Here is a 66346-nt window from a genome sequence, read left to right as displayed (position 1 = left end):
TTTGTATTTGACTAAAAGTTAAAAAATATCATGAATGTATACCTTAAAAAACATCCATTTATGTTGTCTTTATCTTGAGAGAGAGAGAGAGAGAGAGAGAGAGGAACATGTATTCATTGTGTGCATTATGTATTTATGTATGCATGTATCATGTATTTATTTATATCTATATCATGCATTTATATGTACAATAATAATGCATACATATAAATGCATTTAGTATTTTGTATTTGAAGAAAAGTTAAAAAATATCATGAATGTGTACCTTTAAAAACATTCATTTACGTTGTTTAAAAAAGAGATAATATTTAGAGAGAGAGAGAGAGAGAGAGAGAGAGAGAGAGAGAGAGAGGAACATATATTCATTGTGTGCATTATGTATTTATATATGTACATATTATGCATTATGTATTTATATATGTACATATTATGCATTTATATGTATTGTTATGTATGCATATATGTATTTCTTATATATGTATATAGTTTTTGTATTTTTTAACAACATCAATGAATGTTATATATATATATACACACACACACACACACACACACACACACACACACACACACACACACACACACACACAGAGAGAGAGAGAGAGAGAGAGAGAGAGAGAGAGAGGTAGAGGGAGATGAAGAGAAATAGAGGTCGAGAGATATCTTTATAGTATAGAGAGAGAGAGAGAGAGAGAGAGAGAGAGAGAGAGAGAGAGAGAGAGAGAGGAACATGAATTCATTATGTGCATTATGTATTTATGTATGTATGTATTATGCATTTATATGTATGCATATATGTATTATGTATTATGTATTATATATATGGATTATGTATGCATATATGTATTATGTATTATATATATGGATTATGTACTTATATATGTGCAATGTATGCATATATGTATGAATTTTTTTTCATAATGGAAGAGGGAAAAAATGTTTATGGAAGAGAAAAAAAATGTTTATGGAAGAGAAAAAAAACATTTATGGGAGAGAGAGAGTAGAGAAAGATAGATTTCTCAGATGTAGAGATAGAGAGAGAAATAGAGGCAGTGTTAGAGAGAGAATTTATTTCCATTTATAGTACACACACACACACACACCCAAGAACATGTACTCATCAAGTGTGCATTATGTATTTATATATGTATGTATCATGTATTATATATGTGTTATCTTATGTATGCATATATGTATGTATTTTATTCCATAGTGGGGAGAGAAAAAAGAACATTTGTGGGGAGAGAGAGAGAGAGAGAGAGAGAAATATGTATATATGTATGTATTACATATGTAATACATACATATACACATGTTATGTATATATTACATAAATCCTAATTCATATATATAATGTTGGAAAAATGTTTGCTCACCCTCGTGATGTTTTTGTGGGTGACGAATGTGGTCTATTTTGTATTATGAGGAGTAGCCATTGTGGTAGCACCTAGCAGCTCCCAATTTAGACACTAGATGGTGGCCAAGTGTGGCCAAATGGTTAGGAGATGGCTTATACAGAGTTGGCACTATACCAAGTAGGATGCATGCATGTGTAGACTAAGTGACCGGATTATGTGGGCATTAGACAACAAATCGAGACACGTTGACGGGTTGCCGGGAGTTTATAGTCCATAGTTCATCATTGTACATATATCCCGTTGGTGCAGATACATGTGGTCGTGGTGGGTAGGGTCCACCCACAACCAATCTACCATATGGGATACTGTACATGGGGAGATTTATGGAACTCCATAATCATCAAGTTCATTGTGTTCAAGCACTAGATTGTAAGTAAGATATCCTTCGTCCAAAGTTTGTCTAGATTGCCATCAAAGCTCCTTACCTGAAGCACATGGGTGGGCAGACGCCATCAATTTGTAATCAAGTTTTTGCAAGCAGCAATATTTTTCCATTTCTTTTTGCAATTCAATGCTTTGTATTATTAATCCAGCTTCTACAATTGTGTATTCTTACATGGTATCAGAGCATAAGCTCTAGGCAAAGCTTGTTTTTGGCAGTTTGCTATTTGAAGGCAGATTTGGAGAGATGGCCCAACCTACAAATAAAACAGCCGCTTGTACCTGCCCTCCACTTTTTGGTGATGGGAAGTTGGATGGGACAAATTACACTCTAAGAAGTTCAAGATTGGGGAAAATCAGAACAGGGATTGATACAAAGCTGAGTCCTACTCTGGATCCAACAGATCCACTACAAACCATACCGCCAAATCTTGCTCTCGCTTTGGCGTGGAGGTGAACGAATGCAGATACGCTATGTGCTATCATCACTAGCATTACTGATTAAGTGATGACCTTGATTCAGCATACTATCATAGCTTCTGAAACATGGTAAGTTCTAAAGAACCAGTATGAAATGAGGAATCAGACAAGGATTCAAAACCTTAAGAATCAACTTGCAGCAGAAAGGCATTCTGATGGAGAAGTAGTAGAGCAGTTCATATTGTGGTTGGATAAAGAATTTGCAAGATCAGATGGTGGCAATAGGGATCGCTAAGACCAGTTGGCACAAAGATGCATCATAGTGTAGCCCCGATGTATGATAGTTTGGTGACCTCACTGAACATGGAGTTGTGCAACCCGTCTCTTACTTTTTGAGGAGTTCGGTGCAATGCTGGTGGAGGAGGAGATGCATTTTAAAGCCAGAGATGGTAGTGATGTGGCATTCTCTGTAAATGCAAAGAAAGGCTAGAGGAAGGGCTCCGGTAGCCCCAATGCTTCTGAAAAGAAAAAGAAATCTAAGGCAAAATGCTTCTATTACAACAAGCTTGGTCACGTGGTCAAAGCATGTAGACTAAAGGAAGCAGATGAGAAGAATGGCATTTTGAAGCCTTGGAAGAAAGAGTCTGAGAGTAGTGCTGACGCAAAATTGGAGCTGTTTGTGGCAATAGAAGAAATTTGTGCTCTAACAGAACATTCCTCACCATTATTTGATGGTTTATGGATCATTAACAGTGAAGCATCCCAATATATGACCAGTCAAAAGGGATGGTATGCCTCCCTCAAGCCTGTGTGGGGGAAGTCCATCCTATTAGTGAAGGCAGTCAGGAACAATGCCATATGCCCAACTATGGGTTCAGGTACCATTTCTTTTGTTTCTAGCAACGGTGATAATAAGAAGTTGTCCGATGTCCTTTATGTTCCACAGATCAAGAGGAATCTATTGTCTGTTGTTGTGGTTGTATGTTGCAATGGTGATACTAAGAAGTTGTCTGATGTCCTTATGTTCCACACATTAAGAGGAATCTATTTCCTGTTGAGCAGCAATAGTTGACCACCATGACTTGAAGGTTCTCTTTGATAAGGTTGGTGCAATCATCATCACATATGTAAGTGGTAATGTCGTGTCAAAGGAATCCCAAGCCAACAACTTATATGAATTGTCAGCTTTTACACCCTGAGCCGATGTGGGGACAAGCAAGCCATGGCATGAGAGATTTGGGCACCTGAGCTTTGTAGTCTTGAGAGAGATGCAAAGGTCTGGGATTGTGGCATATCTACCAGCATTATTAGAGATGTCAGATGTGTGTGAAGTTTGTATGATGGGCAAGTAGCATTGGCCTGCATTTCCATAGGAAAAGTCAGAATCGTGCAAAGGCTCCTCTAGAGCTTGTGCATGCATATATCCCTATGGTTAAATGCCAATCACGGCATTGAGTGGTTCTTCCTACTTATTATTACTGATTGATGACTTCCATATAGGAAGACGTGGTTTATTTTCTTTGTGATAAGGCTAAAGCTTTCATAAAGTTCAAAATATGGCATAACTTGATAGAGAATGAGACATGAAAGAGGCTGAAGAAGTTTGGAACAGATCAAGGAAGAGAATTCACATCAAGTGAGTTCAATGCCTACTACTTCAAGGAGCATTGAATCAAGAAAGATTTGATAGTTGCTCATACTCCACAACAAACAGTGTTGCAGAGCACAAGAATTGCAAGGATCTCACAGTGGTGGAGATGACATAGAGTATGTTCAAAGGTAAAGGATTACAAAATTCTTTTTGGGCCGAGGCAGTTAACACTGCAGTGCATATCCTTAATAGGAGTTACACAAAGGCAGTGAAGGACATGACACCTCTAAAAGCTTATTCAGGTAAGAAACCCTCAATTGCATATTCCAAGACATTTGGTTGTGACTATTTTGTGCATGTTCAAGACTCTCCTAGAACCAAGTGGTTAAATAATGCTAAAGCTTCTTCACCATGACACCAAGTTCCAATTCTTCTCCATATAGATTAGGAACATGGAACATGGGAATCGGAAAAGAGACAATGCCTGGGAATACCTCAAACTAAAGGGATCACAAGGGTATTCACATAATGTGTCCTTATCCGTGTGAGCCCACAACCTCAAAGCCAGGCCGCAACAGAGGCTAGTGCCATTGGAAACCACATAGCGCAACCCCATGAAAGAAATCCTAAACCCTAAAATAGTGGGCTTTGCACAACCACTCCCTAGGTTCCCATGTCATGTGAATACACAACCTAAACACAAGCTTAGGATGTCATTTGAAATGGGAAAGGGGGTTAGCACCTAGAGGCTCAGAGTTATGCAAAACAAGGCCAATCCACATCTCAAGGATGATGACCAAATTTGATGGAAGTGGAGATCCCATTCAGTACGTAAAGAAGCTTGATCAAATTTGTGAGGCCATGGGAAGGATTGATGATCCCACCAAGATCTACCTATTTGGACTTTACCTTAAAGGGAAAGCATACCAATGTGGTTTATAGGTCTCTAAACCCACTTGAAATGGATAAGTATGAGGTCTTAAGGATGACGACCAAATTTGATATTCAATACCTAAAGAAGTTTGATCAAATTTGCGAGGCCATGGGAAGGATTGATGATCCTTCTAAGATTTGCTTATTTGGATTTTACCTTAAAGGCAAAGCAAGCCAGTGGTTTATAGGTCTCTAAACCCACTTGAAAAGGATAGGTAAGAGGTCTTGAGACACACATTCATTGTGTTGGAGACAAATGGAGTCCCATCACATAAATATATAGAAACATTCGGGACTACATTGCTAGAACCAAGTATCTCCACATGAGATGATGTAGCACCCATGAGAGATACTAGATGATCATCAATCGATTTATGATTGGTCTCAAGAGCAAGAGGCTTCATGACTATCTCTACATGTCTAGAAACTAGTAGATAATCTCCGAGATAAGGATATAGAAATTGTCAACCTGAACCAAGAGATAGGGGGCACATCATCCAAAGCCTCAATGACCAAGGGTACCTAACCAACACTAACTAGAGTCCTGGTTAAGGACATGAGTATGGATGAGTTGGCAAAAAATCTTCTCAACCGAATCGTCCACAATAGTGACAAGGGTAGCTCTAAGAGTAACTTCAAGGCTAGTTCCTCGAGTGGGACAACCATATTTATTTTAATGGAAAGATACGGTTTGGTGTGAAATTTGCCTTACAAGCATAGACTGCTTGTTGTTGAAGGCCTAGACACAACAATAGTATTGTGCTCATTGCCAGTGCTATGAGAACCATGATATAACTTATTGTTGGTAGTAGGAAAACCCAAACCTCAACCTACGCTCTCAGCACCAAAGCAACCATTGGCTTCTCAATTGGCACATATTCTAATGCCCATTTATGAAAAACCTTTATCAAGAGATATGTATAGACTCTGTATAGATCGCCAATAATGCAATACCCACCTCTGATATTACCGCCCTAATCAGTTCCTCCCAAACCGTTGATGACAGAAAGAAACTTAGATTAGCCTTGGATTAGTCTAGACTAGAGAGATTTGCCTAGGTTTAGAGAGAAGAAAGGGTAATTTGTTATATTCAAGTGATTAGCCCCAATAATGGCTTATTTTGGTATATATACATGACTACCCATGTCACACTATCGTTTAATGTTGTCCATGGGCATGGTCCATTGGCCTTGGACCCATTATTTATATGAGACCACACTTTGTTTTACAAACCATCCCCAACCAAAGGTTTCATCCTCAAAACCATTGATATATACAACCACAATCCACAATCAATGGTTTCATCCTCGAAACCATTGTACAACCACAATCCAAATGGATTGAGTATATGATATTGAATTCATGTCAAACTTCAAGCTTATGCTCACGCCATGTACGAGAAGCCAAAATTGCATGTATATGGATGTAAACTATCCCAAAAAGCCTTCAGAAAAAGCCATAATGTTCATCTACCCCATGATGGCATAAGAGCCTTGTGTAGCTTCCAAACACTATGCATCCAAAACCCAAGGGGGTATAGAGTTGTCCACAATGAATTTACAAGAATTTCCAACACATTAATTCATTGTTCTTGACCCTTGTTGGACTTCCAAAAGGCATCCAAAAACCCTTCAAACCCTCTTCCTTAGCTAGTCCTTACTATTTGACTAAATACTCCACTAATGTATAGGTACCAAGAACTCTTTCTCTTGTACCCAAAATTATTTCTGGCACATACTCAATCATGCCTTCCTTATTCATCACTAGAGGAAGTTCTTCTTGAATAAATACCTCTGGCCCAAGGTAAGCTTTTAGATGATGCGGCACACAGATGTTCACCAAAATGAGCATACTTCCTTACACAAGAGAGAGAGAGAGAAGAGAAGAGAAATAAGACAATGCAAGGGTCGAAGCATTTAGCCAACCCTAATGAGGGTTGACTCCTTGATGTGAAGCCACTAGGGGCTCACTCCACCACCACTTGTGTCACTCAAGTGGAGCTTTCCTCAAGCTAGGTGAGGAGTAATGAGAGAAGGAGCTACAGAGAGCTCAACTCTTACTCAATGCCTTCATGTGTGCAAGAGTGAAGGTGAGAGAGACTGTGAAGAAGAAGAAGAAGGGGCAAGCCGAGAGAACATTACATATATGCACACATACACAATCAAACAAGCAAGCAAGCATGCATGCACACAAGCTTACCACCATAGCCACAAGAGTGTGTGTGTGTGAGAGAGAGAGAGAGAGAGGGAAACTCAATTGTGATAATGGGATTGTCCCTTTTCATAATTCATAAGTCACTTATATACATGAGCTCTCTTTTTAGAATGGTCAGTATCCCATTTAACAATTGGGGGCCCAAAATTGGTTCCTCTAGTTCTATGTACACCTGGGCTTCTGCTCATGGCCAGCATTACACAAGTCGTAAGCTTGGTCATCCCATATATCTTTTATATGAAGCGTTTAACACAGTTTACATAAAAATGAGTAATATGAAGCATAACCATGCTTAAAAATAATGTCAACCACTGTGGTTAAAATACCCCCTCCCTAATTTAGGTCCATCCTCAAGTTGGCAAGAAGAATCAACAGTAGGAGTATGTTCAGAAAAAATTATATCGCAACTTTGGGTACTAGGGGGATTGATGAAAGGCCTCATAGCTCATCCAAAATGATGTCTCCATCATGTCTTTGAATCCATTGGATGCACTTGTAGTAGTCGAAGAGTTGCTTCAAGGTGGGGCCTTTGTTGAGGTCAAAGGTGAGGCCTTGAGCTCCTTCATGATAATGGTGCCACTGTGGAAATGCCTCCAAAAGGGTGATGATGAGGTTGAAGAAGCGTATTGTGGCAACGATTGAGGGATTCAACACCTAATCTTATCTTCTAATGAAAGCATACATGCATGGGCTCTTGGATGTGAGGGGCCACACATTGGGGTGGGATCTGATGTAACCTCCATGTTGTCAGTGTGTGGATGCTGGCGCTTCTAGGTGTCGTGCCTGAAGTTGAGGTAGGATCAGAGGACATGGACGTCCATGCTGTCCGTTAGCTTGGTGATGGGTGCATGTTGTAGTTGTCGACTAAGAAAGATTTGTATGGTTTGCTTGAACTCCATGTGGTTCAAAGGATCATGCCAGTTGAGTGGATCGAGGGGGGATCCACCTCTTCTTGCTCTTGCACGTGGGGATTGGGGTGGGGCCTTCCTCCAGGGGGTGGGTGATGGGAGGTTGGCGGGGAGAGATGGTTGAGGTGGAGGAGCCGTTGAGGAAGAGGGGGAGTGCCGAGGGAGGCGTCAGGGAAAGGGGGTGGATGTGCCGATGTAGAAGGAAGATCTTGGTGGGGGGGCACCGGTAGGCCCAATCCCAAATGGAGAGATGAAGGGGGTGATGGTGGGGTTGGTGAAGGAGGTGGCGAGGTAATTGGAGGAGGGGTTGTAGAAGGGGGTAATGGTGGGGTTGGTGAAGGAGGTGGTGAGGTAATTGGAGGAGGGGTTGTAGAAGGGGAGGGGAAAAGGGGTAAAGTGGCGGGTGACGTGGTGGAAGGAGGGAAGTTGGTGCTTGAGTTTTGCATGGAGGGTGGGTGGTTCCGAGGGGATGTTGGTGGGCACCAGTGTGGGGTGGTTTTGGCAGCGGTGGAGAACTAGGGCCAGATTGGCAGTGGGAATGTGGTGTGGGTGGAGGTGAGAAGGAGAGTGGGAGGCAGGGGGATTTTCTCTTGCGGGTGGATCATTGCATCATCTTCGCCATCGTCATTGTCGTTATCATTGGGGTCGTGGGTGGGTCATTTGGAGAAGAAGAAGGTTTTCACCTCTCACACCTCTTAGATGGAGATGTCGTATAGGAAGATGATGTGTGAGTCATCAAACTGCATGATGTCAAGTGGCGATGATTGCAGTTAGTGGTAGCATTGATGCTAGAGCACTAGAAGACCATAGGGGGAGTAAGGGGGGAGGGCTCGGTGGCAAAGTTCCTTGTAAGCATAGAAGATTGTCATCCAACCGAGTCGCTCTAGGAAGTCGAGGTGTCCTAAGATTAATTTTGAGATTAAGCTAGTATGTAATTTTTAGCGAGTTGAAGAAAAACAAGAAATTAATGGACTCGAGAAAGATTAGGGCACTTACTTGTAGCTCTCACTTTTGATGTAGCCTCCCAAGCTCCTCATGCTCCAATTGCTCCATTTAACTCCATTGTATAAAGAAAAACAAGATCAAACAACTCAAACATGGATTTCATAATCTACTCCTACCGATGGATTTGCATTTCATCCGAGCAAATTAAGACTCTAGCCAAGGAATAGAATGTGGAGAACCCTAAGCTAAATGCAATCCGCGACAGCAACACCAAATATGTTCACCAAAATGAGCATACTTCCTTGCACAAGAGAGAGAGAGAGAGAGAAGAGAAGATAAATGAGACAATGCAAGGGTCAGTTTGGGGACTAGCGTTTAGCTAATCCTAATGTGGGTTAACTCCTCAACGTGAAGCTGCTATGGGGACACTCCACCACCACTTGTGTCACTCTAGTGGAGATTTCCTTAAGCTAGGTGAGGAGCAATGAAAGAAGGAGCTATGGAGAGCTCAAATCCTAATCAATGCCTTTATGTATGCAAGAGTGAAGGTGAGAGAGAGTAAGAAGAAGAAGAAGAAGAGGCAAGCCGAGAGAACATCACCTACATGCACACATACGCAATCAAGCAAATTAGCACGTATGCACACAAGCTTACCACAGTAGCCACAAGAGAGAGTGTGTGTGAGAGGGAGGGAAACTCAATTGTGATAATGGGATTGTGAGAGGGAGGGAAACTCAATTGTGATAATGGGATTATCTCTTTTCATATTTCATAACTCACTTATAGACATGAGCTCTCTTTTTACAATGGTTGGCTGTCCATTTAACAATTGGGGGCTCAAAACTAGTTCCTCTAGCTCTATGTAGACCTAGGTTTATGCTCATGGCCGGCATTACACAAATTGTAAGCTCGATCATCCCATATATCTTTTACATCATGAAGCGCTTAGTATGCCCTTAAAAATAATATTAACCAATGTGGTTAACAATGGAACACATCATGAACCTTTGAGGTTGATGGAAGCGCCAATTGGTAAGCAACTTCACCAACACGTCTCACCACTTTGCATGGCCCATAGTAGTGATGAGCTAACTTGGTATTTGTGTTGCCCTTGAGAGTACCATATCTTGTCTTGGGAATTCTCAAGAATACCCAATCACCTTCCATGAACTCCAGTGGTCTCCTATGAACATTAGCATAGTGTCTCATCCTTTCTTAAGCTTGCTTCATATTAGGTTTGCATTGTTGCAAGAGTGCATCTAACTTTTCCATCTCCTCTTTTGCATCAGGATTCACCTCTTCTTGTTTTTGAACCATCATTGGCATATTCACTTTGTACCCATAGAGTGCTTCAAATGGTGACATGCCAATACTCTCATAATGCATACTATTATGAGCAAACTCGGCAAGCAGTAACCACTCATCCCAAACACCTTGCATATCATGGCAATAATGCCTCAAGTAAGTCTCCACCCGCTTGTTCACCCACTTGGTTTGTTCATCGGTTTTGGGGTGATAGGCGATGCTAGGTGTCAAAATAGTCCCCATGATCTCAAACAATGTCCTCCAAAATGTGCTCATAAACTTCACATCTCGGTCACAAAGAATTTGTTGCGACATTCTATGTAACTTGAACACATGATTCACAAACTATTTTGCAACCATAGATATCTGAACATTTGACCTTGGAAGAAGGGATAAAATGTGCTTATTTTGTTAAGAAATCAACCATATACATGCTATCCCATCTAGCATACACATCTTTCCACATCTTCTCAAAGGCCTTGAACAACCCCATGTGCCCCAATAACGGGAGAAGAATGCATCTCTTCTAGCACCCTCTTCTTGTAGGCTGATGTAGGCGCAAGGTAGACATTGAATTTGTAGTAAATGCCACATTGGCACCACTTCCTCATCTAATAGGTACTCCTCTTGGATATCCAATATCCAATCTTTATGTACCTCCAAAACTGCCATGCACGTGTATGCCTATATGCGTGACAATGCATCTGCCCACAACATTCTCTTTCCCTTTCAAGTAAGAGATATTGAAATAATAGTTTTGTGAGATAGCCACCCATCTTCTTTTCTTGGGAGATAATGTAGGTTGAGACAAAAAATATTCAAGTACTCTATAATCACTCTTCTCAATAAAGAAGTGATTCCCATACAAGTAATGATGCCACTTATTTATTGCATGAAGTATTGCTAGCATCTCTTGATCATAGACATGCATAACCATCTCTTTCTCATCAAGCTTTTGGCTCTTAAATGCAATTGCTCCATGATCTTGAAACAAAATAGCCCCAATGCATCTTCCACATACATCGACGTGAATTGTAAATGGCTTTGTGAATTTTGGGCATACAAGTATGAGCTGATGTGAGCATTCTCTTAAGATCTTGGAAGCTCCTATCGGCTATGACATCCCAAAGGAAAGCCTCTTTCTTAAGCTTGTCGATAAGAGGAGAGGTTAATGAACCTCCTATGGAATGATGACAAGCCCAAGAATCCCCTCAATTGAGTGGTGTTTTGTAGGTGTGGGCCAATTCTTAACACATTCTACCTTCTTAGGATCCACCATAATGCCTTCCTTGCTCATTATGTATCCAAGATACTCAACCTTTTGTGCCATAAATTTACACTTTCTCTCCTTTACTTACAAGTTGTTGGCTCTTAAGGCATCCAAAAACAGCCCTTACATGCATTAAGTTCTCTTTCTCCCCCTTGCTATATATTAAGATATCATCAAAGAATACAAGTACCAATTTGTAAGAAAGGGTCCAAGAACAGCCCTTACATGCATTAAGTTCTCTTTCTCCCCCTTGCTATATATTAAGATATCATCAAAGAATACAAGTACCAATTTGTAAGAAAGGGTCCAAGAACCTTGTTCATTAGGGCTTGAAATGTTGTCGCACATTACATAACCCAAATAGCACAACCAAATAGTGGTAGAGATCTCTTTGTCCAAAATGTTATCTTGTACTCATCACCTTTCTTGATTCTTAATTGGTGATAACCCAATCTTGGAGAAGAAACATACACCTTTCAGCTCATCAAGCAAGTCATCAATTCTTGGAATTGGGAATCTATTTCTTGATTGTAGATTTATTCAAATCCCTATAGTCCACACACACGCAAAAAGTGCCATCCTTCTTCTTGACTAAGAGTACAGTGATGTAAAAGGTGATTGGCTCATCCCATGTCCATAAGCGCTTGCACTTGCTTTGCCCCACTTCATCCTTCTCCATTTTTGACAATCTATAGAGTGGTTTGTTATTATAACGAACTTGGTGTGCGGCTCAAGCTCTATCCCATGATCCACCTCCCATTTTGGCAGCAAGCACTTTGGCATTTGGAACATTTGTATACATAGCTTCACCCTTTTCCTAATTACTTTCTTCCTTAAAAAGCTATAAAACGTATATGCATCACATTTTCTTCCTTAAAAAGCTATAAAACATATATGCATCCCATTTTCTTAAGCTCCCTCTTGAGTTGTGTTGCATTAATCATCTTGATACTCGGCACATGAGTTCTGATCAATGTAATCTCATAATTTCCATGCATGAAATTCATGTGAAACAACCCAAGAGTTTCCAACCAATCACATCCCAAAACAATGTCAATGGGAACCACATCCAAGACAAGTAAATCATCCTCAGTATAATCACCTGTGATTATCAAATTCACATCTTTACATACTAATGTGCAATCCATCTTTGCCCCATTGGCCACTTGAGCTTCATGCCACAAAGGTAAAGCTATGGGCTATAATTTGAGATTGCACATGGATTTTGTGTTATGTGTGCTTCCACTATCAATCAAAACATCTGCCACCCTTCCATTTTTGCATGCCTTCAACCTTAATGTATTTGCCCCTTTGCAACTGGCATCGGCGTCACTTGAGATATTGCATAATGTAGCCATATTTTCCTTGTTTCACATGATGATGAACACACAAAGGCAATGGTAACCATCATCATAGTTAACTTCTTTCTTCTTTGATCCACCAAGATCAAGAGGGAATTCACTATTATTCTCCACATCTTCAACTTCATTGTTGGCATCTTCAAAACATTCCTCATAATCATCCACATCCGCCTTCATGTCTTCATGATGATAAGGTTCGGTGAGAGTTATACTTAGGGTTATCTTCTTGGCCTTCCAAGATCCTTGCTTCATTTGTCACCACACTTGAAGCACAAGCTCTTGTTCTTCAAGCCATTAATGTGGTCTTCACCAGTAACCTTGCTTTTGTTAGATGTTTTGCAACAACTTGCTTCTCATCGACATAAAGTAGCCCAAATTTTATTCAAATTCTACCAAAGCTAAAAAGAATGCAAGAATTGGTCACCATGACCACTAAATCTATGTAATTTTTTACAAATATTGCCAAAGAAAGCAACATCTAGATTAGCCTAGTTTAGCCTTAGATTAGTCTAGATTAGAGAGATTAGCCTAGGTTTAGAGAGAAGAAAGGATAATTTCTCATATTCAAATGATTAGCCCCAATATAATGGCTTATTTTGGTATACATACATGACCACCCCTTTCACACTATCATTAATGTTATCCATGGGCATGGTCCATTGGCCTTGGGCCCATTATTTATACGAGACCACACTTTGTTACAACCGCACACCGGTATAATAATACTCGGTGACTTTATCGGTAGGAATCCAAGAGAACATCAGAGCTATGAGGCATATGATTAGGTCTTATTCATACAGTCCCCCTTAATGCCATCAAAAGGCTCCAAACTAAGACAAGGATAGTTGCCAATGAAGCATCCAAGGTAGCTAAGAAGCAGAAAGCTAGCAGCCAAAGAGCCTAAGGTGTAAACCCCAAAGGCTACAATAGCCCCTCAAAAGGCTAAAGGACCAAAATAGGAGGTCTAAAAGAATAAAACCTTAAAAAACACGTGAAAATGCAATGAATGTGTTAACCACATATGGTTGACACATTCCTATGACAACTATGTCCGTACACTTATGTAATGGGTACCCACACTATATTGTAAATCTCGTCATTTGATGAGGGGAATGCCCTAAAAATGCTCCAAGTCTTCAGTTGTAGAGGATAGACAAGCGGATCTCGGTTAGTTGGCCAAACCATAAAGAAAAGCCTTGTAACTATGTTTTGGGTGCCTAGTGGGAAAAGGCTTGGAACTATAAAAGCCAACTTCTCTTATTTGTAACATAAGCCAACTTCTCTTGTTTGTAACATATTCTCTCATTTATGCAATAGAAGTGGAGTGTTCTCTCTCCCTCTCTCTTGCAACTCTAATCTAGCATGTGTGGTGTGCTTAGGGTTTGGGTTTGGGTGTGATTAGTGCTAATCACTCGTTCTCTCTTGCTCCCCTCTTGCTTCTTCTCTCCCTCTTGCTTGAGTGATTAGACTATCATTGCAATCGTCTTCCACAAAGATCCCACATGATCTTCTCACGAGAGTTTGCACCACCCATAGGATTAGCAACTGCCTTGGTGTGACAATGAGTACGGGAGGATTACGATGACGAGCGGCTATGGTGGAGCTCTTGAGCATAGCTCGAGCTCGGCGGACCAACAAATTCCCATGACATGCTAGGGTGAGCTTAACATCTTTGGTGCTGCTGCTCTGCCGGTGGGGAGCACCAATCTGCTTCTTGTCGAAGCCAGCCTTGTTCGAATCCGATGGAGTCTCCATTGCTTGGTGCCAAGTAAGTAACTGTGGCATTTAGTTTTGGTTTGTTTGATTTATTTGGTTGATTTATTTTGTTGTTTTTGTAGTTTTTATTTTGATTTTGTGCATAGCTTGTGGTTTTTGGAAGTAGGATTAACAAGAATTTAAGCAAAAAAACTATAGATTTGAGTGATTAGAGAGCTTGAAAAGAGGGTTTTTAATTAAACCTAGGGTGTTTTTTTGGTTGATTTTTAGCTTTCAACCATATTTTTTGTTAGATTTGTGCACATAGGTAGCTTAGGAATGTAAGATAGAATCCTAATCAACCAAAAAACATTAAAAAAATCATAAATAATCTCTTAATTTTTATTAATTATCACTAATCTATTGGTTAGTGTGATTAGTGAGCTTAAAGAGAGTTAAAAATCAAAAAAGTTATGCTTACTTGCTTGCAATTAGACTAATTGGAGTGGCATTAATGTTCTAAACATTTGCCTTGACCTAAATCCATGCCTAGACCACTCCCATTAGGTCAGTGAGAATTAGCACTAATTAGGTCTCATTTGCCTTATTTTTTCTTTTTTGAGTGGGTTAATTAGAAGGATTAATTAGGGATGAGAACATCATTAAATTAGCCTTAGCATTGCTAATCCACCTATCAAATCCCCATCTCAAAACTCCTCACCACATTAGGGAGTAATTAGAAAACAAAGAAGAGGGTTAAAGGGCGATTAATAGTGAGATTAGGAAAGATTAAGTTTTAGTTAAGTTAGAGTGTCTCTAGATTAGTTAAAAACCACTAATCTAGAGTTAACCTCTAACTTTAGCCTCTTCCCACCTACTTGTCATTAAAGAGGGAATCTTAGTTTTCCCTCACCAATTCAAATCTCCACCCAACCCAAATTCAAAATCGTGCGGTGTACGGGCGTAACAAGAAAAACTTTTTTTTTTGGAGAGAGAGAGAGAGAGAGAGAGAGAGAGAGAGAGAGAGAGAGAGAGAGAGAGAGAGAGAGAGAGAGAACCTAACCTAAAGTCCACGTCCATTCACATCTAAAGCCATGACCGTTCACTTCTAAGTCACGGTCGTTCACTCCTAAGCGTATGGGCATATGCTCCTAAAAAAAAAACTTAGCCACCACGGGTGGTCATTCACTCCTAAAGCCCACGATTGTTTGCTCATAAGCGTATGGGCATACGTTCCTAAATCTCAGTAAAAAAAAACTTAAGCCATGACCGTTCACACCTAAGCAACAACCATTCACTCCTAAGCCCATGGCCGTTCGCTCATAAGTGTACGGACGTACGCCCTAAAAAAAGAATCTCAAAAAAAACTTAAGCCACAGCTGTTCACACTGAAGCCACGGTCGTTCACTCATAAGCCCATGGCCGTTCACTCACAAGCGTACGGGTGTACGCTCCTGAAGCTCAGAAAAAAAAAACTTACTTAAGCCACAATTGTTCACACCTAAGCCACGACCATTCACTCCTAAGACCATGGTTGTTCACACTTAAGCCATGACCGTTCACACTTACTTAAGCTCGAAAAAAAAATACTTACTTACAACATGGTTGTTCACACCTAAGCCACGGTTGTTCACACCTAAGCCACGGTCATTCACTTAAGCCATGACCATTCACTCCTAAGCCCATGACCATTTGCTTATAAACGTATGGACGTACACCCAAAAAAAACTCGAAAAAAAAACTTAAGCCACGGTCACACCTAAGCCACGACTGTTCACTCCTTAGCCCACAACCGTTCACTCCTAAGCGTACAAGCGTACGCTCCTGGAAAAAAAAATCCTTATTTTTTTATAAAAAATTTCCAAATCTTTAGAGGTGCTTAAGGTCTACCTCCCTGACTCACTAGGGTGGTTTTACTCTCACATGAAACACTTAAAAAGACCTTATTTCACCTTAAGGGTGCATTCACGCATAAGGAAAAAGAGAGCCAAAACTTCTATTTTGGATCTGTGCATGCATCATTGAAGCTTTTCTAAGCCTCAACGCACACCATGGACACCTTTTGGTCATGGTTGTATGCCCCAAGTTCCCCCATTCCATTGGGCATTCCATTGGGCGGCACTGTGGCCATTGTACATTCACATGTGGCTGCCATGCCAAACACGTTTGGTCGTGAGGGCGAAACAATTTATGAAGAGCCCTCATCTAGAAGTGCACTGCCGTACATGCACCCTGACGATGTGAATAGATGCCTTGATCACATACATGTGCCTCCTTCTATAACCATGGGCCTATTCCCACCCCCCACCCATGTACCACCTCTCCTTGATCCCCAAATTGACATTGCAAGCTTAGCACAAGCTATAGGAAGGGGAGTGGCACAACAATTGCACCTACCATAGACATCACATACACAACCAATGTGGGCGAAAATCTTCAAACTTATGCTAAAATTCCATGGTGTTGGAGACCTCGTATCCCACTTAATCTAAAGGTCTTTAACCAAATCTATCAGGCATTTGAAATTTTCGATGATGCAACAAAGGTCCATCTCTTTGGGCTCATCCTTGAAGGCAAGGCGATGCAATGGTTCCAATCCTTTGGACCCTTGGAACAAAGGCACTTTGAAAGCACTGATAGGGGCCTTCAATCTTGGATTTGTACCATACACGCCCAAATGGAGCCCCGTTATCCAATTGCTCTAGTAAGAAAAAAAAAAGGAAACCTTACACGACTACATAGCAGACATTAAGTAACTCGAATCGTGTTGCAAAGAAAGGGAAAAATTGAGTGACAAAGCAATTAATGGACCGTTTCCTCTTGGGTTTGTTTGCACAATCCAAAGCTTCACAACCATATGTTATTGAAGGATCCCTCCACCTTTGATCAAGCCTACAAATGGGCGATCTTTCCCAATGACAATATGCGAGAAAACCATTCCACGCAATTGGCCATCGAGCCAATGACAACCCAAAGTTCATTAGTAACATTACCCTCATCTCTTCCCGGGCACCATGCATTACGGGTGGCACTGCCCCCAACCAACCACTCACACACATAGAGCCACCACGACTGTCTACAGTGCCCATCTTTCCATTCCAACCATTGCCTCTCAAGGCAAACCCCCTTGATCATGGAAAGATCAAACCTGGTCCAGTGCTAAGCTCATGGAGCCTATGCGCTTTGAGACCCTTGAGGCACCCATAACACATCATATTCCTTTGCTTGTGTCTCACATGGACCCTAAACCACTTGTGCACACCATAGGTGCACCCACATGGAAACCACCTCTTCACCATTTCCTCTGCCATATGGACCCCATAGAGTGGTTAAATGCCCTTAAGAAAAGCTAACCATTTGACACCACAATGTCATGGGCTATGGAATCAACCATTACTTCAAGGATTTCCCTTTGTAATCAATTTCTCACTCCATGGTGGAAGGCATGCCATCCCTCAATGTGTTGAGCGTTCAACATGGGAAGATATCCGTTGTCCCATTGAATGTCGTCACACAGAAGGTTTACAGGCCAAACTCTAGAAGGCCAATAAACCAAAGCAATCCAACACCTTAACTACCAAATATGCCACATCCAAAAAGAAACAACACTATAGGCACATTGGCAAAGGTGAAGATTGGGCTACCATCTGAAGTGGCTCAACAAAGACCACATCCTCCTCCTCTGGAAGTGATGATCGTGCCAAAATGTCACTTCCACAAGCAGCCCCAAGGAATCGAGCCAAACTACAAAAGAAATTGGCCGCATATCCCAACCCCATCTTGGAGAAGCAACATCTTCAACAAGCTCAAGCACTGGTATGAGATTGCTAGGCTTAACTTGAAGAATCACTAGTACACATGTTCTATCTATCAATACTCGAGGACACACAATCCCCTGTCGAACTATTCACTCAATGTTCGGGACAAGAACCTACACTTCTGCAACCAACCGCCGGTATGAAAGGAGCCCGCGCTTATGCTTGAGGCTGAGGAAGATCCGTTTGCCTGACCTTGACAAACAAAGATCTTGCCCCACATGTGCCTCCTAACCATCCATTACCTATTCCACAAGAGGCTAAGACCAAATCCCACTTTCACATCGAAGAACTCAATGCGGACATTGACACAGAGTCCAATGACTCACAAGGTGCCATCCAACATTTTCGGTATTTTTCCCTCCTATGACCTCAACACCCATAAAAAATAAGGACCAAATTGAACTTCCATACACCATAGCTGGTCCAACCTATGAACCAAGCCCTGAACATGAGGAAGCTTCTTATCAACGCGACCTTTCCAGTCTATCAGCCTTTCTTTCCTCCCAAATCCAAATGCCCATTGGAACCTTGTTAAAAGGAAATCCAAATTTATGGAATTACCTTAGGGATTGGATGGAACGAAAACTACAGGCTCCCATAGCGGCGGAGATGGATAACTCAGATTCCTTGGATGAATCTGATCCCCATCATCCTGAATTACTCCAAACCCACAACCCAAAGGCACATCGACCATTCGAGTAAATGTGTCGGGTCACTACTTTGAAAGTGATGATACAAACACAACCCTTCCCATTTCCTACGAAGAATAGACATGCAAGCACAACCATCCTGGATGGGGGTATAGGCATGAGCAATTATATGTTACATGTATTATGTTACTTTCATTGATGATCACAATAAGAAAGTGTGGGTTTATTTCTTGAAAGAGAAAAGTGATGTAAGCCTTGGTTGAGAAAAAAAAGGCATGCAAATAAAATGCACGAGATTAGATAGTGGGGGAGAATATTTCTCCAATGAGTTCAATGATTTCTTAAGAAAGCAAGGAATCAAGAGATAGTTCACATGCACGTACACTTCATAATAGAATGGTGTTGTGCACAAAGGAAAAATAGGTACATTATAGAAGTGGTATGTGCCTTAATGTCTAAATAGATTAATATGACTTATTTTTGGGTAGAAGTAGTAGTAACTACTCTTTACATTATAAACACAGTGAAAAAATGTAGGGAAGAAGAGAGCTTGAGCTCTTGCAAGCACACACACACACACACTCACACTCACACACTCACACACTCACACAAACCCTAGAAGAGAACACACAAGGTGAGAGGCTGGAAATTCTTCTTCTTCTTCACACAACACAAGAGTTCTACCAAAGAACATAAAGTGACTAACACACATAATAGAGTATATACAAGTGGTCCATAATGTGAACACGCTAAGTGGAGTGGGTAGGTGTGGACTAGTCAGTGTAGTCTAGCTATAGAATCACTGGGCGAAGATATGTCGTTGCCAGCTACCAAACCCGCTAGTGATGTAAATGTTGAAACGGTCATGCAGGCGCCTCGTGAGTGTCAGCTCATGTTGAGCTTGACATCTCAACACTCCCTCTCAAGCTCAACTCTAGCTCATGAACTCCAAGCATATCTCAAAATCTGCGGAGCTTCTCAGCTCCCAAGTCTTTCGTGAAGATATCAGCAACTTGATTCTGTGTGCTGACATTGGCCAAGTCGATGTCACCCCTGCCAAGACTCTCTCCCTCATAAAATGGTAATGTACCCCAATGTGTTTCATCTGCGCATGAAAAAATGGGTTCTTGGCCAACTATATACTACTAAGATTGTCACAATATATGACAACCTTTCGCTCCACATGTAACCCCAAATCAGCACAAGTAGCTTGTGTAACCAAGCTATCTCACATGCTGTCACTGCAGCTCCTCTGTACTCTGCCTCTATACTCGACAAGGAAACTATGGGCTACTTCTTGCTGCTCCATGTCACAGCAACACTCCCCAATGAAAACATAAATCCTCTGGTAGATCTCCTATTTGAGATGCTACCTGCCCAATCTGCGTCTATGTACCCATATAGCTCCAATGGTACACTTGCTACATAAAACAATGGTACACTTGCTCCAATGGTACACTTGCTACCTGCCCAATCTGCGTCTATGTACCCATATAGCTCCAATGGTACACTTGCTACATAAAACAATGCATAATCAATAGTGGCCCTCAAATACCAAAGTGTGCATCGCATATTGTCAAGATGTGGTTTGCATACGGAACTTGCATAAAATAGCTCTCTAAGCCAACAATGTAACTCAAATCTGGCCTGCTGATTGTGACATAGATCAAACTCCCCATATTCTTCATGTACATAGTGGGATCCTCCACCAACACATAACCTGCATCCACACTAAGCTTGCCATTTTGATCTAATGGCACCGAGATTGACTTAGAACAATTAGCCATCCCATACTTGGACAACATGTCCAATACATACTATCTCTGTGATAGCCAAATACCATCAGGTGTGTGAATGACCTCAATTCCCAAAAAGTAGCATAGATCTCCCAAATCCTTCATCACAGACTTCCTTTTGAGATGACTTTTCACATGCTTAATCTCATCCAAGTTGTCACCCCCAACAATAAGATTATCTACATAGATGGTGATGATCACAATACCCTTATCACTCTTGCGCAGATACACAGAGTGATCTGCATCTGCCATATGAAAACTAATAGGTGGAAAAATATCTAGCAATCTTGTAATGCCATGCTCATGAAGCTTGCTTCAGCCCCCATACAAAGTCTTAAAAAGCTTACATACATACTCTGGGTGACCTATATCCTCAAAACTAGGTGGCTGATCCATATACACTTCTTCTTGCAAGTCGCCATGCAACAATACATTTTTTACATCCGTCCGATGTAAAAACCAACCTTTAGCTACAGTCACCACATTCACAACTCTCACAGTTGCCATCTTTGCAACCAGGGCGGCAAATGTCTCCTCATAATCAATCCCAAGTGTCTGCGTATATCTTTTGGCTATCTACCAACCTAGCCTTGTACCTTCTTATGCTACCATCACTGTTATGTTTCACCTTATACACCCACTTACAACCAATAGCTTTCTTGCCTTCAGGCAATGGCACTAAATCCCAATCTCATTTCCATACAATGCATCCATCTCCTCATACTCACACAAACCCTAGAAGAGAAAAGACAAGGTGAGAAAGAGGTCTATAAATAAGATAAAGTGACTGACACACATAATAGAGTATATACAAGCGGTCCATAGTATGAACATGCTAAGAGGAGTGGGTAGATATGGACTAGTCAGTGTAGTCTAGTTGTAGAATCTCTGGTGAAGATATGCCGATGCCAGCTACCAAACCTGCCAGTGATGTAAATGTTGAATGGTCATGCAGGCACCTCGTGAGTGTCAGCTTATGTTGAGCTTGAAATCTCAACACTCCCCCTCAAGCTCAGCTACTACTACAGCTCATGAACTCTAAGCATATCTCAAAATCTGTGGAGCTTCTTAGCTTCCAAGACCTTCGTGAAGATATCAACGACCTAATCCTGTGTGTTGACACAGGCTAAGTCGATATTTCCTGCCAAGACTCTCTCCCCTGATGAAGTAATGTACTTCAATGTGTTTCGTCCACGAATGTAAAATTGGGTTCTTGACCAACTATATACTGCTAAGATTGTCACAATATATGACAACCTTTCTCTCTACATGGAACCCCAAATTAGTAGCTTGCATAACCAAGCTACCTACACGCTGCCACCACAGCTCCTCTGTACTTCTCCTCTATACTCAACAAGGCAATTGTGGATTGCTTCTTGTTGCTCCATGTCACAGCAGCACTCCCCAATGAAAACATAAATCCACTGGTATAGCTCCTATTTGGGATGCTACCTACCCGATCTCAATCTGTGTACCCATATAGCTCCAATGGTACACCTGCTGCATAAAACAATGCATAATCAATAGTGGCCCTTAAATACCGAAGTGTACGCCACACACTATCAAGATGTGGTTTACGCGGAACTTGCATAAACTGGCTCTCTAAGCCAACTGTGTAACTCAAATCTAGCCTGCTAAGACCTGACATAGATCAAACTTTGCACAATCTTCCTGTACATAGTGGGATCCTCCAACACATAACCTTCATCCACACTAAGCTTGCCATTTTGATCTAATAGCACCAAGATTGGCTTACAATCAACCATCTCATACTTGGACAATATGTCCAATACATACTGTCTCTGTGATAACCAAACACCCTTAGGTGTGCAAATGACCTCAATTCCCAAAAAGTAGTGTAGATTTCCTAAATCCTTTATCTCAAACTTCCTTTTGAGAAGACTTTTCACATGCTCAATCTCATCCAAGTTGTTATCCCCAACAATAAGATCATCTACATATATGGTGATGATCACAATACCCTTATCACTCTTGTGCACATACAAAGAGTGATCTGCATCTGCCATATGAAAACCAATAGTGACAAGATACTCAACAATCTTGTCATGCCATGCTCGTGGATCTTACTTTAGCCCATACAAAGCCTTACGAAGCTTACATATATACTCTGGGTGACATGTATCCTTAAAACCTCGTGGGTGGCTAATCCATATACACCTCTTCTTGCTAGTCACCATACAAGAACACATTTTTTACATCCATCTGATGTAAAAACTAGCCTTTAGCTGCAACCCCCGCAATCACAACTCTCACGGTTGCCATCTTTGCAACTGGGGTAAATGTCTCCTCATAATCAATCCCATGTGTCTACGCATATCCTTTGGCTACCAATCTAGCCTTGTACCTGCTTATGCTACCATCACTGTTATGTTTCATCGTATACACCCACTTACAACCAATAGCTTTCTTGCCTTCAGGCAATGGCACCAAATACCAAGTCTCATTTCCATACAATGCATCCATCTTCTCATCCATAGCTTTCTCCCAACACACATTTCTAATAGCCTCATCAAAACATGTGGGTTCTACAACCTGCACAACTTTTTCCATATAAGCATAGTGATGTGCCATATAACCATCATAAGTCAACCTCTGCACAGGGTTTCTGACTCTTCCAGATCTTCATAACTTTGCATTCATGGCTTCCATATCCTTCTTCACACACCAGGTGTCCTCATTATTGGAATCCCAAGCTCCTCAATCAAGGCTCATCTCTCTGAGCCACTAGACTCTCCATCAAACAAGAGAATGCCCTACAAAAATATCAGGCATACCAAGGGGCTCAACCAATTTCTCTTTGCTTTTATGTGATGTACCAACAACATTTCCAGGACTAGTATTATAATGCAACCTGCCACTCCATGGTCTATCATCAGAACCGCTGGATGGGGACTCTCCTGGTCTACTCAATGACTGTGATTGCTGACTTGCATTCTATGCAACCATGTTTCCACTTACATCAGCCCCAACAACATCTTTTTCAGCAGCATACTAGCTACTCATCTCATCAAATACAACATCTCTGCTTACACTCAACTCACGTGTAGCATACTAGCTACTCATCTCATCAAATATAACATCCCTGCTTACACTCAACTCACGTGTAGCAAGATTATAGCATCTGTATCCCTTTTGCTCAAGGGAATACCCAATAAACACACATTTTTCTACCTTTGGATCTAGCTTGGTATGCAACTCATTGGACACATGCACATATGCAATACATCCAAAAACTTTAGTGAGACAAATCAAGTTTCCTGCTAGTAAACTTCTCCTTTGGCGGTACATCATGTATGGTTGCAGTAGGAGTCTTGTTTATGGTATAAACTGCTGTAGACACAGCCTGAGCCCAATAGCTTTATGGCATATTCTTCTCTACCATCAATGCTCATGCTATCTCTGCAATGTGCCCGTTTATGCGCTCAGCAACTCCATTTTGTTGTGGAGTGTATCTACATGTAAATTGTCTCTGAATTTCATTCTTTTGCAAGAATTCAGAGAACTCATTGGAGAAGTATTCTCCCCCTTCATATGACCTTAGGCACGTCACATGCTTTCCTATTTGTTTTTCAGCATCACTATGAAATTATGAAAATGAGTGAACACTTCACTCTTCTCCTTTATGAAATACACCCACACTTTCCTCGTATGGTCCTCATCAATGAATGCTACGTAGTACCTGCAGAGCAGCCACCCATAGACATAGTTTTTGCAGGATCCCATACATCTGAATGTACAACATCTAGTACATTCTTGCTCACATTTCTGTCATCTATCGCCTTGACAACATTTGAGCCAACAATTTAAGAATCAATTCCCACGTCTAAATAGCCTCAGCCCAATAGCTACGTGGCATATTCTTCTCTTCGATCAATGCTCGCGCAATCTCAGCAATGTGTATGTTTTTCTGCTCAGCAACTCCATTTTGCTACGGAGTGTATCTGCATGTAAACTGTCTCTAAATACCATTCTTCTTCAAAAATTCAGAGAACTCATTGGAGAAGTACTCTCCCCCTCCACCTGACCTTAGGCACTTTACATGTTTCCCTGTTTGCTTTTCAACCATAACTCTGAAATTCTGAAAATGAGTCCTCACTCTTCTCCTTCATGAAGTATACCCACACTTTCCTTGTGTGGTTATCAATAAATGTCATATAATACTTGCAGCCTCCCATAGACATGGTCTTCGTAGGACCCCATACATCTGAATGCACAACATCTAGTGCATTTCTGCTCACTATCACGTGGAAATACATGCTTTGTTTGCTTTCCAATTGGCATGCTTCACATATTTTCTACATACCTTTTCAACTTTAAACTTTGGCAGCCCTATCACAATTCCTTTAGTCTGCATAGACTTCATTCTCTGCACATTCACATGTCTAATTCTTTTATGCCAAATGTCAGTGTATGCAACAATTCTTGAACCATTTGCAAACATCGCAGCACTCACTTCAGGCATGTTTACATTCAATGTAAACATTCTGCCCACACTCTGTTGCCTTTTGCAACCAACTTGCACTTGTCTTTAAAGTCTTCAACATAACAACCATCAGGGTTAAACCGAACCTGCAAACCCTGCTCAATCATCTGGCCAACTGAAACCAGATTCTTTGTTATGTTTGGAACATGAAGTACATCTGCAAGGTACTTCACTTTGCCATCCTGCATAGACAATGGCACATCTCCAACATGTGCAATTGGATGAGCAGTGTCATCCCTTGTTTCCACAAAACCTGGTCTTTCAAGGTTTTTCATCTCCTTGAACCACTCCCCATGACTTGTCATGTGGTTCAAAGCACCTGAATCAACATACCATACATCATCTTTATATGCTGCTTCAACATTTTCAGACATGGCATTAACGACATGCTGCATAACAAACAACCTTTCATTATCCTCATTGTTTCTGCTCGAGGATGCATAGTTGTTTTGTTGCAATTTCCCATTTTGCATGTTAGCCTGCTTCTTATAATAATCTGCCTGCACATGTCCATGCTTACCATAATAAAAGCATCCACATGTATCATTATACTGCCTTTGCCAATTTCCACGACCTCTTTGACTCCCCCTGCCCCTGAATTGGCCTCTTCCACCTGTGTGTTGATGTTGTTGTGAATTCTGGGACTGTTGTTGTTGCTGCTACTGGCCATAATTCTGATTACCTGTTTGGCCACCTCCTTGGCTGCGTCCACGGCCTCCTCTACCTCGTCCTCTTCCTGAACTTGTGTAGAAGGCCTGTTGCTCTGAAATGTTTTTGTTTTGTGAAGACTGTTAGTCTTCACCCCACCCAAGCTCTTCTCTTCTATAATCAACATAGACACCAAATCTGTGAAATTGGGAATGTTTTCCCGAGTCTGAATAGACGTCTTGAATGCCTTGTATTGTGGCCCGAGACCATGTAGACAGACTTCCACCTTATCATCATCATCTACTGAAATGCCAATAGATGCAAGGGATTCCACAATACCCTTGATCTTCAATGCATATCATTCACAAACATACTCTTTTTCTCCACAGTACGAAGTTCATTCTTCAACTGTATCTCTCGTGCCTTGGTATTCGTTTCATAGAGTTTTACCAAGGTGTCCCGCACCTCCTTGGGGGACTTGGCATCCTGTATGTGCCCAATCATGGTGTTAGTATACTGTTAGAGAGCCAATACATAACTTTTCTGGCTCCTTGGTTCCAATCCTTGAACTCTTTCACATCTGCAGAGCAGTCGGATTGATCTCCGGTATCTCCGGTGCCTCTTCATGCTCACCTTCTATGTAGTGCCAGTAACCCTTTCCCATCAGGAAATTTGTCAACCTGAACCTCCAAGCATGGAATTTGTTCTTGTCAAGCTTCTCAGCAACAATCTGGTTTATGCCATCATTTGACATCTTGCCAGACACACAAATTTACCAGAAACAACACTCTGGTTTGTCCTGCACAAATTGTTGTATTTTTTGCAGTGGTACTACACTCAAATGTCACAAAACCAGTGGCCTCAATGTGCATACATACACCCAATGGCAACTGTTTAACCTCCTTTTTGCAGCACACACAATGTCTACACAACCAATTTGTCTTCCTGCAGTTCTTAAAACAGAGTTCTGCAAAGAATCGATGACTTACCCGTGCAGTGCTCGAAATCGCCTGCTTTTCGAAGTCCTAACGTGCTCGAAACGCATTTTCAGCCCGAAAAACTCTGTCCAATAGGATAATATAGTTGCCTTATAGCTTTACTCCCACGAAGAAAGCTCCTCATTCAGAGATCGTTTGCCGGTGCCTCCCGTAGAGCTCCCGACAAGGGTGTAGTCGCCAACACAAATAGGGAAGAGTAGATGAAGCTCTTACCCTCGTACCGCTTCCTGTGCTTCTCTTACTTGTAGCTCTCAGCCCTTAAGCATGAACCAGGCTGCTTTGATACCATGAAAAGATGCAGGGGAGAAGAGAGCTTGAGCTCTTGCAAGCACACACACACTCACAAAACCCTAAAAGAGAACACACAAGGTGAGAGGCTGAAAATCTTCTTTTACTTCACACAACACTAAACACACCATATACAAAGATAAGAGTACACACAATATGAAAAGGTACTCAACCAAATACATACTAGGGTTCTCTATAGTGTGAACCCAACTAAATGAGCTGGTGCTATAACTATGCCAGTCTCTAGAATGGCTGTCACACACAGCCTGTCATCCCACTAGTCGCATATCACCCATGATCTTACCAACCATGCCAGTGGTGTAAGTGTGGGGCCTATCCCCCAAGCAGGTCATCAATGTCCATCGCCTCACTAGATGAGCTCGATATCTCAACAATAACAGCCCGATATGAGGCCATTAGATGAAATCATCATGCCCTTCTCACATTGTAGTGATTTGACACAACCGTCATTCAACTTTGCGTTCTAATTATTTGTTGAAAAGGTGTAAAGTTATGCATCAGAGATGTATAACTAAATGGGGCAGAAAAGTGGTAATGACAATGACAACGATATGAAGAAAAATTTAAAATACAAGAAACATTTGCCGAATGAAACGTTGAAGACTTTGAAAACATACCTCAAAGTTATAAATGGGGCCGAAAAGTGGTAATGGCAAACGATCTGAAGAACGCACAAAAAAAACTAAACAAGAGCAAGAATGACCTTAGTTCGTGCAATCGTAAATGAATGTAACTGTCTTTACACATGGCACTCATGCATTGGCCACTGCCTCACTTAATATTCAGCACGTGTTGGACCCACATGATAACAATCATTGTGGACATGTGTCACACATACATTGGGTGTAATCATTTTGTGTCATAACTATTTATTAATGCGTACACATGTCATTCTACTTCTCCTTTCGCTTCTTCGATTGTTCTACGATATCTTCTATACTCTATCTACACTTCGCGGGCTCCACCACTTCATCCTTAGCACTTACTTCAATCACATCTATGCTCTATCTATGGTTCGTGGGCTCCACCTCTTCATTCTCAGCACTTACTTTGATCAAGGTAACTACAGACAAAGCGTCACAATGCGAGATAAGACTTTGAATTTTCTTTTTGCGTTATAGTGTGTCCATTCATTTTATGCATTCTGATATATTTTTGATTCATTTTATACATTTATGATACACTTTTGATATATTTGTGATACTTTTAATATATTTGTGATATATCCTTAAGTGCCGATCAGTACAACACGAAGTCCTTGCATTGTTTTTATCTTATATTACCAATTTCATTTTTATTTCTTGCATTTTTGCATTATTTTTTTGAACTCCTCTACATGAGAAATGGTGGTTAGGATTGCATGGTGGTAATTTTTGACGTCCCCACCATGTCAAAAATCAGTACTATGTGACAAATCACTACACCCAAGACAACGCCTGAATATTATCTTTGCATTATAGTGAATCATTCAATTTTTTTCTTGCGTTATACTTTCTTGATTATTTGTTAACTTATTTAAGCTTTTGATTAGTCATTTTGTGGAATGAAGAGCTCTGCATGAGATATCGCTATAATGCGAGAAGGGATCAACATTGCGTCTAATGTCCCCATTTCGTGTTGTAGTGAGATTTGGTGCTACTTTCTTGTTTTTTATATTTTCTGAGAGACTTGTAATATAAACGCCCATTTTAATTTTCAAATGGCGCTCATTGAATGACGATCCTAAAGTAGGGGAAAAAGCTTCAAAAGCTACGAAGGCTAGTCCTAGAAAGACTATGTCCGCACTCTCGACAATGAGGAAACAAAGGTACGAGCGCATAGATCTGTCCTCCATGAGCTGAGAAGGGTACATAGACACATGAAAATCACCATCATGAAGCTCCCTTTCCAATGCCTTGTAAGATCCATTTGCGAGACAGGTTCAATATCAATATGCATTGGCAGGCTTCTGCCATAAGTTGCCTATAGGAGACTGTAGAGGACTTTCTTATCGAATTCTTTTAAGATAGTTATGTTCACCAATGCCCATACGCACATAATCACAGTGATGCCGAGGGATATTAACTCCCTTTGGCTTGTTAGATTTTGATATGACAAGACTCTTGAGCCTATGCTTCTTTCCGATACAAAGATGAAATACATTCTTGAAATCCCTCCTTTGAGGGGAAAAGTTAAAGTCATAAATGTGACTGATGTCACTCATTCTCATGACACATGACTCAATTCATAAGCTAGAGGCAAAACCAAGCCAAGGATCAGGAGCTGAAAGAGAGGAAGAGGAGGGATGCTACTATTGAAGATACATGTTAGGTGATGTTAAAAATATGGCAAACACCTCATTAGAAATGTTGCATGGGGCACATACCTTGTACATGCACTATCCACATAAAACCACACAAATGTCATAGATATATGGGCAAATGTGTTCAGTGTTATCGTCTATCACTACCATTATGTAAAAGGGTCAAATGGTAGCTCAAAATCAACCAAAAGAGGTCGTGGGATCATCATTAGGTGTGACTAGATTAGTCAGCTTGAATCTAGGAAGGCAGGTCACTTTTAGGTCCATGAATAAAGGAGGGAAGGTGGAGATGATTTAGATCAAGGTTTAACACCTAATTGCAACTTAATATCATGTACTCTAGCCTATATAAGAGGCTCACATCTAATGGAATTGATCAAGCTTCTTTGCCTCCAATTATGCTGTCATTATGAGCATCATTAAGGTAATAATTTTTATTAGTGTTTAATACTTATGCTTAGCATCATTTCTATTCAATCATGTGTTTAATCACCATATTTGATCCTCCATAGCAAATTTCAACTGGTGATTCATCATAATAATGTTGAATCATTGGGTATCTTGGGCCCCTCCTTTTATGTTAAACTTCTAATACAAAACAATTCACAATTCTTTTCTTTCAACATAGAGGAGACTTGAATTCTATTGGATTTGCACAAGGAGGTCAATGATAAAGTTTTGTTGGCTTCTCTAAGGTTTGCTAAGTCCTTATCATCATCTTGATTCTAAAGTATTTTTCTTGCTTAAAGTGACTGATATAATGTTATTTTATTATGCAGCCTGGTTATATCAAATCTCCCATCATAGGTTCAAGAGAAAGTTTATATTGTAGATTCCCTCCTTTCGGCTGTTTCGACTTCATAGCAGACTTTACTCGTGGATGTATGCACGTGGTTTAGTTGCATTAATTTTAACGTAGCTCAACTCATCCTAATGGAATATCATCAACAATAAGTGATATGCAATTTAGTATAGTGATATTGATATACTTTGTATATTCTATGTCTTTTTCCCTTTCCTTATTCTCATATTTAATGTCTTTATATACTTTGTAGTTTGCATTGGAGTTTAATCGCTTACGATATGGAATCAAAGCATTATTACTTGGCCAATTTAGCCAAAGGCTATCATGGCACTGTTAGACAGTAAGTCTACACAATCATTTTTTATATATCAGGGGAGAGAGAGAGAGAGGCTTTCAGTATTTATAACTATGAAGCTGTGTGTAGATCAATTAGAAAGTTTATAAGCACTCTCGAGGCCAGCACCCATGACCCCAAGATGTTAGATGAGACATCATTCATGAAATGCAAAGTCCCTAAGCAATTTGATGGCCATAGTTGTGCAACGTAATGTTGTTGCTACACTCTATTTTGAATTACCCTCAGGAACGGTAAGCATGCACCTTTTTTTGGAAATGATATCTTGGTTTCCTTCGTTCTTCATTCATGTAGAACAAAGCTGTGATCTTATGTCAAAATGCAAAACATTTGACAATGTAAAAACATATTGATTTTGCTTCTATTTCTCTTAGAAATACAAAATGGTTTCATGATTAACGTAAACAAGGCATTGATCCTTTGTAATTTTTTGCCATCAAGAATACATGAGGATCTTTTTGTGAATATCTCCAAGATGTATGTCACATATGTATCTCCATGTTGTAATGATGAATCTTATAACATAATCGGTTTCACCAAGAAAACTTGCTTCTTGTTAATGTATGTACATGTAACTCTCCTTTCTTTTCTCCTTGGTACCTATTTCCAAAAATGACAGTTGTATCTCCATGTTGTAATGATGAATCTTATAACAAACTTGCTTCTTGTTAATGTCTGTACATGAAACTCTACCTATTTCCAAAAATGACAGTTGTATGTAAATAATAATGATTATGGCATATTGTTGAAATCAAAACTTTTTCAAGATTAGAGTGATTGACATACCTTACGTCATTGCATTAGAACACATAATCATCAGGTAGTTGTAGGTCCTCCTCGTTTGCCAAGTCTGTTCTCACTTGACCTAGGGAGACGTTTGACCTAATATTAAGTGTTGTCAAGAGCTCATGCTCAAACCATACCTCTAATAAGATCAATGGATTTTCAATGTCATCCTCCAAGTCCTGATCAATTATTACAAGATTTACATTGACATAATGCTGCCTCATATAATGGAAGGCTAAAATAAAATTATGAGAGCCAATCATAAATTTACAGACAGTAGACGTCCATTGGATTTTGCAAGTAACCTCATTTAATTCTTTCACATATTTGTTTTGATCTAAGAAATCCAAACATTTCTTTGATTTACATATCCTCATTGACAATGTATTTCCAACCTCCTCATTATAAAAGAAGGTAACAAAAAGATGTAATGGCATAAAGATAACGATTTTCACCTGGCGATTTGCTACATTTGGTCTCATACATCTTTGCAGGTCTTGGTATATCTTTAATTTAAAGCACTCACTTGTTTTTGAAGTGGGTATTGGCCATTCTAAAGTTTGAAAAATGAAGGCAGTGGTAATGCTTTCAAAGATCTATAACTTATAACACTATGATGTGCCGTGTAAAATTTGTTATTAAATAAAACTCCGCTCTTTCCCAAATTCCCGCTTCAGCTTTCTTTGTATAGCTGCTCATCAATAAAAGCATGAAACACATCGAGGATTCCCACTATAATATCTGTGCAGACTGCCAATCTATCACATTTGAAGGATATATATCTATACAGAGAAATACAAGATAAGTGTAAGTATAAAAATGAAACATGTTATATAAACATAATGTAAAATCCTTCCAAAAAAAAAAAATCATTTACAGTTTGGTCTATGGAGTGGGATGCCATTAGGAAAAAATTGCAAGCATGTATGTATGTATGTATAAAAACACACGCACACGCACATACATATGTACATATGTGTGTATGTTGTATGTGCATGTGTATGTATACATACATACATATGTACATACATACATATATATGTATGTATGTATGTATGTATACATACATACATACATACATATATATATATATATATGTATGTATATATACATACATACACATACACACATATGTACATAATGTGTGTATGTGTATGTATGTATGTATACATACATATATATATGTATGTACGTATTATATGTATACATACATAGCTTATATTAGTGCTTATATTAATTCTTATATCATTGTTTATATCAACACTTAGATAACTACTTATAACAACAATAAATCAAGTTATTACAATATAGTCTTAGAAACACCTTGAAACTTCTCATAGGATAGATTGGGAAAATCCTCCAATCTACCCCAATGTATTAAGTTTTACTATATACAATCATTAAAGAAAACCCACATTGTGAAGAAGAGAAAAATGCATGAAAGGAATGCAAAACTGATCTTTATTAAAAGAAGGGGCACGTATTAAAATAGCCCATCTGGCCCGCATACTTGATAAAATAAACCATAAGATGATACATGATCTTAGTGAGAGAGAGAGACCCATGCGCACAAACACATACATAGATATATATAGACATAGACACAAACACACACATACATACATATATATATACATACATATATATATACATACATATTTATGTATATATACACATACATATATATGTATGTACCCACGCGCACACACACACATACATAGATACATATAGACATAGACACAGACACAGACACAGACACAGACACAGACACATGCATACATATATATACATACGTATGTATGTATGTATGAGAGAGTGAGAGAGACCCACGCGCGCACACACATACATATACATACACACATACATATACATATATACATACATATGCATACATACATATATATATGTATGTATGCATATGTATGTGTGTGTCTATGTCTATACATAGATATATATATGTGTATGTATGTATATATATGTATACGTGTGTTTGTGTCTATGCATATATACATCTATGTATGTGTGTGTGTGTGTGTGTGTGGGGTCTCTCTCTCTCTCTCTCTCTCTCTCTCTCTCTCTCTCTCTCTCTCTCTCTAAGATCATGTATCATCTTATAGTTTAGTTTAATCAAGTATGCGGGCTAGATGGGCTATTTTGAACCTTGCCCTTATTTTTATAAAGATTGATTTTGTGTTCCTTTCATGCATTTTTCTCTTCACAATGTGGGTTTTCTTTAATGATTGTATATAGATGGGCTATTTTAATACTTTCCCTTATTTTAATAAAGATTGATTTTGTGTTCCTTTCATGCATTTTTCTCTTCTTCACAATGTGGGTTTTCTTTAATGTAACTTAATACATTGGGGTAGATTGGAGGATTTTCCCAATTTGTCTTATGAGAAGTTTCAAGCCGTTTCAAAGACTATATTGTAACAACTTGATTTATTGTTGTTATAATAAGTACTTATCTAAGTGTTGATATAAACAACAATATAAGAATTAATATAAGCATCTCCACAAGTGTTTCATTGCAGTGCTCCCATATCAACACTATCTTTGACTTTAAGGAGTTTCTTGCAACACAACACAGGTTTTTTTTAAAGTACCAAAAATATTTTAAGGGTATATTATTTTGTGGCCATAATTAAGACACATTTTGAATAAAATTTTTATTTTAGATGTTTTTAAACTATTTTCATATATTTAATAAAGTTGTCATACTTTTCTTGAAAAGCAAGGCTATCGTAACATTTTTAGGCCACCTAAGTAATCCTAAAAATCATGAATTTTCTAGGCCAATTGTTTTCCCAAATCTCTTACCAAGTATAGATGCATGCTAACCAAGATCACTCAAGTTAATTCATGGCTTATTAGATAGTTTTTCTTTGCATTCTAGAAATAAATTTAGAAATCAAGATTGAGCTTTTTTTAATCAAAAGCCAATTTTATGGAACAATTATGGGAATGGTGTGTGTTGAAAGTTTATATGAGAAAGATATAATTGATTTAAAAATGGTGAAAAAAAGTCCATTTAGATGCCACATGATAAAAGTTTTATTAAAAAATTGAGAGTGCAGAAAACCCCTAGCTATGTGAAGGTAAGTTCTTACAAACCCTTATGTATGGATTCATCCTTCATACATGAGTTTATCTTAAGGGCCTCACTTCTAGGAAATATTACATATCACATGAGAGCATACGATATAAAATATCAACTTTAGTTTTGATTTCATAACACGGTAAATTGAAATCGAGCATCCCTAGGTGACTTAAAATAGACACTGATGGGAAATGTTTTTATAAATTGTAAAAATACTTTAAACAAAAAAATCATGTCTACATGGATGTGTATTCATGTAAAAAATATAGTATTAAAGTCTGTGATATTTAATGCATATATATGTGCATAATAATATGCTTGAATGAAAAGCAGTTTTAAAATGTTTCTCATTATAACTTTAGGGTGTCATAAATTTGTATTTATAGTGTTGGTTTGATTTTTACTAAAAACGAGGTGACTTTGATGATGAAGATGTTCCCCACCCACTCCTGGAACGGTCTATATAATGGCTTTTCCCTATACCTTTTTTCATTCATTCTCTAAAAAAAGAACCCAAGTGAGAGTGTCATATTATGTTCTTGGATTCTACAAAGGATTATAACTTGCATGAAGTTTAAAATAAAAATGTGTTCTTTTCTAAAAAGTAATTATAGAAATAAGTTCTTACAATCGATTGCTACGAAAAGTGAATTACACATGACACCACTACTTTTAAAAAAAGAATTTTTTTAACCATTTTTGTTTATAATTTTTGTCTCTTCAAAATGAAGACAATCCCAATTTCAATCGAGAAGCTATAGTTCAACCAAGAAAAGTACATTTTATACCGGATTTTTCGAGCATAACCCAAGGCACTTGACCAGGTCCATGTAGTGATAACACTATAACTGATGCCAATATGAGATCTAAAAGAGCAATGAAATAATTTCTGAAAGATCATTGATGAAACAGCACATGCATGTTAAATAAATAAGAAATCTCAATTTATGATAAAAATTGCATCTTGGTTTGTGGACACACTTTAAAAAATATGTAGTTTCAAACTATAATAGTATTGCATCTTGCTTTTGTAGGCACATTTTGCGAGAAAACTTTACAAAAGTTTCAGCATCACGTAGAAAATGGAGCTCCAAATGATCACTCTTATTAAAATAGAGGAGGCAATCAAGTGAAATTACACTTCCCATTAAAAGCATAAACATGATCACTTTAATTCTATGTAGGAAGAAAAACAGTGATCTTTGTTATTTCTTTATAGACATAATAAGTTGACAGCAAGTGATTCACATCAACATCAAGTGATTGACATTGACTTTATTGCATAGTTTAAGTGTCATGTTTAAGGCATGATCCATGCACTCTAAAATAAATTAGACACTAATATTGTGTATCATTCACATGGCATGCACTAATGCACCTCACAAGAACTTTTCTTTTTTAGATCTAAAAGGAGTAGCAAACTAAGTCACACAACTCCCAACATAAAGTTCTAGTTAAAGTTGGTAACTGTAACAAGTTAAAGTACTAAGCTTATATATCAATCATGAAACACATTAACAAATGATAACTTTGTCACATGGTTTAGGTTGGTTGTTGCAGGTGTCAAGATTGAGAAACATGCATGCATTTGGAATGTGTATTTTAGAACCAAAGTTGATTACTAAACGAGGAGGGTGTTAAAATTAGGACACTTGGCTTCTAGGAAAACATATAAATGGGTTTGGTGCAAACATACTAATTTTACAAATAATTTATCCTTATTTATGAGTGACTTGAGATAGTAAATATTTTGTGTACTCAACTATCAAATACTCCGATTAACAAGACAAATCAACAATCATTTTATGGGATACAAACAATGCAACCCATCTACCTATGCTCACCCTCTTGTCAGTCCGTCTCTTAGCTGTGCGCAACTCCCTTTGTCAAGCCATCTGATTCTGCGTAGCTCTTTTTTACAGCTGGCTCTACCTGTGGGTAACCTATGGATAGTTTATTCTATCCGTCCAGAGCCCATTAGGCAACCCGTTCCAACTGTGCGCCAACTTTGTGGGTTTTTAAAATAGATTGGAAACATCCCAAAACTTCTTGGTCTAGTCCTAAGAAGATCATCTTCTTAATAAAAATAGAACATGTGTTTGATCAAGTACTTGATGTTTGACTCCTTAAAAGTCTCTTGTGAATGTGGACTGATTCTCATAGAGTATTTGATATAAAAAATCAATGGGCATGAGGCTGAATAGCGTGAAGGTGTATAATGTATCAATGTTGAATAGTCAACTTGAAGTTGATTTATGTTCAAGGATGCATGTAGCAATGCTCAAATAATGTGTGAAACGTGCTTATGAACATCCAATGTGACCATTGAAACATGCTTATGAACATCTAATGTGATCATCGTCGTGACGTAAGAAGCATATATGGGTGGTTGGAACATTACACAGAAAATTGTGGGGTGCAATGAGAAGGATAGGTGGGTATTGGTAATGGGATTAACTAGAGGAAGTGAATTAGGATATATATATATTTTTTAATGGAATATGCAAAGAGAAGCATTAGGATAATGAATAATGGGAGAATATATATCAAGTGTATCTTAAGAGCAAGTAATATTATAATATGAGAGCAAAAAAAGAATGAAAAGTGGTGTTTAATGTGATGGAAACTTTCGAAATCTGCAAGCTAAGTAAGATAGAAAGTCTTGAAAAGCTGCAAATTTTATTTGCAAGAGAAAGTACGTTCATATGAATGAATGATAAGCCCTATAATTTGAAATGACGGGTTTACACTTTTTATTAAAAAAACATTTATTTGTAGCAAAAGGATGAAGTCTTGTTGTTAGTGGGCACGTGGAGCAAGGGGGCCAGGGGGGTTAGGTGAAGGGTCAGATTAAACTTGGGTTAAAAGAGAGTAGACATTAGGTTACAAGGGTAGAGTTAAACTAATGGAATCCTCTCTAATAAATATGGCATAAGCACGCTCGTTAGCGTTGTAGCACAGCACACATTCTTCTTCTTCTTGCTTGCTACCTTTGGCGGCTGCTGCTGCTGCTGCTGCAAGAGTACACAGCTCGAAGCTATGGCTGCCCAGCTTCTTAATGTGCATTGCCAACCCTCAACTGCTAACACGCATTCATCATTCATATCCCCTGCATATTCTTCAAAGCTGTGGGCGCCTAGAGCAACTCAGAGTAGGTTAAATGAGGTAGCCAGAGCTGTGCATGCAGCCGAGCCCGCAGCAAGCAGCAGCGCAATCATGGAAAACTTGGCCAAGAAGGATCTTACCCATGATAAATCAGCAGCTGGTGCGTGGAGTGTGGCAAGTTGGAAGAGCAAAACAGCCTTGCAGCTGCCTGGGTACCCAGACGAGGCGGAGCTGGAGGCTGTGTTGAAGAGTTTGGAGGAGTTTCCGCCGCTTGTGTTTGCGGGGGAGGCGCGGAGTTTGGAGGAGAAGCTGGGGGAGGCCGCCCTTGGGCGGGCGTTTTTGCTGCAGGGGGGCGACTGCGCGGAGAGCTTTAAGGAGTTTAACGCCGTGAACATCCGGGACACCTTCCGTGTGATCTTGCAGATGGGCGCGGTGCTAATGTTCGGCGGCCAAATGCCGGTCATCAAGGTCCTTAATTAATTGAATTGATTTTTTTTTGGGGGGCTTAAATCCTCTGATAATTGTTTCTCAAGCTAATCTTCTCTCCCTAATTCTGTATTTCTGCAGGTTGGCCGCCTGGCCGGCCAGTTTGCCAAGCCCAGATCAGAGGATTATGAAGAGAGAGATGGTGTGAAACTGCCCAGCTACCGGGGTGACAACATCAATGGAGACCCATTCACTGAGAAATCAAGAGTCCCTGACCCCAACAGAATGGTCAGAGCTTACAGCCAGGCCGCCGCCACCCTTAACCTCCTCCGCTCTTTTGCCACCGGTGGCTACGCTGCCATGCAAAGAGTCACCCACTGGAACTTGGATTTTACCTCACACAACGAACAAGGCAGCAGGTAATTAATGAACTAATGATCATCTTAATTTCATTCGATCTGATCGTTGGATGCTTTGATCTAATCAACTCCATCTTTGATCCCCTTGATTGAATTGCGTCTTCATAAACTTCTTACAAATATTCAATTCGATGGGGGCACTTAGATCCTAATTTCAACTTCTAGTTAGCATTGTAACCTCTGATAATTAAGCCCAAAGGTTAATGAGACCCTGACCAAGGTTAATGACGCTAATCCATCTTTTCCTTGAATATTATGGGAGTGCAGATACCGAGAGCTTGCCAATAGAGTGGATGAGGCCCTTGGCTTCATGGCAGCACTTGGGTTGACAATTGAGCACCCCATAATGACATCCACGGAGTTTTGGACCTCTCATGAATGCTTGTTGCTCCCTTATGAGCAATCCTTGACTCGCTTGGACTCCACAACTGGCCTATGGTATGACTGCTCTGCACACATGCTGTGGGTTGGAGAGAGGACTAGGCAGCTGGATGGTGCCCACATCGAGTTCCTCAGAGGCGTGGCAAACCCTCTCGGAGTAAAGGTACCACATTAATCTTGATCAAACACTCTTTGTTGGTACCAAAGTCCCCACATTATATACACACATTAATCTTTAGCATTTACTTTCTTCTTTGATTAATTTGCTGTATATTCCTACCATCATCCTCTACTCAATTGAGCAATTTCTTCTTGGACCACAATCCCAGCACAAATTACCCCAAGTTGTCTACCTAATGTGGGGGGCTTGCTTACATTTAATCTCACCCCTTCTCAGGTTAGCACTTGAAAGTTACACTGTCCACATACAACATTGATCTGGGCTTGCTTACCTTTAATCTCACCCCTTACATGGTTAGTGAAAGTTACACTTTCCACATACTACATTGATCTCAATTAAATCTCCTCATCGGTTAATGATTTGACACCTTAATTGAGGGAGATATATATTCTATATTTAATTATGGGTGTGAATCAAGTTCTTGCCCAACAAGTCCAATCCCTCATACAACTATGTCCTAGGCCCCTTGACCCCAGCCACTATGTAAACACTCCCTATAGCATGTGCGCTCAAGGGGTATTTAAAAATTACTCTTATTAATAATTTTTGTTATATTTAATATAACCCTTATGTATGGATTTTGGTAATAAAACTAATCCTCATGTATAGAAATTTTCACTTTTTCAATTAAAAAACCCATTACGTATGTAAATATTTCTGTAAGTCCATCCAAGAAAAAACCCTTTCTGTTGAACGCATATGCTATCTTACATATTCTTTAGTGGACTCCCGGGCCCTTGACCTATTTTATTTAATGGACATTTTTAGCTCTATATGTACACAAGTAATGACTTCTCTTTTTTTTGGCCCAAAAGTTGGCTGGGAATTTGAAAGAACAACACACACACACAAGTGCCATGGCTTGCACATGGAGAACTCGAACCCAATACCTTGGGACCTCGAGTGCTTTCCTTACCACTACTTTTCATTGATTGATACTTTTTCTTTATTTACAACCCATGTACCAATGGTCATTATCATTACCAATTTACTTCTTAATTGATTGAAACGTTCACATTATTTACATCATGTATGTAAGGACATGTACAAGTGAGTCTATATAATATAATATAAGTAGAAGCAATGACTTAATTGAGATATACTCTTATCACTAGTTTGTTTCAACTTAATTGATTCAACACCTGAAGTCAATATTAGATAATTTGGGAAAAATATGATATTTTGAGAATTGATCAGTCCATTTAATTTTGGATATATCTTAAACATGCCAACTCCAAATTTGTCATAGATTGTAGATCTAGATTCTACTCTTCAAGATCTTTCCAATGATATGTCACATGAGGGAGTTTTGATAAAATTTTGGACAAGTTCACCACAATGCCATTTTTCAAATGGAAATGGTTTTTTTTCCCAAATTATCTAATATGGTGTCCTTTACTTTCTTTACAATCCATGTTTAAAGGGGACATAAAAATACGGACCGCCACTTTCACTTAAAGAACATGTATGACATGAAAGTGTGGTGTGCATGCACTACTAACACTTGAATCACAAGGCTCATGTGCTAATACTTTACATAAAGCATAGTACATGTGTACTAGTAAATAGCACATATGGAAATATATAATGATTTATTGGTTTGTGTTATAGACTAGAAAGATAGTATGTATAATGTATGTACTCATATATGTATTGTGTGATTTGAAGTTTAATGTGGGACTAATGAGATGATGGATGGGATGGTTTTCATATATGTATGTAAGTATTCTTAATAAATGTATGTACTCTTAATAAATGTATGTATGTATGTACTTGTTATAAATGTATGTATGTACTCTTAATAAATGTATGTATATATGTGCCTGTGATTTGAAGCTGAATGTGGGACTAATGAGATGATTAATGGGATGGTTTTTTTACTAAATTAATTTTACTCCTAATTATTAGGTGAGTGACAAGATGGATCCTGGGGAGCTAGTGAAGGTGTGTGAGGTGTTGAATCCGGAGAACAAGGCTGGGAGGCTCACAGTGATAGTGAGGATGGGGGCCGAGAAGCTAAGGGTAAAGCTGCCCCACCTCATCCGAGCTGTACGGCAGGCTGGCATCATCGTGACGTGGGTGAGCGACCCCATGCATGGCAACACCATCAAGGTCCCCTCGGGCCTCAAAACTCGACCCTTCCACGCCATCCTGGTAAAGCTTTTCCCCCCTTTTTTTTATTATTCAATTCGTTTTTCCTATCAGTAGAAAAAATCTCCACCATACGATCACAATGATTCTATATGAACCCTTAGATCTCCTCACAACTCTGCATTTTTTTAAATCGTGTTTATTTGTTAACTTGGTAAAATTAAATCTACCCAGTTTTCCCTTTTTTTTTATAACATTTTCCTCAAAGCGCCCTTTGACGTAATTTTCCTCTTTTAAAGTTTATAAAAAGGCTTCTTCTTTTTCTTTTGTTTTAACTTGAACTCCTAACAATGTCGCGATTTCCTTCATAATCTGCATAATTCTCCTTTAATTTTTTTTTTGGTTTTGAATATTTTTTTTAAAAAAGGACTATTTCTTTTTTGAGATTTCATGCACTGTCAGATATCTTGAACGGCTCTACAGAAACTCTAGATTCTTAAATTTCACGTTTTTTCTATCACTAAAGAATTTCTCCACCATACGATCACAATTATTCTATATGAACCCTTAGATCTCTTCATTTTTTTTAAATCATATTTATTTATTAACTTGGTAAGAATAAATCTACCCAGTTTTTTAAACATTTTCTCAAAAATAGACCTAGGCCCTTCGACGCCATCTTGGAAGTTGGTAGCAGAAAATTCTACCCAATTTTCCTCTCTTTTAAAACCAAAAAAAAGGCTTTTTTTGGGGTTTTAACTTGAACTCATAACAATGTCGCGATTCTGCATAATTTTCCTTTTATTTTTTGTTTTTTGTTTTTGATTTATTTTTAAAAAAGGACTATTTCTTTTCATACACTAGAGCCTAGAACTCTTGATTCTTAATTTTGACGTATTCGTTTATTATATCAACTGATTTCTTTCCAATGGACGGTGGACATTAGATTTTGAGTGTGGTTGACATTTTTTTATATAATCCAAGGTGCATGTGATCATTGATGCCACCACCATTTGTCCCCTTCCTTCTTAAAGAACAACATTGTAGGCCTGTTGCTGCTTGATCACAAATTTGTATGATAGGTCATGACTCATGACTCATGACTCACCCATAGATCTTGTCATGCCAATCTTTGTCTTTTGGCCTATTTATTGACCTCTCACTTTCTTGTTAAAAAATAAATAAAAATTTAAGCAACTAATTCCTAGTTGATGAGAGGACTCCTCTCAAAGCCCCTCATACCCTCTCACTCTCGTGTCAAGATGCACGTTGTAGAATACTACACATTAATGCTGTTACTCTCACAACCCATGATAATACTTGAAGTGTACTACATATCGCCCTCTTAACATGGCCATTATTTAATAGACAAATGTATCCTAAGGTTTCATAAGCTACTTGTCTCCTCTTCATCTCCTCGATATATCAAAATTGCCCCACCAGCTAAAGCTACAAGTTTTTCTCGTCGTAAAAGTTTAATGAAATTTGTTTTAGCAGGTGTTGTTTCTTAATAATAATATTTGTTTATTTGATTGTGTGTGGGCAGGATGAGGTAAAGGCATTCTTTGATGTGCATGAGGAAGAGGGGAGTCATGCGGGTGGGGTGCATCTAGAGATGACTGGGCAAAATGTGACAGAGTGTATAGGGGGGTCACGAGAGGTCACAGTGGATGACCTCCATGATCGGTACCACACCCATTGTGACCCTCGCCTCAATGCCTCCCAGTCCCTTGAGTTAGCCTTCATCATTGCTGACCGCCTTCGTAAGCATAAGGGCCACCTCCACAGCCACCTCCTCCACTTCTAAAGTTGCACCTTTCTGTGATAAGGCTTGACAAAACTTAAAAGGCTATGTCAATTCTCTTGCTCTCCAAGGATTTTACCATTTTCCCTTTTTAGCTACAAACCAAGTAACTTGTACATATCCACTCCTTGTTTTTGGCTCTAAGTTGATCAAGCCAACTCCTTATGTATTTGCTCCCAACTCTGTATGTGTTTAGAGTTTTATATGTAATAATGATGTCTTCTTTATGTATGTCACCGAGTGTTTTACCTCTAAGTATAAGTTTGGGCACGATAAATTTGAGATGTATTCTATGTTGCTAACTTTATTGAAATGTGGAAAATGGTACTTGCTTGCCTCATGTGTGTACCTAGAATCTGTGGCTCCAAAAAACATTAACACATTTATATAAGTGTAAATTATGAAATTCTCAAATATCTTACACATTCAAGGTACCAACAAAAGCTTCTTCTTCATGTCACAATAATTGTACTAAATTTTAGAATATGTTTTTTCGATTGGCACTGTCTTAGAATCATAAAAATCCAAAAAAAGAAATGTTACCATATAAGCAAAGAGTTTATCATATGAGGCAATGCTACCTTTTGAGCTTTCCAAGGGGAAAAAAATATTAAACCCAATTCAAAGTGAAGCAATTATTCGTAAGAAACTCCTTCATTAGTCATATAAGAGAAATGTGTACACATTAATCTTTTCACTTTTGTTGTTTGATTATAAAGCTATGGATATAATCTAACATTGAACTCTAGTTTGTGTACATATGCATGCATGCATGCACGTGCATGTGCACATACATGCATGTGTGGCATATATGCATATTGTGTGTGCATGCACATACATGCATGCATGCTTATGTAGGGGTGTGTTAGCGTGTACCTACATGCACATGTTTGTGTGTGTGTGTGCATGCATGCGTGTGTGTGTGTGAGAGAGAGAGAGAGAGAGAGAGAACTCTTTGCAAGACAACAACAAAAAAATTAAATCAATTAAGATTATAATATAATATATCTTGTTCAAGTGGAAAGCTAATGTAAAAAGGAAGTCTCACATCTCAATGATGCTGGCTGACTATTGTGATAAGGCTGTTCTATGTTGGCCAATAGCCCATGCGGAGGTTGTAATGCTGGCCAACAACCAATGGGCATGTGTAGGGCAGCCCACTTGTTGCCCAAGCCCTCCTATAGCTTGGAAGTTGCCCTTTATGGGCTGGTCATGGCCCAAGGCTTACCTAAATGCTCCTAATGCAAACCTAATACTAAGGTTGACACTACATGCACTATCTGATAAATTCTCCAAGTGGGGTAAGAGGGTTGACACTTGATTGACCTTTAAGGCTTAGAGACTTACCTACGTAGCTTGTGCTTGACTGTCTCTGGACTGAGGGCTCACAATGGGGCCACGGCATAAGATAAAATATTCCTAAAAGGGTAATTCCTATTGATAAACGGTGCACTGATGTAGAGCCAAAAGCATGGTCATTACTTGTAGTCTGCCTGGCTGCTTAATGTTTTGGCATGTCCCAGTGGGATGCACATGTCCAAACTCTTCAAAACTAGATGGCTCACCTGTATACACATTGGGTATACTCATTGGCATGTCCCAGTGGGATGCACATGTCCAAACTCTTCAAAACTAGATGGCTCACCTGTATACACATTGGGTATCAAAATCCATGTCGATGTCATCTATAACATCAAAAACATCGAAAGAAGAGCTGCTGTAAACTGTAGCGTCCATGCCTCTACTATCACCTAGACCATGGCTATAGATGGGTCTAGAAACCTTGGTTTTGCCTAGGGTTTGACTTGGTGATAGTCCAATGTATCTTTGAAACCCTTGTGATGTCAGCTTGCCAATAATGGTCCTTTTCTAGATGTGCAGACTTAGTGAAATGACTTTGCGTGTTGTACACTACTTGTAGCTTACCTTGTTGCTTACTTTTTTTACCTATCCCAATGGGACCCACATGTCCAAACTCTTCAGGTGATGATGGCTCACTTGTATACACATTGGGTGTACTTATCCCATTATCAAAAATCACGTGGTGTCACATGATGTAACATCAAAAAAATAAAAAATAGGGCTGTTGTAAATTGCAGCCTTGTAGACCAGTCTCTGGGCCACCATCCGAATTAAATCAAGCTTCTTCAGTGCCTTTGCATCACCCTTTTTCTCCTTTGACTCTCCATGATTCTCTAAAGGAAATAAGTGTTTCCTCTTCTCAACCTTCACCTCTTCATAATAGTTGTACATCAAGCAATCTTCGGGGGGACCACAACTCCACCAGGAACATCTTGAAAATATCTAAGCAAATCATGAGCTCTCTGTAATATTTTTTTGAGCGACTCTGCGATGACAACGTGGAGGTGGAGATTGGAGGAGTGGAGCTTCCAAAAGTGAGCTTGGGGAACCTCAAGGGACGTGAGCTCAAAGCATTGGTAAGTACCCAAGGATGGTTGTTGTCTATTGTGAATAAGTAGAGTTCTTTCTTAGGAGGTGCGGTAGCCCATAACATTTTTGGCACCGTACTGGGGAAATACCATTGTTTCTTCCATCCTCTTAGAGCTCCACTCCCATTATACAAGATTCACTATTACCTTTGCATTTGGAAGGTGCATTGTGAAGAAATTGTATAGATAAGGTTTGAACGGCAGAGAAAGAATTACATTTGTTCTAAAAAATCGCGTGTTGCAAGTGTGGGTGAGTACTTGGGAGAACCTAGAGGAAAGCTACACTTAGTTTTACATTCAATTTTGTTGTTTTTTGTCACCCAATTCCTACAATGTGAGCTAGTAGTTGGTGACACGCAACATATTGTTTTTCTAAAAATCAAGAAAACTACAAAAAAGGAGCCATTGGTTGTGTTCGTGTCTTGCATTGCATTTCTAATCCTTGGAACAACCTTTCTGGATCAATTGGATACGGAAATCACCTTTTAGCCATCATTTGGTCGACACAGTTGTATAAATGACTGTTTTATGTCAAGAATGCTGGGGAAGCATTTTGACCGTCTGGTGAATAAGGTCGTGTGGAGACCTAACTAATAAAGTTGCAACAGCTGACGGAGAGTCAATGGAGGACGTCTCGCATAGTAAGGTCGGCCGAGGTCTTGACTAGCCTCGGTTCGATTTAAATGGTGAGCTTCCGGTACGGTGGGTGAGGGACCAAGGAAGCGGCCTATGAGTGAAGCGCTAGGTCACCTGCGAAGGATCCTAGAGGGTGCTGATGACCATACGGTGCTCGGGCTTTGGGTCGCCAAAGATACCCACACGTGCGTCGGGGAAGATATTTGGATCAAGGAGTAAGAGTTGTTTTCTGAATTCGGACATGGATCTAGTTGATTGACCTTGTTGGTCCTCAATGGATGAGTCCATGGCTCTTTTATATGGATCTGTTGGTTGATCTTACTGATCTTCAATGGAGATTCCATTTTGATTTTTATAAGTGAATATATTGCCGGGTACTATGAGCTAGGAACTATCGAAAAGGCCCCTGAGTGGATAGGTGGTGAGCGTTCTGGTTGCCAATGATGCCATAGATACACCGATGAAGGAATGATTGGAAATTAGGATTCAACTAGATATTTTGGAGAATTATGATCAGTGACACTATGGTTTCATTAAATGATTGTTTTAAAGATAGCTGAATCTGTGAAAAAGGCAATTTCATATTGGGTGTGTAAGTAGTGTGACTAGTTTTAAGTTTGCATGAATATCTGGCTAGGGGGCTTGGGAACTCTTTTCCCTGGTACCCGGGACAAAACCTGACCAAATTCTTAAATGGATCCCATCACTACAGTGGTTGGGTGGTTGGCTAAACCCACGAGACTGGATGGGGTTAGGCTAGACTGATGGATGGGGTTAGGCTAGACTGATGGGGTTAGGCTAGACTGATGGATCCCTAAAAAGAGACTCAATTCTGTTATGGTACGATAGATGAAGTAAATCTCGGATAAAAATTGTTCTATGGAAAAGAATCAACGGTTGTGCCTCTCAATGAGGAAAAAAGCGTTGGTCTCTATGATCCAAGTGCAAGTCTTTTCCTTGATCTGACTATGGGACTTACGAGTTCAGTCAGATCAGTTCAGTTCATTAAGACTATTGACTACGTTGTTAGAGTAAAATTATCCTGGAGGAATCGTCGTGCTTTCCGGGCGAGGAAGTTTTTTCGGGTTCACGGTTTTGGAAGAACCGATGGATTAGTCTCTTGTCCGGATATGCGTGGGCGAGGCCTCGAGTGAGGGACCTTGCCTCGCGCAAGAAGTCCTACTTCCGCTGCTAGCACCCTTGAATTCGTTGCACGGAGGGGACATGGATCTTTCATTGTAAGTTTCTTTGCCCTTTGGTTCCAAGGTTCTAAACCATTTGGTATCTAGGTTAAATTCAAATGCTCCAACCTTTTTGGGATTGTCATTCATATCCATAGAATCAGAGACTTGCTCAAAGGTTTCTAGGTGATTGTGTGCATCTTCTAACCCACTAAACTTTTACATTTCCTTGGAAACTCTCCAGACTCTAGAGTTTCTTCTATCTTATTCCCTTTCTCGAGAATGGTGAGGTTTATTTGCTGTAGGATTAGTAGGTATTTAGGTTACAAATAATCTTGCAAATGGCCTCAACCATTATGATGGCAGCATCAACATACACCCTTCCCAAGTATGTAGAGTACTATGATAATATGCCTTTAAAATCACCTTGGAAATGATGGTGCAAAGTACCATGTGTAGGGTGCTATGATAGTATTTTGTACCTTTATCTCCTCATATATTTATGAAAAGAGCTCTCACAACTCTCAATAAAAGTAAGTGCTTATTTCATGGGGGTCATTTTTATAACATCAAGATAGGTCTAAATATGCAAAAGTAAGAAATGTCAAGTGGTGGGATAGCCCTATTTTACTTAACTTTTACTTTTGCATGAAAATAATCACCTTTATTTAGTTCTGTTTTAGGGGTTAGGTGTCGACTTCCTTTTTCTCCCACCTTTCCTTTCCCTCCCTTTTTAATGTCAACTTCGTTTCTTTTTTAATTTCCACCACTCCTTTCACTCTCTTTTAATGTCTACTTAGTCACTTTTCAACTTCCACCATTCATTTCTCTCCCCTTTAACATTTAGTCCATATACTATTTAATATATTCAACCAACTTAACCCCTAGACCATAATTTACTAAGTTTTCTCCCTTATTTTTTAAATATAGGGATGTATGTGCAATTCTGTGTATGGATTAATTTTTAGTTTCTAAGGCCCAGTTTAATTTTTGAATTTCTCCTTACTCCAAGTCCCATACGAATTCTATAATTTTTAATTTCTGCTTGCTCAAAGTCCAATAAGAATTTTCCTTGCTCCACAAGTCCCATAGGAATTATATATTTTTACTTAAAAAAGTGCATTTTTACATGTTAAAAATATATTTTTATGAGGGATTTATTCACAAAATCGCAAGGTTCTTTAAATCTTTTATTCTAGAATCAAGTTTCTTAATGGGCCTAAGTGTAGTTTTTTGAGGGTTCATAATTCCATTTTTTGTTCTTCACTATGAAATATGAAAGGGTGTGAATGTGCACACACATGCACATTCACACTTATACAAGGATTTTTGCTAAAATCCCCAATCTCAACTTGTGAAAATTTGACTTGACACAAATTTCCCTCTCAATTATTTTAACACAAAAAGGTTTTTAGCCTTCTTCATAATCAAATTGTTCTTAAAATTTCAAGTGTTTCTATATAGTAATGAGTTCTCGGGGAGGGGTCTCACATTTAAGCTAAACAAGGATGAAACACTAGCTAAAAATAGCCACTATACTGGTGTGGTGTCAGGTCTGATTTGATTATCACTACTAGAGGCAAGTAGGGAAACCATTAGGATTTTCATGTTTGGGGGGATGATCTCACATACCAGGTAACAACTCTAGATTTTGACTAGACATGGTTGGGGTATGGGTAATGGGTCTTCTTTGTGCATACCTTTTGGCCAAGAGATATGATAAACCATGGAAATGCTTGAATTCAGTCCTTAAACCACCAAAAGAGTTATTTTATCCCAAGAACAAGTGTATTTGGGAGCTCTTTGAGCTGGTACGAAAAAGGTCAAATAAAAAAGGAATAAGATTGAATACGTAGGTAGTCAAGTACATGGTCAATACACGACTTGACACTGATGGCACCTCTAAACTAATTTTTTACTCTCTATCTATTAAATTTAGCTAGGCATAGAATCCAAAAGAGGATGGGGCACCAAAAATAGTACAATTTTAACCTCATTTATTTGAGACCAAACTTGGTAGGTGGTAAGGTCCTAGGCTATAAACATTGTACATTAGTCAGATTTGAGAAAGTAAATGAAGGTTGAATAAGAGCCAGGCATGGAAACTTGGCCTCTTTGGTGTGTTTCCCAGTTTGGTTCTCCTTATGCTTAGGCACTCCACTCTAGGATCTAAGTTGATAGTATCTAGGTAGAGGTCTACCTCTGTGAAAATTCTTGTCAAGTATGGATAATTCATATGGTCTTTAGAACTAAAATGGAAAATGCTCAATAAAGAGATAAAAATCTCCTATAATTCAGCCAAAAGCTATGGGATATCTTTGGCTTATGACTTTGAGCATGTGGTGTAGCCTCCATGGATGATGCCATGGATGCTTCCAAGTTCACCCTTTGGCTTCACTTTACTTCAATTAGAGCTAAATAAATGTGTTTGAAACTAAAATCTAAGCAAAATAAACTTAAAAAACCTTAATCTATCCACAAACCTCGAAATCACACAAAAATCAACACGAAAACATAATAAGTCAAGCCAAAAAAACATTAAAAATATAGCAAAACCACCATGGTAGTAGATATGGATAACTTGCAAGACATTAGAAAGAAAACTTGGACACACACACTCTATCTCTCTCACACATAAGAGAAGAGGATAAGGCAAGAAGCAAGGAATGGACAAGAGCTCTCTATCTCACACAAGGGAAAGACTATTCTCATTAGTTGAGTTATCTTTTTTATAACAGCCGAACTTGGGCAGCTGACGTTAGTCTAAAAGTGTGTATATGTGTGTCCTAGGCTAACGAATGTAAATCTCCTTGATCCCTACACACTTAGCTTGGTCATCTTGTTTACATCATTATAAGCACATTAGAGCGAAAAGATTAATAGATATACGTTAAGTGCTAAAATATGTGATGTAATGAATAAATTAATGATGCCCATCACTTATAATTACTCAGTTTGCATAAAATATTTATTGGTGGGGCCCCATCTTGAAGTTGTTAGCCTAATTAACTATGCCATAAATGGGGTCAACACACAAACTTTAGGGTTGAACTTTAAAAATTACACACATCTTCTTGACCTTTTAAAAGTTCTCTTAGGTCTACTTGACCTACCAAAGTTTTTTCAATTTATAGGTGTATACACTTAGGCGGCCCACTTGATCTCAATGGTTCCAACACAAGGACCCAAAAAAAAAAAGCCTCACTAGGAACATGTCGCTTACATTTCCTTTTAGTGATCTAAAATGATAGAGCATTTTCTGTCAGACGTTCTTGCACTGCAATCCTTAAGCTTGGAACTAGGTATTCCATAGGCATTACTACCTCAATACCATAAGCTAGACGGAAGGGACCTTCAATCAATACTTGGTTGATTTTAGCCTATGGTTGTAGAACAGGTGGCGGTAGAGGTGAAGTGTCATGTACCCAAAACATCCCCCTAGGTAAATAGGAAGAGTTAGGTTGTCCTGCAGGCTGCAGTGATTTGCACAGGTGGTGCTAGTAAGGCCAATGGAGCTCTAGGTGTCAGCAGCTGTGCAACTGTTTGGAACCTTGGATATCTGCACATGGAGGTGCCAGCAGTTGTGCAACTGTTTGGAACCTTGGATATCTGCACATGGAGGTGTCATGATTCCCTAACTTTACACAGTGTGCACAATAGAGTAGTGGCCTTGCTCTTAATTGTGGACATTCGGTGATAGTGTGATTCAATCTGCACATAGAGCACCACACCATTTCTCTACGGGGGTAAAGATGGGTATGCCCATGCCCAAATGTTTCTCTTACCTCTCCTTTACCTTCAATTTTTCTAGTTGACATCTTTCGGTTGTTGTGGCAATTCCAGCATATTATCTTCATATTCAATTGCCAGTTTACAACATGCATCCAGAGTAGCCAATCGGGCTAATACCAGATAATCATGCATCTTGTGGTCTCTAACTCCTCTTCGGAAGCAAGGCAATAACTGATTATCCGTTAGCCTTTCCTGTAGTTTACACCTTGAATTTAAGTCTTTTAGCCGAGACACATAGTCTCGCATATCGACTCCATTTCCTTTTGTTTGATGTTGTGCAGCTGTGCCACAGGACTCCATCTGTCTCGCCACTTCTGGGCAAAGCTGGACACAAACACATTCTTGAGTCGTGTTGTGAAGTTAACCTTATCCTTGGCTTTGAGGGTTCGAAACCATTGATGCGCTTTTCCTTCTAGGGTCAGTGAGAAAGCATGAATCATTGTTACATCACTCATCACTGGCCCACATGGACTCAAAGATCTCTACATGTTAAATAGGATCCCCATCCCCATAGAATTTTTGAACGAGCTTTGAAATGATGTGTGGCTTCATTTGGGAGGCTCGAGATTCTAGAGCAGTGCCTAGTTCCCTGACCATTCCTCGGCCCATTTCTGAAGCCATATTCAATAGATCCATCCTTGTGGCTGCATTAAGATCAATAGTTGGATCCGTCCTTTGTCTTTGAGGAACTGCTCCCCCCTACCTAGACCTCGTCCTCTTTCGATGTTGGCTCTTCTAGGCATTTCCGATCTATGGGAGGGTCCAACCACTTTGTTCTGGAATGGATCATCATTCGCCGCCTCTGTACACCTTTGCAGAATTAAGAGTTACATGTCCTGTAAGAACGTGGGATGATTGATCATCTGCTCGATGTCCTCTTTGGTGTATAGGTGGTCTTCCACTTCACCCACTTCTCTTGGTAGATTATCCTCTTCATCTAGGGTTACAAACCCTGCCTCTGCTCTGGGCTCTTCATTAATGGGTCCTAAGTTTGGAATTTCTCCCTCACTTCTACCCATGATTATTTTCGACTCTTTACCCCATGATTGGAGTAAGTTTAAACTTCCCATCTCCTTTTGTTCTGCTCTAGCCCTTCGAGTATCGAGCACTTGTTTCCTTAAGCTCAATTCTCGTAGATCTGTCGTTCTACCTCAATTCTTTTCAGATAATTCTACTTCCTCTGAGGTTGGGAAGAATACTTGGCCAGTCCTGGCTGCACTTTCCATGTCTCTTCTCATTCGAGGGATGCGAGTGTTTGACAGCCTCAAATTTGAAGTTTGGATAGGTACTTCTTGCCTCTCTTGGACCAAGTCCAGTGCTAGTTGACGGACCCATGTCTGCAAATTGCGCATCTTCATCATTGCTGGTTTGGAGACCAAAAAATCCCTAGGCTATATCAATGATACCGCTGGATCTAGTAGGGGAGGGTGGTTTCTCCTCTTCCCCAAACCCAGAGTATCGCAGCCCTTCTTCTATGGATTCTTCACTACTAGTTTTGACGGTGGTCAGATTCCTTATTTTTAAGACACTCAATTGAGTGCTTACTAAGTGGCCTGAACCCACACTCTTTTGATAGGAAGATCCTGGGTGATTGATTTGATGCACTATCATCAAGAGTGAGATCATCTCCGATGAGCTTTCCAGACCTCAAGTGCATGTGAATATGATTTAATAAGCTATTTTGTTGCCCCAATTAAATTTTGGTCAGATTCTGTCAACTCATTTCTGAGGCTGTGAGATTGCAAAGAACAGTTCACGGCGTGAAGTGTCAAAAAATAGTTCACGTCATGAACAATTTTTTACACTTTCACGTGTTTAAAATTTTTGCTTTGGACTCAGAATTCTACGTTACCTTGTTATGATTTTCAATGTTCTCAAGACTTCCTTAGCCTTAATCCGACAATACCAAGTTCGTGAGAGTTGGATTTGATTAAGACGTGAAATTACAAAAAAAGTTCACGTTATGAAGAGAAAAGGGTTCACGTCATGAAAAGCAATTGGTTCACGTCATGAACTAAAAATGGTTCACGCCGTGAAGGGTTCTAAAATGATTCGTCATGAAATGAAAATGTTTCACGCCATGAACTGCTCTGAAATAGTTCACGTCATGAACGATTTTCTGCTCGTTCACGATTCTTAATTTTGTCAGACCCCGTGTGGTGTCAGAGATGTTAGGATAAGGCTAAATACTTTTGGCAAGGTAATCCTCTGAATTGCGACGCTAAAATCGCGACGTTGATGCCGGGACGTCGTGAACTAGTTTCCTTCAGTTTCACATGGAAACTTCCCACGTCGACTGAGGTGGTTTTGGGTGCAAAATCCTTATCTAACTGCTTCCAAAATGATTGTGCCATGCCTAAGGAATGTAATACAAGCTCAAGGCACAATCAATGGCTTCTTATTTTTATGATTTTGGTATATAAAAATTTTAAAAAAAAGAAGAACAGAACACCACCCTACTCGTTCACGTTGACAATTCCAGTGGTGCAAACATCAAAATTAACTAGAAAAAATAGCGGAGCTCTCTTCCAAGACCACTCCACCACACAAATACACAACAAACACAACCAATTTCTTACAAATTTTCACTTCCACTCAAATCTTATCCATTCATTTCCTACAAAATGCACTACCAGAATGCAAAGGCAATGATGAATCTTATGTAATGGAAGTTGAAAGTCAAAGAGGATGGAAGAAACAAAGGTGTTTCCCCGACAGCGGTGCCAAAAATGTTATGGTCTACCACACCTCCAAGAGAGGGAACTCAATGCATTCACCTAAGGGAAGAGCAATAGAACACCACTGTCGTAGCGCACTTACCAATGCTTCGAACTTGTGTCCCTTGAGGCCTCCAAGCTTACTTGAGAAGCTCCACCTCCACGACGCTGTCACCGTAGAGTCACTCGCACCATCACATAAGGCAATCACTCTCTCTCACTCTTCAACACAAGCATGAAACATACAAGTATAGAAGAGGCACAAGTGCTAGAATGCTCTCTCTAAATCTCTCTCTCAAGACACAAACAAGAGCTCTCAATAGCACAAAGGGGGATTGTGTCCATCCATTATGAGAAAATGCCTTATATACAATTGGCCCTTATTCACACTTGGGCGCCCAAAACTTACTTAACTAAGGCCTTGGGTGGCCAATATCTTATAATGTATAACTTTTATAGTGCCTTTGCATGACACTTATTAACGTCCTCAAATGGAGGAGTGTACTTGTTAATCTAAAATGGGATTAACACTTGGTTTGAGTGTCTAGAGGGTATAGAAGTGTCAGCTGACAAAGGAGAGAAAACCTGTATCAACTAGGTCAATTCGAGCTATCCTTAAGAGGAACAATAGTTCTAAGGTGGTTGTGGATCAACTGTAGTCAGCAAAAATCCAATAGTGTGATATCCTAATCAGTTTGGAGATGCTTGAGGGCCTGAGGAGGATGACAAAGGATATTTGAGGAAGGTTTTTGATTCTGTAAGGGCTTTTGAGCTAGCAAATTCTGTGTCAAAATTCTAAGGCAGAATACAAGGGTCAGAGGAAGGTCAGTAAAGGGAGCAAGAGGCCCCTAAGGTTGTGGATGTAAGGTCTACTGACCCCAGCTAACATCACAGGATCCTAGAGGACTTGTTTCTGCCTAGGGACAAGAGTAGGACTTCAAAGGAAAAATTTTACCCTTTCTACGTCAGCTCGGTGTGTATTTGGTCAACTCGTCAATTGTAGTCACAGGAGAGGCTCTAAAGTGAAAGACTAAAGATGCTAGAGGTGTGTGTTGACCTGGGAGGACATCTGAAGGGGGTACCTGACGATATCATTTCACATTGAATCTGAGAGATCAGAGAGACTATTGAGATTATAAAATTATAGATTATGTGTATGTATGTATGTATGTTTTGAACAAAGTAAATGAGGCAAAGAGATCAGGTTTTATGACTATTGAGAAACTAGCCACAAATTCATACTTTTCATGAGTTTGTTTTTTTTGCAATTCCTTATAATCTATACCTTTTAATCAAGTTGTTGAATGAGTATTGGTGTTTTACATTCAAGTAGGAAGCTCACTACTAAAACACAATTAGTGCTGCCATGTACTTGCAAAAACAAATGTGGAATAGCCATCAAGCTCACTAAAATAGGCTTGACATAACCAAGAAGCTCGCCTAGCTAAGCTCGCCCCAAAAGAACTTTCCCCCACACTAGTTGTTCAGCAATTATTTGTTTCTTGATGACTATAGCAATCCAAAGGCATCTAGCAGTCAATCTAGCATTTCTTTGTTCTCCTTTGGTACCTCAAAATCCCCTAACCACCAAATGTCCTTTTTGGATTGCACACTGAAAGAAGGCACCTTGTTGTTGTCCTTTACATGTGCCATTGCCTTGTTCATAAGTGTGAGCCCCATTCTAATTTGCGTCCTTTGACAATTTATCACTTATCTTAATTCAATACGAAAGCCACAACTCCCATTAACTCTAGGATTATGAAGCAACACATTATTAAGATACATATTAAATGATTTTTCACCATCAATAAGAAAGTTAAAACCGTATTAACCTTCAAGAGAGACTTTGTAAAATGTGATCATTACTTGTTGACGCCTCTTTAAATCCATGAAAATGTTGTTGAAGGCATCGTACACTCCCTTTGATTTGTCCTTCAAAACTTTTGTTCCCTCTACATGCCAATATGCACCGATAAGAGATTGGAGCTACAAATAAGGTAGTTATTAGTTTAAAAGGTCTTTAAAAAGCTAGTTTTGGGGGTTACATATTATTAGGGGGTTTTTTAACATAAAATATTGAAAATTTTTAAAACCCTAATTTTAGGGTCTCTTATACTCGCATTTTTTAAGTTTGGGGAGAAAGAGAGATATGTTGAAAGGAAAGAGTATGAACAAGTGGGTGGTTGGTGGCCCAAGCAATTTTGTGCATAGAAATTTGAAAAAGTAAGTGGTTAAAGTGAAGATATGTATGAGATAAAAAAAGGTAATTACTAAAAAGGCAAGTGGCCCAAGTAATCTCACACATAAAATTCAAAAGGTAAGTGGGCTCTAGAAATAGTGGTAACTTTTTCAAAAAGGCAAGTGGACTCTAGAGTAAAAATACGGGAGGAGAGTATTTACTAGCCTAAAAAAGGGATCCAAAAGTAGGGTATTCATTACCCTTGTCCCCCACTTTGGAGCCAATTTTAGTATTCTAAACCCAAAAAAATAGCAACTCAAGCTAATCCTTACAAGAACCCTTAGGGTTTATTTTAAGCCACACAAAAGAACCTTAAGTGTTTTACCCTTGGGGTCTATTTTAAGCCACATGTAGCTGAGCTGTAGTGCCCTGGTCTCTTGAAGTGCAGGTGTTGTGGGTTCGAATCTACCCACACTGTAATAGTGAGTGATGGGCATGTAATTTTAGTACCCACTCTAGCGAAAAAGAAAGAAAACAAGGCGAAGGTTGTATGCTAAGTCTTGGAAGTAGAGAAAATTCTCTCTCTCTCTCTCTCTCTCTCTCTCTCTCTCTCTCTCTCGCGTAAAAGGAGGGAAAACCAAACCCTAATCAAGCTTCTTACAAAGACAGAGGGAAAGGGAGAAACCCCAATTACTCTATTCTTCTTTTAAACACATTCTCTAATCATCTGTCTGGTAAGAATAGCCCTAGGGCCTCTAATACCATGTTAGCTCATAGAAAATGATTAACTTCGAAATTAGATTCTTAGTTTGATGAAAAACTTGAGGCTTAGACAATTGGTACTAATCAAGGTAAGAATTCCATAATCTTTTTCAATTTATTTTAAAAAATATCAAGTACAATGGTTTTATGGCTCTGATAAGCTTCAAATACCACATAAATGTGTGTTCCAAATTATTCCAAACATATGACCCCAGATCACCAAATGTCAACAACTGTTGTTTCTTCTATACTCTTCTCTGACCATTTTCTTTTTTACATTTACCATTTTAAACACAGCCTTTAGTATAGAATAGTCAAAGGTACATGCTCCCCCTGAATGACGCAACGTTCATCACTATATTTTTCAACATAAATGAATCTAGGGGCTCTCTAGAAATGTCCTTTGGGCTACCTCCAAAAGTCTTTCTTGCATAGTTCAATACCAATTTGTCTCACTAGTAGCACATTCTTCATTGTTTGATCAGTGGATTTCTACTGCCAACTCGTACTCCTCTTCTCAATTCAACATCGGCCGAGCAGGTCCTTTTGTCGCGCATACGATTATCGGACCTGGGATAAATATATCTTCAGCCAATACAGCCAGCATAGTCACTGATCCACCTTCAACCTTCTTATCATATTGTCTTCTTTGCTTTCTTCTCATCCTCCAAGAATCTGTTGTTTCCAAATCCTCCTTAAGGTCCTTTCACTCCAATCCAAGAAGATGTTTCATATGGCCATTCGGGCATGTGTGTGTGCTCTTTCAATGACCTTGTGACTTGATTCCCAATTATGGAACCCTCTAGAGATTGTTTGAAATAATTTAACTTTGGTCTTTGAAAGATAAAGAAATGTAATGTGTGTAGATACTTTTGCAACCCCTCTGTAGTGCATGCGATGGTCCAACATCCATTCCAAGCATAAATAGTGTGGTTGGAGAGGGTCTCCTTATGATCAGGCTGTGTACCGGCTCTTATGCTTACATACCAATGACCTACTCATAGAGAGTATAAGTGTGGTCTGCTCTATGAGGATGCATGGACTCTTCTAATCAGAAGGGTATCAGTATAGCCTACTCTATGAGAGACAGACACAGAAGAGGGATTTTAGTACAAGAGTCCATGCATCCTCTCAAAATTCCAACTGTGTTTGTCTCTATCATTTTTCCAAATTTGAAAAACATTCCAATTCAGTTATACTAACTACTCTTTGAATGAAGGGCAAGGCTGGAAAGGTGCAGGTTTCCAGGTTCTTGGCAAGTTCCTTGAAACCAGACCTTTACCCCATCTTTTACAAGGGTGGCTAGGGAGTAGTCAGGTCGCAAGCAAGTAGTACCATGACTCACAGACCAAGCATCTAAACTTGATCCCCCCTATACAATACCTTTCAACTTTCAACATAATTACAGAAAGCACTACCCACATGGATTCCTTGACGTAGATCAAATAAGACTCGGATTGTTCATACATACCACTACAACATGCTTCTGTGACCAATATGGGCAAGTTATATATATAAGCATACATATATTCAAGTTCAAACATTTCAGCCCAGTGTGGCAACTTCTTGAGACCTCATTCCACTGTAGCACTGACTGAAGGAACACATGAATCACCAATATAAGATCTCATTATAGAAGATACAGAAAATGGTGGTATTCAGACGTAATTACGCGTATCAAACCAGGATGGCTGTGACTGCTGCCGTTGTTTGCTTGAGAGCGCTATTTACAGACTTAAGTCATAAATATTTACAATCGCGGCTCTCTTAGGTTGCATTACTGTGTTGCGTCCCCACCATCACCAATCACTTGTTTGAGCAAATCAACGGACTCCTCATCCAACGAGCTCCCTTGGGTGAACCGCTTGATCATTTCTAGAGATGCCTTTGGTTGATCCATAGGCACCATATGGCCAGCATCATGAACCTAAAAAATATATCAGAAAATTTAGGAGCTAGAACCCAAATTTCTTTTTTTTTTTCACGCAGCTAGTACCCAATTTTTAGTCAACCTGTTATGGTAATTTTATTTATGAAACTTTATTTAGGTTTTACTTGAATGTTTTGGTAGATATTGTTCAAAGTGTTAATATTTTTATTGAAATTGGTTATCTTTTTAAACGAAATTTCATTGAACAATTTTATTGCACAGAAGAGCCTAAGGTACCTTGAGAAAAGTTAGCGGACCATAATTTGTCATGATACCGGCCTCCTCACCATCAACTGTAAAGGGTTTGGAAGTAGCCATGGTGTAGTTCTGCTTACCAGACCAAGTGATGTTTGAAACCCATCTTGAATTACCTACAGGTTACACAAGGACCATAGAAATTGTAAAAAGTGACATAATATACATGACGATTGAAGAAGGGGTTTTCAAACATTGAGTAGACTAAAGCAGGTGCTGGTGATGTGTAGTGGGGAGATTATTGGCTGGATAGACGTCGTGGGTGGCTTCTTAGTGGTGGACTCTAGTCCAAATGGTAATCGACCTGGCCCTTTGAGGAGGAAGAACCACGTTTGATACCTAGCTATGGCTCAAATGAATTGCAATAAATAAAACATGTCCGCTAAAACCATGGTTTCTTGAAAGAAAAGCAAGACTAACATCTTCATTTTCTTCATCACATGTAGGTACGTGCATGCATTAAATCCATACCATTGACAGAGCAGGTTATCCCTACACACACACATAAACAAACAATAAAGCACGCTGCAATCAGAAAGCAAGTTCTAATCTTCATTGTTGAATGAAAATTTGATCCCAAGGCGTGGGTGGTGGTCAAAAAGCTCTAATTTTATCATCTCTGTATACAACAGAAGAAGGGTAGGTGAGACTGCACAATTGATCCCTAACGTTGGATGGTGGTCAGAAACCAAGATCTGATCTATGATTGTTCCATGAAATTGATGTCTGTGGACAAAAAGCTAAAACCTAATCTTGATCGTTGGATGGAAATTTGATCCCTACTGTTCGATGGTGAAGAAAAAGCAAGATGGTAGGTGAGAAAAGCATAATTAGTAACATCAATTATACAATATGCATACATACATACATATATATATATTTGGATTTGGTAGGTGAGAAAAGCATAATTAGTAACATCAATTATATAATATGCATACATACATACATGCATATAAATATTTGGATTTAGATATACATATAAGTAATTATTTAAAACATATTTGACCATAATGATTAAAAAAACAATATTTGTGCAATAGCACAGGATATTGCACTAGGTGCCAGCAGGTGGTGAGGTGCATGGAGCTTACCCAACCAGTTGCAAATGAGATCGTACTCTCCCGCATACACAAGGAGTTTGATTCCATCTTCAAGCAAGGTTGGAATGCCAACTTCCAGATTTCGCATCCAATCAACCAGCATCATTTCATAAACCAAGGGGCTGCATGAAACAAATTTTCGGTTGCCAACTCCGAGAGCATCCTTTACGGCCTGTTGGTTCAGATAAGTCTCCATGTTGGAGAAATCGTAGCATAAATTTCCACTGCATTCCTTTCGAATATCATAATACTGCATCCAAAAAAAATGATCAATCAGATAAAACCGAGGCTGATTAGTGGTATACTGGACACCTATCTTTTAGGTTTTAAAACAATTTCCCCTGAATGTTGAAGATTTTCCCACAGCATCCCAAAAGATGTGTTTCACACCAAGGGGAACACTTCCCCTCACCTGTAGCTCATCTTAGACAGTTGCTTTTGATCTTTATTAATTCGTAAACACTAAATTCTTAAAAATGAGGAGCTTACATTTACACGTCCAATAATTGCCATGATAGTGTTGAAAATAGAATTGCAAACCAAGTAAGAAGCAACGCAAGTGACAGTTCCAGTGGTGCCTGCATAACATGAAGACAAGGCAAATAAGAAAGCTCCCAAAAAAACCAAAAGAAAAAACAAACAAAATTAATCCATGTAGTGCTCTAAAACGTGGAAAAGTGCGTGATATTTGGATATCTAGGAAATAAAATCACCGCATAGCTTGATTGACATATCACAAGCTGGGTACAGTTTGCTCAGCCTATTATGAACTTTTTCTCCAATGAGACCCATCTCAAAAGCATAGTCTGCATATGCTCTATACTGTATCTCTGGGTCTGTGAGGCCATTTCCAATAGCAAAACCCTGATAAAACAAGTAGCAATGCGAATATAATCTCAGGCCCAGCTCAACTTCAGAGCAAAGATAGCATAGAACAATATTACGCCATAACTTGCCTTCAAGTTTATTGGTGACCCCTCTTTAGCTTTGTTCGCCTGGTGGATGCGGCTAGTGACAGCGGGCACATAATGTCCAGCATAGGATTCGCCGGTTATGTAAACTTCATTTTCTCTTAACTCCGGATGAGCTTCAAAGAAAGCCTGCAAGAGCAATCAAGTTAAGTAAAAGGTGTTCTCTCTAAGCAAATTATCTCATCTCATCTTACAATACCTAGCAGTGAACAGTCAAGAAGGAAGGTAGAAAAGCTTTGTTTCCATGCTTTTTGCTTTTCTTCTTTCCATGCTTCTTGCTTTCTAATTTTTCCTTTCAAGGGCTTTATAGACATAACCCCCCGCCTGTGAAAAGGGAGAGATCTCATCCACCCCCACCCCCATCTGCGTGGCCAGAGGATCCCATCCCACACGGGGAAGTCTGTTTGTAAGACCCTCAATTACCAAATTCCAATCTTCCATCGCCATAAAAATCCATAAATGTTTAGTACAGGCTCCTCTAGTAGTTTAGCATTACAAAAAATGTGAAAGAATACATGTCCTTGGGAAGACAATACATCAGTAGATTTGTTGCACTACCTGTAAAAAGTTGTATATGTCTTCACTAACTCCAGTTTCATCATGGCGAATATCACGGACATCACTGCTATAACTAAATCCGGTTCCAACGGGCTGGTCCACAAAAATAATATTGGAAACCTGTATCCAGACAAGTGCTTAAGCTTTGCTTATGGTCAATTGTTTGGAAAAGCATGTACTTGTTGAAAGACATGTGCTACCTTGTCCCAGCCATGCTTATTCCAAACGAGAGTAAGATTGTCAGTTATTTGGAAGGGTCCATTTTCATAGAAAAGTGCAAGCTCACTGCTACACCCAGGTCCTCCGGACATCCACAGCACCACAGGATCAACGGCCTTGTCTCCACGTGATTCAAAAAACATGTAAAACATCCTGTGAATCGCCAAAACAATAAATGATAAAGCAACACCGGTGATCACACCCTTACCACTAGAAAAGTTTTTTGGCAGATAAAGTGATATGATTCCAATAAAAAATGGAGGTCAAATGACTTCCATAAGTTTTTGCCTTTAGGCAATGCAGCCCTCTTAGTAATTATTAAGAGTAAGACTACAGGCAATGTCGACAATGATGTAACTATGGTGAAAACTTCATATTGCATGCTCATGATACCATAGCTGCATATAAAACATAAAAGTACATACATCAAGCATTCAGATATAAACAGAAAAACATGCGCATGGGCGCGTGCACACACAGACACATGCACATACCCAACCACACACACATATACATTAACACATACACATACACATACACATGAACACACAGATTGAGTTTTGCTTTTTCACAATCACAAATCGAGCACCGTGACAAGGCCAAAAAGGACTGTGCTGAAAGGCCAAATCTACGCTTTCATCAATGGCCTCATCGCCGCTTGTTAACACATCCACACTCTCCTTTTGTTTCAAGATGACATTTACATGCAGTGATAGCCCAATTGTGCAAATAACCTAAATCTAAGGCAAAAATTAGATCTAAGCATGGATTAAAGCATTGCAAGGGCAAGAAGGAGACCTTGAAGCACGAGTTCCCTTCAATTGGAAGTAGCCCGCATGCTGCCCCAGCTCCTTCTTGCTGATGGCAGAGTCGGAATCACCATGGACGTCCATGTTGAGAGGGAATTCCACCAGTTTGGGCCCGCCCAGCTCCACATGGCTGTCTTCAGCAGCGCCCGGGACCAAATTGAGGGCTTTGATGAAGCGTTCAGCTTGGCCCTGAGGGAACCTGTTGCTGAAGTGGGGCAGGGGGCGGCGGGCGGCGCAAGCGCCTACCACAAAACACCACAGAAGGGCGATGCATTGCAGCATCAAGGGCCGCATCTCTCTAAATGAAAAGTCTGTCGAGGACCCTAATTTTCCTTCCTGCCACAAACCCTAATTTCCCTCCCTGTCAAAAACCCTAACCTTGGCAAATCTGATCCTGCTGATTTAGGAGGAAAATGCAGAGATATGTGGGATGCCCTCGAAGGTCAATGGTTGGTAACTTTGATTTGCTTTCTCACCAACTCTCCCTTTGAATAATTTTACTAATTTTGCTGGTTTATTAAGAAAAATCTCCGAAGAAAGTCTCTCTCTCACGACTCCTACCCCCATCTCTCTCTCTCTCTCTCCCCCCATGCCCCCATCTTTCTCTCTACACATGCACATGATCCTCTCCCTCTCTCTCTCTCTCACGAGCGCGCGCACTCAAATTTTGAAACTCTTCACACACATGTACACCTCTCTCTCTCTCTCTCTCACACACACACACACACACAAATACACCTCTCTCTAATAAAAAAGAGGACCCTCGCTGTATCTTTCTGCCACCCACAAGTGGGACATATTGGCTAGTGCGAGGGCCCTTATAAAGGCCATGATCCACCCGAGTTAAGTCCCATCGTTGGTCGTATATGCCCTCGTGTTGCATTCTACCGATGTTAATCTCTCTCTCTCTCTCTCTCTCTCTCACACACACACACACAGATTTATACACACATATATAATTTTAATGGTGGGGTGTGCTTACTCTTAAATAAATGCATCTTACATGTAATCTCTCTCTCTCTCTCTCTCTCTCTCTCTCTCTCTCACACACACACACACACACACACACACACGCATGTACATGCACACCCTCTCTCTCACATACTTACTCTTAAATAAATGCATCTTACATGTAATCTCTCTCTCTCTCTCTCTCTCTCTCTCTCTCACACACACACACACCCTCTCTCTCACATACACACGCACACTCTCAAATGTTGAAACTCTCTCTCTCTCTCTCTCTCTCTCTCACACACACACACACGCACACTCTCAAATGTTGAAACTCTCTCTCTCTCTCTCTCTCTCTCTCTCTCTCACACACACACACACACATGTATACACCTGCACATGCACATGCACTAATGCAAACACACTCTTCCCCCCCCCCCACACACACACACACTTTCACACAGACTTCCATGTCCATGTCTCTCTCTCTCTTACACACGTGCACGCACACATACACTCTCTCTTTCTCACGCACACGTGCACTCACACTCTTTCTCTCTCACACATACACACATGTAAATATATATTATCTGTAATATTATTTTTTTATTATATTTAGAGACATATACCTATATATACATGTGCATTTATAAAATAAATAAACACACATACACATATATTTTTAATTAATATTAAATTTTAATATGTGGGGATGCATGGTGAGGTGCGCTCACCATACGTGGTGAGGTGTGCTCCCTCTTAAATAAGTGTATCTTACATACAATATCTTTTGTCTTTTCTTTTGCATTCATATGTGTGATTGTGTGTGCACATACACACGTATGTGTGAATTGTGTAATGTCAACTTCATGCATGCATGTGTTGAGCAAGTGTCTTCATTGTGCATATGCGCTAGTGTGTTTATGGTGTGAGTGTGTGTACGTGATGTGTATGTTTGTATTTGTGTGTATGCATGTGTAAGCGTGTGCATGTGAAAATATCCATGCATACATCTTTTTTTATCTATGTGTGTGCATGTGCACGTGTATGTGTGTGTGTGAGTGTATGCATATACCATGTGCGAATGTGTATGCATTTACGTCTATGTATACATGTGTGCATATCCATGCGTGTGCACATGTACTTGTGTATGTGAGTGTGTGTGTGTGTGTGTATATGTATGCGTTTACGTGTATGTATACGTGTGCATGCATGTGTGTGCACATGTGCTTGTGTATGTGACTGTATGTATGTGTGTGTATGTATGTGCTTGTGTGCATGTATATGCATGTATGTGTATTTGCAAGCTTGAGTGTGTGTGTGCGTGTAAGTGTGCATCTCTATGTGTGTGTACGTGTGTGTGTGTGTGTGTGTGTGTATGTATGTATGTATGTATTTATCTATATGTATAGATAGGTATGTATATTCTCTATCTTACACATGCACATAATATAATATTAGAAGATATATATGTATAGATAGGTATGTATATTCTCTATCTTACACATGCACATAATATTAGAAGATATATATGTGTGTGTGTGGAGGAGGGGTGAGCAATTTGCTTTCTCATTCAATGAGAAAATGGTGACAATTAATTGTGAGCCCCAATGTATTATATATATAGATAGATAAACTTGACTTGAGGGTGACAATTAATTGTGAGCCCCAATGCATCTAGGCGTGTGGGAAAGAAACCCCTAAAGACTGACATCTCTTCTCCGTTCTCCTTTTCAAAAGTTCTCCCTCTCCTTTCTCTAGGTAAAGGCCTTTATCTTGTATAGATTTTCTGAAACTGTGAAGGTCCAATTGCCACACCTGCCTGCTCTTTAATATATATATATATATACACATTAGAAAATGCATGAAAAATAGCCATTTCAGTTTTTTTAAATGTTTAATTAAAAAACATGCGTATAAAAACATTCAAAAAAGAGCCAACACCCCGTCATAAAATCAAGCTTTTGGAACTTGAAAGCTCATACATATGTGCTCTTTTAAAAATCCCTAGAAATTTCCTATAGATTCACTTAAACATAATTACAAAATCAAGATGAGTATCTCATACAACTTCTCATGCAAATTAGATGCAATTTTGGCATGGGTTTGCTTCAACAACCAAGCAACATTGAAACACCCAAAAAAAAGAGAGAAAAAAACATAGTGAAAAAGGACAAGGTTGAAGTGTAATAATCAAATTCCTATTACAATTAAAGTTGTAAAAATCTCATCAATTTTCTTAAGGATATGCTCAAATTTCAATCTAGTTTTTTTGAGTTCCAACCAATGCAAAGTACACTAAATGTTGGGTTTTTTCAAACACTCCCAATGCTTGCAGCCTACTCGCCTCACGAGGTCACTAACTTTTTAGGATAATATTAACAAAAACACTAACTTTACTTGGTGTCATCTCGAACCACCACAACAAATAATATAGTCATCGAGAGTACACATGTTAGACAACCTCAACCCAAAATGTGATGTTTAGGTTCCCTAAAAGAGATAATACACGTGATTGCAAAGCAAAAAACTGCATTTTAAAGTTCCTATTTTTAGTGTTGAAATGACTTAAACATGGGTTTTTTTGAGTTCCAACTGATGTAAAATACACTAAATATTGGTTTTTTCAAACACACCCTATGGCTTGCGACCTACCCCCCTCATGAGGTCACTAATTTTTTGACAAAATTTGAGGATAATATTAGTAAAAACGCTAACTTTATTCGGCATCATCTCTAACCTAAAAGAGATAATACACGTGGCTGCAAAGTAGAAAAATTTACATTTTAAAGTTCCTATTTTTAGTGACATGTCTAAACATCCTTGCATATGGATAGACATGTGGGGCACTCAACTCATAATCAAAACCCATGTTTCAGTCATTTCAACAGTAAACATGGGAAGCTTGAAATGTAGT

General features: G+C 39.3%; 2 protein-coding genes across 2 annotated transcripts; one reads left to right on the top strand and one right to left on the bottom strand.

Annotated features, from left to right (window-relative positions):
- The first annotated feature begins 37443 nt into the window (after positions 1–37443).
- On the top strand, positions 37444–43150 carry LOC147618085 (phospho-2-dehydro-3-deoxyheptonate aldolase 2, chloroplastic-like). The gene is made up of 5 exons (XM_086775329.1): positions 37444–38085; positions 38185–38462; positions 38730–39006; positions 40933–41178; positions 42662–43150. The coding sequence occupies exons 1-5, from the start codon at positions 37552–37554 to the stop codon at positions 42920–42922; spliced, it is 1596 nt and encodes a 531-aa protein (XP_086631455.1). The 5' UTR covers positions 37444–37551; the 3' UTR covers positions 42923–43150.
- A 14973-nt stretch (positions 43151–58123) lies between these two features.
- Positions 58124–62986, bottom strand: LOC147618084 (serine carboxypeptidase-like). The gene is made up of 9 exons (XM_086775328.1): positions 62468–62986; positions 61651–61822; positions 61451–61570; positions 60878–61021; positions 60635–60785; positions 60411–60499; positions 59913–60171; positions 58804–58937; positions 58124–58563 (listed from the first exon to the last, which is right to left on the bottom strand). The coding sequence occupies exons 1-9, from the start codon at positions 62770–62772 to the stop codon at positions 58414–58416; spliced, it is 1524 nt and encodes a 507-aa protein (XP_086631454.1). The 5' UTR covers positions 62773–62986; the 3' UTR covers positions 58124–58413.
- Positions 62987–66346: the final 3360 nt, after the last annotated feature.

Source organism: Cibotium barometz, chromosome 35, assembly GCF_041138505.1.
Source record: "Cibotium barometz isolate CiBa-2024 chromosome 35, ASM4113850v1, whole genome shotgun sequence".
Taxonomy (NCBI): domain Eukaryota; kingdom Viridiplantae; phylum Streptophyta; class Polypodiopsida; order Cyatheales; family Cibotiaceae; genus Cibotium; species Cibotium barometz.
Note: the sequence above shows the minus strand (reverse complement) of the source record. Positions and strands in the feature narration are given on the sequence as shown.

Coding starts and splice junctions, on each gene's coding strand:
- LOC147618085 (XM_086775329.1), top strand. CDS start 37,552: ATGGCTGCCCAGCTTCTTAATGTGCATTGCCAACCCTCAACTGCTAAC. Junction 38,463..38,729: donor CACAACGAACAAGGCAGCAG/GTAATTAATGAA, acceptor ATGGGAGTGCAG/ATACCGAGAGCTTGCCAATA. Junction 39,007..40,932: donor CAAACCCTCTCGGAGTAAAG/GTACCACATTAA, acceptor CCTAATTATTAG/GTGAGTGACAAGATGGATCC.
- LOC147618084 (XM_086775328.1), bottom strand. CDS start 62,772: ATGCGGCCCTTGATGCTGCAATGCATCGCCCTTCTGTGGTGTTTTGTG. Junction 61,571..61,650: donor ATAAGCATGGCTGGGACAAG/GTAGCACATGTC, acceptor GTCTGGATACAG/GTTTCCAATATTATTTTTGT. Junction 60,500..60,634: donor TATGTCAATCAAGCTATGCG/GTGATTTTATTT, acceptor CATGTTATGCAG/GCACCACTGGAACTGTCACT.